The 52,935-nt window shown below is 42.6% G+C and overlaps 2 protein-coding genes across 9 annotated transcripts; one reads left to right on the forward strand and one right to left on the reverse strand.

Annotated features, from left to right (window-relative positions):
- The first annotated feature begins 1,728 nt into the window (after positions 1 to 1,728).
- On the forward strand, positions 1,729 to 28,716 carry LOC115141312 (sodium/potassium-transporting ATPase subunit alpha-3-like). Of its 2 annotated transcripts, none has more exons than XM_065000131.1 (22): positions 1,729 to 1,989; positions 2,122 to 2,215; positions 14,099 to 14,218; positions 14,674 to 14,733; positions 15,211 to 15,414; positions 15,775 to 15,888; positions 16,114 to 16,248; positions 16,361 to 16,478; positions 16,857 to 17,125; positions 17,808 to 18,006; positions 20,360 to 20,604; positions 20,769 to 20,961; positions 21,236 to 21,548; positions 21,843 to 21,993; positions 22,395 to 22,563; positions 22,931 to 23,085; positions 23,308 to 23,431; positions 23,805 to 23,950; positions 24,205 to 24,335; positions 24,524 to 24,625; positions 27,002 to 27,093; positions 27,248 to 28,716. In XM_065000131.1, the coding sequence occupies exons 2-22, from the start codon at positions 2,210 to 2,212 to the stop codon at positions 27,274 to 27,276; spliced, it is 3,075 nt and encodes a 1,024-aa protein (XP_064856203.1). In that variant the 5' UTR covers positions 1,729 to 1,989; positions 2,122 to 2,209; the 3' UTR covers positions 27,277 to 28,716. The 2 variants fall into 2 exon arrangements, with proteins under 2 accessions (XP_064856203.1, XP_064856204.1); XM_065000132.1 differs by having other exon boundaries at positions 1,730 to 1,989; positions 14,138 to 14,218.
- A 3,006-nt stretch (positions 28,717 to 31,722) lies between these two features.
- LOC115141318 (prenylated Rab acceptor protein 1-like) lies at positions 31,723 to 40,835 on the reverse strand. 7 transcript variants are annotated; one of them, XR_003865349.2, is made up of 8 exons: positions 40,726 to 40,835; positions 40,075 to 40,214; positions 39,573 to 39,596; positions 39,206 to 39,451; positions 38,875 to 38,972; positions 34,171 to 34,272; positions 33,115 to 33,239; positions 32,637 to 32,726 (listed from the first exon to the last, which is right to left on the reverse strand). XR_003865349.2 is itself a non-coding variant. In XM_029680059.2 (7 exons), exons 2-7 carry the CDS (start codon positions 40,146 to 40,148, stop codon positions 32,635 to 32,637), a joined length of 636 nt encoding a protein of 211 aa, XP_029535919.1. In that variant the 5' UTR covers positions 40,149 to 40,169; positions 40,726 to 40,835; the 3' UTR covers positions 31,723 to 32,634. The 7 variants fall into 7 exon arrangements, 6 of the variants coding, with proteins under 6 accessions (XP_029535919.1, XP_029535918.1, XP_029535916.1 ...); XM_029680059.2 differs by lacking the exon at positions 33,115 to 33,239 and having other exon boundaries at positions 31,723 to 32,726; positions 40,075 to 40,169; XM_029680058.2 differs by lacking the exon at positions 33,115 to 33,239 and having other exon boundaries at positions 31,723 to 32,726; positions 39,206 to 39,418.
- Between the last annotated feature and the right edge of the window lie 12,100 nt (positions 40,836 to 52,935).

Consider the following 52,935-nt stretch of genomic DNA (forward strand, 5'->3'; position numbering starts at 1 on the left):
AGTCAAGGCACTGAAGGCAATATCACCGCAAGGACATACAGGACATTGCATTCTGAAACGGCATAACTACAAAGGTTATTTCACTGGTAGTTCATCTGACATAGGGCCTGTGTCATGTCAAGTGTGTCCCTTATCTAAAGATCAGTGAGAATGAATTGGAAAAACACCTTGTTAAGACGTATAACCTTAATTTAACCCTTGTCCAAACGTTATTTCTTATGTATGGTTATTTTTTTCTCTCGAGTCATCCTTTCGGCCATCTTGTGAGGTGCAGTGGAGGCAGCAGTGCTATGCATCTCCCTTGGAAGGTGAACCATGACTCTGTGCTCTCCCCTTGCAAATCAGCCGTGAGGCTGCGTGCAGCCAGTGTACTGCAGCATTCATTCTCCACTTAATACATTCAGGGGTAAAACAACACACGGGGAAATGAGTGACCTGCAAATGGCAACTCACTTACTTCTACATGTAGGCCAGCTGTCTCTTTCTGTGTGTCAGTTCCTCTCTGTCTCTCTCTCTCTCTTTCACTCTCTCTCCAGTTCTATCAACTTCATACTGCATACTACATAGTGCCACACCTCTGCTGTCTGTTTGTCTCACTTTCTGAGAGAGAGCGAGGGAGAATGCTTTTTTTACACCAACAAAAAAAAGAGGTAGATACAAGGGTGTAATCTGCCTGATAAGCAGACATACAACATCTGCAACAGACATGCAGATAGTGGCTTGCTTAACCCAGTTGCAGTTGGACACCCCTGATAATCTCTCACTCTAATTTTGACGGTTGTTAACTCTGTTGTTTGTTTTTCGAACTCTTCTCGTCCACCTCTGTCGTCTCGCACACACGCGCCATACGGTGAAAAGGCTATGTCCGTGTTCCTTAAAGCGTAGAGACATACACTCTCATATGGAGAGAATCTGCTTGTCTGAGCAATGGGTGTGAGACCAGTCATAGCCTGTCCATGCTTACTGTCTGATATCGGAATATTATTCTGTAATCTATTCTATTCTTATGCTACCCGGCACAGCGAGAAGAGGACTGGCCTGGTTCCTCTATAGGTTTCTTCCTGGTTTCCTGCCTTTCTAGGGTGTTTTTCCTAGCCACCGTGCATCTACATCGGCATTGCTTGCTCTTTGGGGTTTTAGGCTGGGTTTCTGTATAAGCCCTTTGTGAGATCTGCTGATGTAAAAAGGGCTTTATAAATACATTTGATTGATTGATTGATATTCTAGTCTACCTCAAATAAGAACCATAATTGTTAGACCTAGATTTATTATATTCTACCAGTGTAGCCTATTCTCTCAATCGTCTGCTATGTAATTGCAGACCTAGGGGAGGCATTGAAGTGCACAGTGACCAACACGGCCAGAAAGACAGGGGTGATTATCACATGCAATACAGCACACAATACCATCAATCTATAAAACATAAATAAGTTACATGAATACAAGACAACCACGACAATAGTATCTCACCTTGTATGTCCATTTACACAAAATGTGGGCCTAGGGGCTCGGGATGCTGATGGCTAACGGCCTTGGAATTCTGCAGTAAAGAAGGAGGGGCTGATTAGGTCTTCTATTGGCCAGTGTTACGTGCTTGTGATGATTGGCTAGATTTCCTGTCATCAAATAGTTGCTCGTAATTCCTATTGGTCAATTCAGTGGTCCTTGGGCGGGTTTACCAGGTCCATGGTTTATCAGCTTTGCTACAATGGGGCGCTGCGATCGCTCACACCCACTGGCGCTTCTTCCATAGGCGGAGTGGTAGTGTGTAGAGAAGAGAGTACTGCGGCAGCCAACAGAGCCGCGGAGGGAGATCAAATCCTAAAAAACCGGAGCAGTGTGGCTTCTGAGTTTCACCGGTCTTTTACCGCAACTATCAGAGAGCAAGAGAAGGACCCGCATCCTCGCGTGATGCTCTGCTTGAGACCGCAACATTTCATTTGAAAGACGTTTAGGTGGAGGGGGAAAAGACAGTAACCTTTTTTGGAGGTTAGAGACAATCCGTTTATTTAATCATTTAACCCATTTGTTTTATAGAAATTTGCTTGACTGACGTCTTTGTCGCTTCCTTTCGTTTTTACCTGAATAACTGAATACAAATCTTTCTTACGTTTTTAAAAGGCAATACCATTTTGATATAATTCCACCTGAGGGGCTGACACCTCTCAAGCTTTGCATCACCTGAGGAGAGAAGCCTGACTGCGCCAACATGGGGGTAAGCCCGGCGTCTACCAACTTTATAACTGCCTTATGATGCATGAAAGTTATAAAATGCCTTGAAAACAGTTTAAAACCCCAGATGCTGACGGGGAAGGGCACCATACTGCAGTGTCATGTTTTTTCTTCTCTGGAAATATTTGAGTGACATTGACTCCAATGCGGATTTTTTTTAGGCTATATAGTCTACGGTCTCATAGACTGCGACAAATTGATGTGACGAGTAGGCTAGAGCAGGCACAAAACAGCTCTCTGTCATTTCTACTGCAGTTGTAAGGTTTCAATTTGACAATGAATTGGTTAGAATCTGCTGATGGAATGATTTAATGTAATTTACTGTCATTTGCTGTTGTTTCTTTTGCTTCTCATACGATATGGAACGAACAAGTTAGTGATAACAATAGGATTGAATTGTCTAATTCAGGGGTTTGTCATATGCATTAATATAGACGATAGGCTATATTAGGCATATCGTGACACGTTGTCTATAACCTTGCCATGGTAATCGGTTTATTCTGACAGCCGGCTATCGTGAGAGAGGGAGCGATAGAGAGAGGGGGAGAGAGAGAGATTGAGTTAGCGAGAGAGACCACTGCGTATAGGCTTCACTTGGCATGTCACTGAGGGATTTCAATGGGACACAATGTTCTGTTATTCACATCCGTTATTATTCGCCTGTATTTGATGACTTTAGAATACGTGGCTGTGTATTCGAATGGGTGCATGATTACAGCACCTTATTGCCCATGTAAATTATCATCGCGACCCAATTGTCTACTGCTTTAAATCTTCAATGGCGCATGTAACTTCTTCTTCGCAGCATTTGACGAAGAAGTAGTTACCTGGAAAACCTACCCTAGTCTACCCGGCTACTGAGGAGATTGCGTATGTCGGTATGGTATGCAATGCCTGAGCGCACTGCAGCTTCCGTTACCCATGCGTCATAATGCGGTTACCAGGAATAAGCGCTTCACCAGATTATTTCCCCTTTAATTTGTGACAATAGGGACTCGATAATCGTTGACAGTGAAAACACATGATAGATTGAAAAATATGTCCTGTGAATGCTGGGTGATGATACATGTGGGTCTGGATTTGTAAGTGAACACGAAGTTCTGAATCCCTCACTGCGTCAAATGGTGGATGCGGCCCGGCCCTGGCTGATATTTTTGAAAAACATCACGTCTCAATAAAAATATTGATTGTTCATAATAACACCAATATTTTCACTGTTTTGTAAAGCCAATAATAATTTGACTATGAATAGTTCTGTAGGAACACTTCGAGGTGATGCTGCGACTATCGCTATGGACTGTTGCGCAATTTCTGTCTCATCATTTATCTTGATTGTATGACAGTTTAAAATGTAATCCCCGACTCGGTTCTAGGGGTTGAAATAATTTGATGACACGATGCCACAAAATCCCAGTGGCTGATGAAGCTGGATCGCCCACGGTTACCGAACGTTATTGAAGAGACACCGACAGCGCAGGCACGAATGACATCAGCTATCTCCATCTATGACCTGGGTGGGCCTTGGGGGCATTTCTCTCGGTCGAAGTCTGCTGTGGAGCGGCGAGAAATGAAGCAGTCGTTGGTGATAGGCTATTCATGAGGATGCGAGAATCATCTGTAGCACCAAGCACTGCGTCAAATGGGATGGAGTGGAAAAAGTGCTTACGCACGAACCACTTCCGTGGCAAAGTTAGGCTACACTGTCTGATCTATGTGTGAATGAGACAGGGGGTGGGGGTCCTCATCCGGCGCGCAAATAAAATATGTGTGTGACCTCTGATAATAATTGCATTTTCATATAATTGGAAGGAATATGTCCTTTACCTTAACCCATCTCACACCTATGATTCTTTGACAACATACAAGACATTCTGCCAAGTCGATCTGGCGCTTGACGCGCTATGCCATGCCATGACACTGCCAACTGTCCATCCCCAAGGCCGCCGGGCTGCGGCGTCAAAATGGGGGCGGTGCCTGTTGAGTGGAAATTCCCTTTAAAAAGCTGTGATTGGCAGACTCGGGCGAGTTACGCAGAAAGGGATGCTTTAGCAAGCAAACACTGAGTGTCAGGGGCACTGAAGACAGACAGACAGCCTATTTAATTTGACACACCAGTTGTGAGCAATTGAGGTTGCTGATGTGTGTATAGTTGCTCTGGTGCAGTCAGAGATGGGGTAACCTAATGATGCTGAGAGAGAGGGGAGGGGGGGGGAGATAGAGAGAGAGAGGGAGTGAGTTAGAGAAATGGGAGAGGAGAGCAAGTGAAGATGGTTGCAGACATTTCACCTTCAGACATGTGAGCAAGAGAGAAAAGGAGATGGAGGGTGGGTGGGTGCAGGGTGAAGAAGGGAGGGGGATAAGATGAGTTGTGACTGATCTGTAGGTGCAGAGAGAGAGGGGGAGGGCTGTACCCTGTTGCGGGAGAATGACCTGAGCTCACATGACCATGGCTCCTGTTTCCCTTGCTTGCCTCTGCTCTTGGGGATTGGTTACCACAGAGACAGGAGGCAGATGGGATGACAGGACACGGGGGAGGTATAGGTATTCATCCGTATGGGATGCAGAGAGAGGTGATGGGGGATATCAGGGAGAGTTCACTGGACAGGGACTGAGGAGCATAGGGTTGCTCCCCCTGATATCCCCCATCACCTCTCTCATTGAAGGGAAGAAATGGAAGGGATATATAGCATAAAGGACGGGCATATTGGTGTGGGTGGTGTGGGGATAAATCATTGCAGTGGCACAGAGGTAGAGAGCTGTACGATTGGCGATCTCCTTAGACTGGCCAGGTGTGTACAGGACGGGTATAGGAAAGGGTAAGGGTGTAGGTATTTAGGTAAGGCTTGCTTGGTCATGATGGGACAAGGTACACTCTTAGAAAAAAAAGGTTCCAAAAGGGTTCTTCGACAGTCCCTATAGGAGATCCCTTTTTGTTTCCATGTAGAACCATTTTTGGTTTCAGGTAGAACCATTTTGAGTTCCATGTCGGACCCTCTGCGGAAAGGGTACTACATGGAACCTAAAAGGGTTCTACCTGGAACCAAAAAGGGTTCTTTAAAAAATTATCCTATGGGAACAAACAAGGAACCCCTTTAGGGTCTAGATAGCCCCTTTTTTCTAATAGTGTAGATATAGCTGTGGCCCAGCCCAGAGTTTGGTGCAGAGTGCTAGTTCACTCCCCTCCTCACTGCATCTGCAGTCATTTGTGTCCTGCTGCTGAGTCTGGAGGGTTTGTGCAGTGCACTGTATGTCCACGAGCCGTCCTGGGCATCCTACTGATAGTCCATAATCAATATACTAGTGGGATATTCATGAGGGTTCTGTCCTTAAAGAGTCATTTGGAAGGACATGGTTTTGAATGTCAGTCTTCTAGCTTAGCTAGAAGGACCTACTTTAAGGGTAGGGTGATACGGTAGGGTATTATGTAAGTATTTGGGGGGACATGTTGCATTATGGTTTTATTTGAGTTTTGATGACTCCCTTACCCTTCAAAGCAGATTGGATTCTGTACTAAGGTCATGAGTTAGTCAAATTACATTAAACATTTAATCGATTGTAATGTAAGATAGGGCAGCCTGGTTGGTTAACGTTGCTGCAATGCTCGGGAAATGTTAAGTGGGGGTTTGCAGAGAGTAAGAAACAGAGGAGAGTTGGGTCCCCTGCCAACACAGACATTACTAATTCAGAATGTACTCCCAGGATGTTAGTGTGTGTGTTGCGTGTGTGTGTGTATGTTTTCTTCCCCCTTTCATTATCAACTACGTACATTGAATAGGTCTCAGTTGAAAATATACAGAAAAGCTTAAATGTATTTATTTATCTCCATTCTGCCCGAATGACGTTTCCTTTCCCAGACCCGTGTCACAGGTAGCACGGTACGTCAGAGGCCAGAAGACTTTATAAGACCAGACAGTACACAGAGCAGGAGTTGCTATGTATCCTCTGTCACCGAGATCTGCATTCACACAGAATGTCCTCAGGAAACCCCTCATAGGAGAAAGACAGAGAGAATTTACCATACCAATCTAGACAACACCATTCTCACTGAGGAGCACACACACACACACACACACACACACACACACACACACACACACACACACACACACACACACACACATACTCACATCCACACACATATATACCAGGGTTTCCGTTAGCCGGTAATAGCCGACTTTTGGCCGATAATGCTTTTTAGCCTATTCATCAATACCCGTCATGCTTATTGGTCTATAGGTTCATTTGCATAATTTAGTGGAATTAAATTGGTGTATTTTCGTTAGTCGTTTATCTGTCAGACAGTGCGAGAGCTGCTGCTACAGATTCTCAAACAGCTCATTCGTTGCTGCTGGAGTGAAACGTGCTTTTATGAGCCCAATCATTGCATAACAATTCTAAATGCAATTGCTTGTTAAAAACAGTTTTGATGGCCACGATTAAAAATAACTACTATTTTTACTTCTAAACTGGTAATTGAAGCGCTCTTCCCATTCGTCATTCAAGTGCATATAGGCAACAGTCTATGTCCTGCGTCACATTTTCCTAAAGAAAACTCTGACATACACTCACAATGGGCGAGACAAGAGACAAAGACACATGCAGACTCTAAACTGGAGCACAGCTGCCTGTCAGGATGAACAGATCAGGGGCTGGACAGATGGCCATGGGGGAAGGATGAAGGGATGAGGGTAGGACAGGAGGGGTAATGCCATAAGATGGGATTTTGTTTTGGTTTTGTTTGTTTTTTTGGAAGGGAACACAAATGATTTGTCCACGAGAGCTAAATTAGGATACAGAATGTTTGGTGTGTGTGTGTGTGTGTTCACATGCAAATAGATACACAGTGTATCATTTCTGCTATAAGAGGTCATGACCTCAGGGTCTGGCTGGAATTCCATACCTCTGAACATCAAAACAATTTAATAGAATTTAATATAACTTTATTTATTTACAGTGGTGTAAAGTACTTAAGAAAAAATACTTTAAAGTACTACTTAAGTCGTTTTTTGGGGGTATCTGTACTTTACTATACCGAACAAAAATATAAACGCAACATGCAACAACAATTTCAACGATTTTAATGAGTTACAGTTCATATAAGGAAATCAGTCAAGTTAAATAAATAAATTATTGGGTGGGCCAGGCCCAGCCAATCAGAAGGAGTTTTTACTTACAAAAGGGCTTTATTATAGACAGATACTCTTCAGTTTCATCAGCTGTCCGGGTGGCAGGTCTCAGATGATCCCGCAGGTGAAGAAGCCGGATGTAAAGGTCCTGGGCTGGCGTGGTTACACATTGTCTGCGGTTATGAGGCCAGTTGGAGGTACTGCCAAATTTTCTAAAACAACATTTGAGACGGTTTATGCTAGAGAAATAAACATGACATTCTCTGGCAACAGGTGGACATTCCTGCAGTCAGCGTGCCAATTGCACACTCCCTCAAAACTTGAGACATCTGTGGCATTGTGTTGTGTGACAAAACTGCACATTTTAGAGTGGTCACAAGGTGCACCTGTGTAATGATCATGCCATTTAATCAGCTTCTTGATATGTCACAGCTGTCAGGTGGATGGAATATCTTGGCAAAGGAGAAATGCTCACTAACAGGGATGTAAACAAATTTGTGCACAAAAGTTGACAGAAATAAGCTTTTTGTGCGAACGGAACATTTCTGGGATCTTTTATTTCAGCTCATGAAACATGGGACCAACACTTTACATGTTGCGTTTATATTTCTTTTCAGTATATTTATATTTTTGACAACTTTACATTTACTTCACTACATTCCAATTGGGTTGTATTCCACCACTGTTTATATATTTATTAAATTAAGAAAATCACCATTTGAGAAGAAGTTGAGAATCCAGAAATTAAAGTAACTGTCATTGTGACAAAAAGCAACACCAAATATTTTTCAACCAAGACGTGTCTTGATATGAAACTATTTTTAGATATGCACCTTAGAGGCTGCTGCCCTATATGCATAGACTTGGAATCACTGGCCACTTTAATAATGGAACATTCGGCACTTAGGCACTAATCATGTTTAAATAATGTTTACATACTGCTTTACTCATCTCATATGTATATACTGTATTCTATTCTACTGTATTCTAGTCAATTTCACTCCAACATTGCTCCATCTAATATTTATATATTTCTTAATTCCATTATTTCACTTTTAGATGTGTGTGTATTGTTGTAAATTGTTAGATACTGCTGCACTGTTGGAGCTAGGAACTAAACCATTTCTCTACACCCGCAATAACATATGCTGAATACGTGTATGTGACTAATAACATTTGATTTGATTTTCCTGAAGGTCTTTTGCAGTGATTCCCCATTTCATTATCACTCTTTAACATGGAGAAGAAACTCTCTACTGGAAGTTAGCTAGGTAGAGTTACTGTATTTGGTGTACAATATAGTAGGCTAATCAAGACAAGAGCAATCAGTCTAGCTAATCCTATTAGCATGAGCCTCCAGGCCCAGCCACCTACCCAGACCAGCCCCCCTACCCCTAGGCCATGCCCACTGTGGCTACCTAGCCCTATACCCAAGGGCTGTTGGAACCAAATGTCCCTATCCAATCAAATCAAATCCAATTGTATTTGTCACGTGCGCCGAATACAACAGGTGTAGAACTTACAGTGAAATGCTTACTTACAAGCCCTTAACCAACAATGCAGTTTATCCCCACCAATGTTGTGCACACATAATAGTATACAGTTCACACTAAGGCCTAGAGCAGTCATATTCATATTCATATTCAGCAGGGATCACATTTTTTTCCACCAATAATTTGTTATGACCCCACCCCATCCCAACTCTAATAACACAACCTTAAAATCTGTCAATTTCGATTTTTACATCAACAAATCCCATTTAATACAGTGCATTTTCATCTCTTATCAAAAACCAATAAATAGATACACTCAATTCAATCTTATTTTTCAAACGATCTTTCTCAAGAACATTTGTATATAGTCCCATATAATAAACTGTACTCTTAATTGTTTGTTCCAATTGTTTAAAAAAAATTAAAAAATAAAATACTTTTTTTTTTGGCGATCCCACTACAGCACTAAGGGTCGCGACCCCAACATTGAAGAAAACTGGCATAGACAAAGATGCAAATAAGCACAGGTATGCACACAAACAGGCAAGCACACACGTAAGCACATGCGAACAACACACGCACAGACACACTGGTGGTAGGAGCTATAGGAGGACAGACTTATTGTAATGGATTGAATGGAACGGTGTCAAACAAATCAAACGTATGAAAAACACGTTTGACTCCGTTCCATTAATTCCAATCCAGCCATTACGTCCTCCTGAAGCTCCCCCCACCAGCCTCCTCTGACGCACCCCCACCCCCACATGCAAGCTTGCCACAGGGCACAGCAGGACGGAATCGACATTTAACTGTCATCATCACTATCCTCCGCCCCCAAAACCTTCCCCAATGGCTAGGATCCCTTCACAGCAGCCTATCAACAAGTAGTGTCACAGGCTGGCCTGATAGGCTTACAAGAGATAATCAAACTATATAGGGAATAGAGTGTCATTTGGGAACCAGTCAAGGTAATGATGTTTATGTCACTTCTTTCAGGATGTGTGTAGTATGGAGCCATCTATCTAACATCTTAGTCAATGCAAACTTTTCACACAGTCAAACTGTTTTCCTGCAATAGTTACTATATCCTCTTTGTTGATTCCCTAAAATGGAAACCCAAACGCTGCAACTTCTTCCTGCCTCTTGTGAAACCCCTCACCTCTCGTGCGTACCAGTAGGAGAGGCTGGGATGCCACACCTTATGCCCACACAGGTCCATCACCATTAGGAGGCATGCCCAAGCCTGTGTGCCCTAGACAGACACACTGACATGCTCCTGAGGGATGGTATTGGCTACTGGAGTTCACTGAAAGGGTGGAAGTGTTCAACGTATGAAACATGCCCCGTGTTCACTTCAGAACGAATGAGTCTGATTAATAACGGAGAAACCATTACATATAGGCCATTGTCTGTTCTAATATCTCTCCTAGTCTCCTATTTCTCCCTTCTCACCCTCTTCTCATACCCTTTCCCTTTTCTGTTCCTATTATTTTCTGCTCCCCCCCCCGCCGCCCCCTCTCACTCGCCCTCTCTGTCTGCCGCAGTGCGTGTTCTCGCTGCGCAGACAGTCTGTAGCCACCTCGACAATGACTCACCTCTGCCTAGCTGTTGGGGGGCTTATAGCTTGCGCATATAAGGAAGTATCTCTTTCTTTCTTATAAAGATACACACACACATACAGTACGTGTTGGCTATTTCCGACAATGTCCAGTTACCCAGACATCAATTATTACTGAGCGATCAGATCAGGGGATCCTACAGAACTAGGCCACCGCCCACCACTAAGCCTCGGTCACCATGCCAACCTCCCTGGTAATGTGACCAGAACAGAACATTAGAACCAGACAAACCACAGCAGCATGACATCAGTAGAACCCGATGAACTCTGGCTCGTTTTTTTCTTCTTTCCAAACACGGTGTACACACACCCAAGGATGTTCGACTTTCCTCTGCTAGATTAGCACGCTAGTAGCCTTAGCTTTCGGCTCCAAAGTGAATGTGTCTGTCTTCCTTGTTCCAGACAGTCTGTCTTCTACTTGAAAAGATGACAATGTGCGGAGGAGATGCGGTACTCTATACTGTGGTGTCTATCTGTTTGTAAGTCACCGACACCAGTTCCTCCAGTCTGTGTCTGTCAGTAGGTCTTTCCTTTGTCTGACTGTGTGAGAGCTAGTGGTTGTAATTTCAGCCTGCGGTCTCTGCTTTACATTTAACCTCCACAACAAATGCTTAGAAACAGACAGGCAAGCAGACAGACCCATAGATAGAGGGACAGATAGATGACATATACCATGTTGCATTGAACAATGAGGAACAAAACCACGCTCTCTAAATGTTTTGCCTTGTAACCTCGGCGATAGACGTGACCTCGTCACCACAATGAAGAAATCTTGTGGGTAAAAGGAGCTGCTTGGGTGGTCCCATGCGTGTCAGGAAAGATTGAGTGGCATTAGCCCACACACACGTGCCTGCATGCACGTTAACACCCCTACCACACATACCCACGCACGGTAAGGGGCCAACACCCACTCTCTGGGTCCGCAGGTTGTAAGGTCGCGACCCTGCCGGTGGGGTTGTTTGTTTTACAGTGTTATAGAACAATCTGTTAGAGTGGGATCCCAGTCACGCTGTCACTCACTGATATACACAGCCTGAGTCAACAGACAAAGAATAGTGGTCAATATCTAATTAGTGGTGTGAGAGAAGAGCTCTTCTCTCTCTCACCTCCCACTGCTGTCTCTCTTTCCATCTGCCCCCATCACGGCCTTTCTCTTTTTTTCATGAATCTCTCTCTGTCCATCCCTCTCCTGTAATGCCTGTTTCACCCGTCTGCGCTCTTCCAGTGTTTGTATTAGCACTAAATTGTGTAAGAGTGTGTGTGATAAGCAGGTGTGCTGTCGGACCTAACAATGTACTGTAAATGCGTTTCTATGGCCCACTCAGTGTTACCCATCGAAAAAGCCTGCCTAGCTAGAAACTCCACACCTGTGTGTGCCTAACGCAGACCTGTTAGCTTATCTATAACATCTACCCCTACACTGTTTCTCAGAAGATTCTTATATCGATGCCAACCAGAGTATTTAATTTGCATGTTGTATTAAAGTACACACACGCACGCACACACACTCACACACACACACACACACACGGGTAGGCCAATCTCAAAGGGTTTGAGTAGCAGTAGTTTTCTATCGGTCTCTCCTTTGTTCTGCATTCGGCTCGCTAGGCCTGTCTGGTCTTGTTGCAGCAAGAGTTCACTCACATTCTCGGATAATGACATCCACATGCGCACATGGGAAGGCTGATTTTGTACATTTTGTAGTCATATTGTGTGTTTTTGTGTTTGGTCGAATGTTTGAACCAATCTTTTCAGGGTTAGTTCGTGTTCAAGGGAGACTCTAGTGTGTTCCAGTATTACTTCTGTAAATCAGGGGCAGAGTGGAGAGCTGCAGTGCTCACTATAAATCCTCCTCAAACCTTTCGGACCACAATGAACCGCTTAAGACTGGTCTCTTTTACAAGTGGAAGATTCAAGACCGAAATTTCTCAACTCAACTCGCATTAAGCACTGGGACTTTCAGTGGCAAGTTTCCTCACCCATTCATGGCGTTGTACTTAGTCAGTCAAGTGTGTTTATCAGGGTGTGGGAGCCGAGGTAATGTGTGTTTAGCTTGGAAAATAGGTCATTTATTTGGTTTGTGATGGACCGGGGCAAAAAAACTAGACTTGAATGTGTATTTACCCTTTATTATTCAGAATAAATTAACAGGGTGGGGGCCATCATATCCAAAGGGGGCCAGTGTAGGTGCAGGCTTTTGTTCCAACCAAGCAGTAACACAGTTGAAACCCAGTCAAACCAAAGCAGTGTGTGGCAAGTGTCGCAGTGGTCTAAGGCACTTGACCTCAGTGCAAGAGGCGACACTGCGGTCCCTGGTTCGAATCCAGGCTGTGTCACATCCGGCCGGGATTGGGAGTCCCATAGGGTAGTGCACAATTGGCCCAGTGTCGTCCATAGGCTGTCATTGTAAATAAGAATTTGTTCTGAGTTTCCTAGTTTCCTGGAAACTGAGTTTCCTAGTTAAAGAAAAAATGAGCTGTAGACCGAGCATGTTATCTTGACATTAGCCACCAGGGGGCTTCCCTGTGTCTCTTTGTACAGTCACTTGATGATGCTACAACCAACAAAAGTCACCATATCATCAGAATTGATGATGAAGTGTGAGTTACATGTTCTTGGTGTGGTAAGATACAGACCGGTAACCGTTTGGACTCTCTGGTCCTTTATTACATCACTGATTGTATTGATCCTGCAGCAAGGTCAGTTTCCTTGATGAGTTGGCTGTGTCAATGAGCGGCTTTTCCACTAGGACCCATAGAACCCTCCTGGAAGCCATTATGTCTCTCTCTCTCATTCTGTCAACCGAGGGACTCTGGTCAGGGGCTTCTGTATTGATTTGATTTGAGCATCAGTTAGTGTAAATCGGAAATTGAGCTAATGCAACACTTTGAGCTCCCTAGAAGAGAGACGTGTGTGTGTGTGTGTCTGCAAAACTGTTTTATATTCAACACATCACAGTCACATTGATGTATCCAATCTAACTGAATTGATATGAATCTAATCTAGGGGCTCCCGAGTGACGCAGCGGTCTAAGGCACTGCATTTCAGTGCTAGAGGCGTCACCACAGACACTCTGGTTCGATTCCAGGCTGTATCACAACCGGCTGTGATTGGGAGTCCCATAGAGCGGCGTACAATTGGCCCAGCGTCACCCGGGTTTGGCCGGTGTAGACCGTCATTGTAAATAATAATTTGCCTAGTTAAATCAAATAAATAATTAGAGGGGTTTTGAGGAATGAGATAATGCATTGTGTCTGCACTCTGTTTCTCTTTCAGGGCCTCTGTGCCCCACCAGCTAGTGTGTGCTTGCGTGTGTGTGTGTGTGGAGAACATACAGTAGTCTGGTGACAGTTCACATAAATGACAAATGAAGCAGGTGGCCAGTGGATACAAACTGTGAGAGCGGGTTCCCGAGAGGAGACAGACACTGCAGTAAAGCCAGACGGTTGTTTGATCCTTCTGTCTGTGATCTCTGTGAAGATCAAATGGGTATCAGAGAAAAAATAATGAAGTCCCTCTCCCCGTCTGTTGTGTCTGGTGCTTTAACCATGTTTCTATTTAAATAATAATGAAAGTATCCCCCCCCCCTAATCCCTTCCCCCCTCTCTTACTGTCCCCCCCCCGCCCAGTATGGGCGGTCGGACAGTTACCGCGTTGCTACCTCGCAGGATAAAGATGGCAAATCTTCTCCCAGCAAGAAGAACAAGAAGGGGAAGGACATGGATGAACTCAAGAAAGAAGTACCGATTGTAAGTGACTGGCACACAGTGGCGCACACTCTGCCCTGCTCAAGGGGTGTGCTGGGCACCCCCATAACTATTATTGAAATACTAACATATGCCTCTCCATAAGTTAGAGTATGAATATCTAACCATTTCAGGGTACCCCCCAAGAGTCAATGTGTAACTGGAACGCACAAACTCTAAATAATTTGGAGAAAAACTTTAAACCAAATTCTCCTAGTTTGTTTTAAATTCATTGTTGTGATATTTGTGGCATATTCTCAATTTTTCTCTGTGTCTCTCTCCCACACAAATACACCTACACACACACTCTCTCTCTCGCTCTCTCTCTCTTCTCACTCTCTCTCTCTCTCTCTTCCTCCCTATGCTCTCTCTCTCTCTCTTCCTCCCTATGCTCTCTCTCTCTCCCTCTTTATCTGTCTCTCTCTCTCTCTTTCCCCCCCTCCCTCTCTACCTTTCAGACGGAACACAAGATGTCCATAGAGGAGTGTTGCAGAAAGTTCAACACCGACATTGTCCAGGTGAGTCCTCCTCCTGCACTGTACCATAGAGGTCTATCGATGTGTACCACAGAGATACTAGAGTCATCACCGAGTCCTGCTGCGTCACTAACAGAGCTGCTACTAGGCCACTAGATGGTGGTATTTTACATTCACTCATGCCACACGGTCTGTGTATTTGAGGGGATCAGTTTGAGCAACGTTTTAATGCACTGAGACATTTCAAGCCCCCTTATAAAGTCTCAATTCTAATCTTATAATGATCCATACTAAGTTACAGCCTTTTTTTGAGTCAGTTGAAAACGTTCTACGTAAAATACACAACACGTTTTAAGCCTCATTATAATATTGTAAAGACATGCTTTATACGTAGTCACAAAGCATTCAACCTGCAGGCTTATAATTACATATTAGATTTAATAGGATTTTTATGGCGTCACCCCTAATTTCAACACATTCAGTTCTAGGTTTAACCCACCCCACTCTCTCCCCACCCAGGGTCTGACCAACGCCAAGGCGGCAGAGTTTCTGATCAGGGACGGTCCCAATTGCCTCACCCCTCCCCCGACCACCCCCGAGTGGATCAAGTTCTGTCGCCAGCTATTCGGTGGCTTCTCCATCCTGCTGTGGACCGGCGCCATCCTTTGTTTCCTGGCCTACGCCATCCAGGCCGCCACCGAGGACGAGCCGGCAGGAGACAACGTGAGTCACACGCAAGCACACCCACTCACACACACGTATGCACCCAAACACTAAACGTAAACACAGCCACAGAATAAGGGACCGTTTGAGCTACACACAGCTGAATCACACATACCTAAGTCGACCAAACCTCACACACACTGCCAGCAGCGCCAGTCCCTAGCCTTAATTCTAACATACACCCAAATGGCTTATGTACTTGGTCATTGCACTTTTTTCTCTTTTTGCATGATCATCTAGTCTAGTGACTATTACCGCGGTGGTCTGTGTTCAGTTTGAAGCTAAATACTCCTGTTATGCGTTGACCTGCAGTGTACACAGTCTGACAATGGGATTTCCTGTCTCTCTCTCTCTCCTCAGTTGTACCTGGGTATCGTGCTCTCTGTTGTCGTCGTGGTCACCGGATGCTTCTCCTACTTCCAGGAGGCCAAGAGCTCCAAAATCATGGAGTCCTTCAAGAACATGGTGCCCCAGGTAAACACGTGTGTGTGTGTGTGTGTGTGTGTGTGTGTGTGTGTGTGTGTGTGTGTGTGTGTGTGTGTGTGTGTGTGTGTGTGTGTGTGTGTGTGTGTGTGTGAAATGTAGACCCTATGCTACGAAGTCACACAATGGCAGTCTAATTCCCCCAGTGATGTGTGTGTGTGAATAAATGAATGCGTGTACGGACTATCTAACCCTCCTTCTGTGTTCTCCCTGTAGCAAGCGCTGGTGATCCGTGAGGGCGAGAAGATGACGATCAACGCTGAGGAGGTGGTGGCAGGAGACCTGGTGGAGGTGAAGGGAGGAGACAGGATCCCTGCCGACCTCAGAGTCGTCTCTGCTCACGGCTGCAAGGTACCATACACTCACACACACACACATACATAGTTCATATATTACACACTCACACAGCTACATATTTTACATAACATTTTTTGTCCTTCTGGGTTTTGTCCTTCTCCTATAGGTGGATAACTCCTCCCTGACTGGCGAATCAGAACCCCAGAGCAGGTCACCTGACTGTACCCATGACAACCCCCTGGAGACCCGCAATGTCGCTTTCTTCTCTACCAACTGCGTTGAAGGTAACCGTAGAAACGGCTAACTCACAGACAAACAGACAGACACATCAGCTGTTCTGTCCCTGACAATTCTCCTATCCTCTTTTCTCTATTCCTGTGTGTCAGACTCGGCCTACCAAATTCAGTCAACAGGGTCCTACTGCAGTATTGGATGCTGCACCCCAGCAGCACTAAGGCTTGCTAAGCTTTTGACTGGTTCAGCTAAGCTGATTCAAACGTAATATTATACCATAGAGCTGCTGTTGACACAGAAGTTACCCACATAAGCATATAAGAGTTCCCGCCTTAGTTCTCTTCTCTCATTTCAACCTCTATTTTCCTGAATTAATATTCTCTCTCTCTCTCTCTCCCTCTCCCTCTCCCTCTCCCTCTCCCTCTCAGGTACGGCGCGTGGCATCGTGGTGTGTACCGGCGACCGTACCGTCATGGGCCGTATTGCCACTCTCACCTCCGGTCTGGAGTCGGGCAAGACCCCCATCGCCAAGGAGATCGAGCACTTCATCCACCTGATCACAGGCGTGGCTGTGTTCCTGGGCATCACCTTCTTCATCCTGGCCGTCTGCCTGGGATACACCTGGCTGGAGGCCGTCATCTTCCTCATCGGCATCATTGTGGCCAATGTCCCTGAGGGCTTACTGGCTACTGTCACTGTGAGTGACCATGGTCCCCTCTCCATCTGACCCTTCCCCTCTATGGCTGTTTCTCTCTGAAACTCGACTGAACCTCATACCTGACCTCTAGACTTCAGATTCTAGTGGTCCTCCTCAGTTTAGTTGGTAGAGCACGGCGCTTGCAACGCAAAGATAGTGGGTTTGACTCCCGGGTACAGCCGTACGTAACATCTATGCGCTCATGGCTGTAAGTCGCTTTGGATAAAAGCATCTGCTAAATATCATGTATTATACACGGTGCATTCAGAAAGTATTCAGACCCCTTTACCTTTTCCCCCTCATCAATCTACACACAATACCCCACAATGAAAAAGCAAAAACAGGTTTTTAGAATTTTTTGCAAATATATAAAAAATAAAGGACTGAAATGTCACATTTGCATACTGTAAATGAGATTCATTCTAGATCAACTAGACTGTAGATTTAGACCAACTAGACAGCTAACTACACAATTAATATAATAAGACATTGATTGAGACTAGATCCAGACCAATGATAGCTCTACAGAAATACATTATAGATCTCTAGACCAACTAGACAGCTGAAGCAAGCACACTCATTTTCTCCAGAATAGGTACCCTTTCTAGTTTGTTCGTACCAGTACGCTCCTTCATTCTGGCTCCTGGATAACCCCTGTCTTTCCCCTGTCTCTGTGCTCTAGGTGTGTCTGACTCTGACTGCCAAGCGTATGGCTAAGAAGAACTGCCTGGTCAAGAATCTGGAAGCTGTGGAGACCCTAGGCTCCACCTCCACCATCTGCTCCGACAAGACTGGCACACTGACCCAGAACAGGATGACTGTGGCCCACATGTGGTTCGACAACCAGATCCACGAGGCTGACACCACAGAGGACCAGTCTGGTAAGAGGAGATCAGGAGGGTTAGGGTTGGAGTTAGTGTTAGATATAATGTTAGGGCTCAGACACACCAATAGTGTTTTCTGGCCAAGAGTACTTAGCACCTCTGAAAGTAATTTGCGAAATGATTTTACAAGTAGAACCGAGGGTGAAAAATGTTGGCGCACTGAAAGATTGGCTGGCGAATGCTAGATCCACATTCAGTGTGATGTGCGCTAGCATTTAGAGTTTGGGTTGGAGTTAATGTTAGAGTTAATGTAAGAGTTAATGTAAGAGTTAGTGTTAGAGTTAGTGTTAGTTAGTGTTAGAGTTAATGCTAGAGTTAGTGTTAGAGTTAATTTTAGAGTTAATGTTAGAGTTAGTGTTAGTGTTAGAGTTAACGTTAGAGTTAATGCTAGTGTTAATGTTTGAGTTAATGTTAGAGTTAGAGTTAGTGTTAGAGTTAATGTTAATGTTAGAGTTAATGTTAGAGTTAGCATTAGAGTTTGCGTCTTGGTTAGAGTTAGTTTTAGAGTCAATGTTAGAGTTAGTGTTAGAGTTAGCATTAGAGTTTGCATTTTGGTTGGAGTTAGTTTTAAAGTTAATGTTAGAGTTAGTGTTAGAGTTAGTGTTAGAGTTAATGTTAGAGTTCATGTTAGAGTTAATGTTAGAGTTAGTGTTAGAGTTAATGTTAGAGTTAGTGTTGGAGTTAATGTTAGAGTTAATGTTAGAGTTAGTGTTAGAGTTAATGTTAGAGTTATTGTTAGAGTTAATGTTAGAGTTAGAGTTAGTGTCAGAGTTAATGTCAGAGTTAGTGTTAGAGTTCATGTTAGAGTTAATGCTAGAGTTCGTGTTAGAGTTAATGTTAGAGTTAGAGTGAATGTTAATATAGAGTTAATATATATAGTTAATATTAGAGTTAGTGTTAGTGTTAGAGTTAGCATTAGAGTTTGCTTTTTGGTTGGAGTTAGTTTTAAAGTTAATGTTAGAGTTAGTGTTAGAGTTAGTGTTTGAGTTAGTGTTTGAGTTAATGTTAGAGTTAGTGTTAGAGTTCATGTTAGAGTTAATGCTAGTGTTAATGTTAGTTAATGTTAGTTAATGTTAGAGTTAGTGTTCGAGTTAATGTTAGAGTTAGTGTTAGAGTTAATGTTAGAGTTAGCATTAGAGTTTGCGTTTTGGTTGGAGTTAGTTTTAGAGTTAATGTTAGAGTTAGTGTTAGAGTTAATATTAGAGTTAGTGTTAGAGTTAGCATTAGAGTTTGCATTTTGGTTGGAGTTAGTTTTAAAGTTAATGTTAGAGTTAGTGTTAGAGTTAGTGTTAGAGTTAATGTTAGAGTTCATGTTAGAGTTAATGTTAGAGTTAGTGTTAGAGTTAATGTTAGAGTTAGTGTTGGAGTTAATGTTAGAGAGAGTTAGTGTTGGAGTTAATGTTAGAGTTAATGTTAGAGTTAGTGTTAGAGTTAATGTTAGAGTTATTGTTAGAGTTAATGTTAGAGTTAGAGTTAGTGTCAGAGTTAATGTCAGAGTTAGTGTTAGAGTTCATGTTAGAGTTAATGCTAGAGTTCGTGTTAGAGTTAATGTTAGAGTTAGAGTGAATGTTAATATAGAGTTAATATTTGAGTTAATGTTAGTGTTAGTGTTAGAGTTAGCATTAGAGTTTGCTTTTTGGTTGGAGTTAGTTTTAAAGTTAATGTTAGAGTTAGTGTTAGAGTTAGTGTTTGAGTTAGTGTTTGAGTTAATGTTAGAGTTAGTGTTAGAGTTCATGTTAGAGTTAATGCTAGTGTTAATGTTCGAGTTAATGTTCGAGTTAATGTTAGAGTTAGTGTTCGAGTTAATGTTAGAGTTAGTGTTAGAGTTAATGTTAGAGTTAGCATTAGAGTTTGCGTTTTGGTTGGAGTTAGTTTTAGAGTTAATGTTAGAGTTAGTGTTGGAGTTAATGTTAGAGTTAATGTTAGAATTAGTGTTAGAGTTAGAGTTCATTTTCGAGTTAATGTTAGAGTTAGTGTCAGAGTTAGTGTCAGAGTTAGTGTCAGAGTTCATGTTAGAGTTCATGTTAGAGTTAATGTTAGAGTGAATGTTAATATAGAGTTAATATTAGAGGTAGTGTTAGTGTTAGAGTTAGCATTAGAGTTTGCTTTTTGGTTGGAGTTAGTTTTAAAGATAATGTTATAGCTGAAGTTTGGGCTGGATGTTGGTATTAGGGTTAAAGTTTGGGTCACAGTCACGTTTAGAGACAATTTTAAGTATAGGAATCCCTCTTGATTTTAAGTAGTTCATTAATATGTATTCACATGGTAGTTACACAGACAAGTACAGTTTAATTACAGGTTAGGAATTGATATTGTTTTATCATCTCTAATCGGCCACCTCTCTCTCCAGGTGCCTCCTTCGACAAGACCTCAGCCTCATGGGCTGCCTTGGCTCGCGTCGCAGCTCTCTGCAACCGCGCCGTGTTCAAAGCCGGCCAGGACCAACTGCCCATCCTGAAGAGGGACACCGCTGGTGATGCCTCCGAGTCTGCCCTGCTCAAGTGTATCGAGCTGTCCTGTGGCTCTGTCAAACAAATAAGGGAGAAGAACAAGAAGGTGGCCGAGATCCCATTCAACTCCACCAACAAGTACCAGGTACGTAACACACATGTGTACATATGCATATGCACACGCACAAACACAACACAACACTCAAATGGATTGGTTTCTAACACCGTGACCGTGTCCGATCTCACCTCTCCCCCTTCTTCCCACCTATTTCTCTCTCTCTCCCCTACCATGTTCAACCAACCCCACAGCTCTCAGTTCACGAGACAGAGGATCCCAATGACAACCGCTACCTGCTGGTGATGAAGGGAGCCCCAGAGAGGATCCTGGACCGCTGCACCACCATCATCATCCAGGGCAAGGAGCAGCCCATGGACGAGGAGATGAAGGAATCCTTCCAGAACGCCTACATGGAGCTTGGAGGACTGGGAGAGAGAGTACTCGGTGAGACAGGGAGAGTGAGAAAGAGGTGGTGTGAAGAAGGAAGAGAAAGAAATGGGCCTTCCAAAATGCATAAGAGGAGTGGGGAGGGTTGTTAGAGGGAGGGGGAGAGCGAGAGGAAGAGGGAAGGGGGGAAGGTCAGGATGTTGGTTCATGGAGAATGGGTCAAATGTACCGTATCCAATGATGAATAGAAGTGAGAGCTGAAAGATTGACTGATTTAGTAGAGAATGAGTAGAACAGGTAAATAAAGCTAGCACCTCCTGTCATTCCCCAGGTTTCTGCCACCTGCTAATGCCAGAGGACCAGTACCCCAAGGGCTTTGCCTTCGACTGTGATGATGTTAACTTCACCACAGAGGGCCTGTGCTTCGTGGGCCTCATGTCCATGATTGACCCTCCCCGTGCCGCTGTGCCCGACGCTGTGGGCAAATGCCGTTCGGCTGGCATCAAAGTCATCATGGTGACAGGTGATCATCCAATCACTGCCAAGGCCATCGCTAAGGGCGTGGGCATCATCTCCGAGGGAAACGAGACAGTGGAGGACATCGCCTCTCGCCTCAATATCCCTGTCAGCCAGGTCAACCCAAGGTGAGAAACATGAGACACACCCACACACACACGCACACGCACACACACACGCACGCACACACACACACACACACACACACACACACACACACACACACACACACACACACACACACACACACACACACACACACACACACACACACACACACACACACACACAGTACATCATTTCACAATGACGGTGAGGCCACACAGGATCCTGTTCTGCTCTCGTTCATTTTCAACCTCATGTCACTTTCGCCCTGCCTCTGTGGATCCAAGCTAGCTATTCTAATGTGTGTGTGTCTCCAGGGATGCCAAGGCTTGTGTGATCCATGGTACAGACCTGAAGGAATTGTCTCAGGATCAGATGGACGACATCCTTAGAAACCACACTGAGATTGTGTTTGCCAGGACCTCCCCCCAGCAGAAACTCATCATCGTAGAGGGCTGCCAGCGACTGGTGAGACACACACACACACACACACACACACACACACACACACACACACACACACACACACACACACACACACAAACAGAAAGACACACACCACCTGAATCCATCACCTGATCAATAAAAGTGAACGTGCTTTCCACAACTACACTAATACTACACAAATATAAGTCTGGAAACAGGGTTGGGGTTCATTCCATTTTCAGTTCAGGGAGATTGTTGACATTCTATTCATGCATTTGAAAATGAATTGATTGAATTGAACAGGGAATTGACCCCATCACTTCCCCCTAGTTTTGGTACAATAGTGACTTTCTATGGGCCATGGTCAAAAGCACTACTAAAGTGCACTATAAAGGGAATAGGGTGCTATTTGGGACACAAGCTAACTCTTCTGTCCCTCCCAGGGTGCCATTGTGGCTGTGACAGGTGACGGTGTAAATGACTCTCCTGCCCTGAAGAAGGCTGACATCGGCGTTGCCATGGGAATCTCCGGCTCTGACGTATCCAAGCAGGCCGCTGACATGATCCTGCTGGACGACAACTTTGCCTCCATCGTCACCGGAGTGGAAGAGGGTGAGAAATAGGGAGAGAGAGGAGAAATTATGGAAAGAGTAGAAGAGCATGGGAGAGGGAGAAGTGGACAAAGGTAAAAGAGGCCAGAAAAGGAGAAGAGAGGAGGGACGGGTAATATGAGCCTGTATTTTTAAAGCATCTCAGAGTAGGGGCTGATTGCAAATCAGTTTGGACTTTTTAGATTAGAGTGAATAAGATCACATGGACAAGAGGGGCCTGATCCTCAATCAGCCCTCCTACTCTGAGACACTTTATGAATAAGGGCAGACCCTGATCCAACCTTGAGTGACCTTCGCTCAATTCTACATAGGTTAGAGGTCAGAGTTCAGTGTGTGACCTCTGTGTGTGTCCTCCTATCTCCCTGCAGGTCGTCTGATCTTTGATAACCTGAAGAAGTCCATTGCCTACACCCTGACCAGTAACATCCCTGAGATCACACCCTTCCTCCTATTCATCATCGTCAACATCCCCCTACCACTGGGAACCATCACCATCCTCTGTATCGACCTGGGAACTGACATGGTACGGCACACACACACACACACACATGCGGCACCCACACACACACACACACATGGCACACAGACACACGGCAGAAAGCTCAGAAAATAAAAAAATGTGCATCGTTGACAAAAATGTCACACGTAAACTTGATATGCCCTATCTCACAGTGGAGCAATCAATCCAAATATTTGTTTCTCATACAAACTCACATGTGTGACCTGTGACCCCCCCCTCCCCCAGGTGCCCGCCATCTCCCTGGCCTATGAGGCAGCCGAGAGTGACATCATGAAGCGTCAGCCCAGGAACCCCACCAGAGACAAGCTGGTGAACGAGAGGCTCATCAGCATCGCCTACGGACAAATCGGTGGGTCCCCATTAGCTCCTCTACCTGGTTGGGGCCATAAAGACAGTGCATATGTAGCTGGACATGTTATCATAACCCACAGCCAGATCGATGGTCAATACTTCCCCATGAAGTCCTTGAGTAATACTCTATGGACAGTATGATTGATTAGTCTTCGACAACCCTGTGGTAGAATCTGACAGACTGATGAGTGCTTCGATGCTTATAGATCCTAAATCTATGGCTAGTGGATTATAGTTCACAAATCTATATGACAAGTCAATGGCTTCTCCTTGTGGGATCCGGTAACATCATTTCATTTTACATTACATTTACATTTACATTTCCAGAGTGAACATGTGTTAACGCTTTGTGTCTATGTCTGTGTGTGAAGGTATGATCCAGGCTCTGGGAGGCTTCTTCTCCTACTTTGTGATCTTGGCTGAGAATGGCTTCCTACCTTCAATTCTTGTGGGTATCAGGCTCAACTGGGACGACCGCGCTTGCAACGACCTGGAAGACAGCTATGGCCAGCAATGGGTAGGTACACGCTACAATTCCGGGGCAAAATAAGTATTCAAAACATAGCAATACAGTATATTACAAGTATATCTGCAAATTCATTGTTTACACTATTTCACCATATTTCATCAGATTCTATAAATAAATATTCCCTGACCAAGATGGCTGTCCTTTTAGTCATATCGCCGGGATGCCAATGTGCATTCTATTGTTCTATTTCATTCTGTGATTCAAATACTGTGTCTCACTCCCTTTCTCCTCTCTGTGTGTAGACATATGAACAGAGGAAGATCGTGGAGTTCACGTGTCACACAGCCTTCTTCGTCAGTATCGTGGTGGTACAGTGGGCTGATGTCATTGTCTGCAAGACCAGGCGTAACTCTGTCTTCCAGCAGGGCATGAAGTAAGTCTGTCTGCCTGTCTGCCTGTCTGTTTCTGTCTCTCTTTCCCTGTCTGTCTGTCTTGTTTCTGTGTCTGTCTGTCTGTCTGTTTGTTAATATACAGTATGCTTGGTCTCTATGTCTCTTAGTCTCTCTCACCCTCTTATATGTATTCTCATTCTCATGTCTCTCTGCTCTACTCTCCTCTTAGGAACAAGATCCTGATCTTTGGCCTGTTTGAGGAGACAGCTCTGGCTGCCTTCCTATCCTACACCCCAGGCATGGATGTGGCACTCAGGATGTTCCCCCTAAAGTGAGTAGAGTAAACCCTAGAAATATACAGAAATACATCTACACATACAAATAGACATACATCTACACAAACAGATAGACATACATCTACACAAACAGATAGACATACATCTACACAAACCGATAGACATACATCTACACAAACCGATAGACATACATCTACACAAACCGATAGACATACATCTACACAAACAGATAGACATACATCTACACAAACAGATAGACATACATCTACACAAACCGATAGACATACATCTACACAAACCGATAGACATACATCTACACAAACCGATAGACATACATCTACACAAACAGATAGACATACATCTACACAAACAGATAGACATACATCTACACAAACAGATAGACATACATCTACACAAACAGATAGACATACATCTACACAAACCGATAGACATACATCTACACAAACCGATAGACATACATCTACACAAACAGATAGACATACATCTACACAAACAGATAGACATACATCTACACAAACCGATAGACATACATCTACACAAACCGATAGACATACATCTACACAAACAGATAGACATACATCTACACAAACCGATAGACATACATCTACACAAACAGATAGACATACATCTACACAAACAGATAGACATACATCTACACAAACAGATAGACATACATCTACACAAACCGATAGACATACATCTACACAAACCGATAGACATACATCTACACAAACAGATAGACATACATCTACACAAACAGATAGACATACATCTACACAAACAGATAGACATACATCTACACAAACCGATAGACATACATCTACACAAACCGATAGACATACATCTACACAAACAGATAGACATACATCTACACAAACCGATAGACATACATCTACACAAACAGATAGACATACATCTACACAAACCGATAGACATACATCTACACAAACCGATAGACATACATCTACACAAACAGATAGACATACATCTACACAAACCGATAGACATACATCTACACAAACAGATAGACATACATCTACACAAACCGATAGACATACATCTACACATACCGATAGACATACATCTACACAAACAGATAGACATACATCTACACAAACAGATAGACATACATCTACACAAACAGATAGACATACATCTACACAAACCGATAGACATACATCTACACAAATAGATAGACATACATCTACACAAACCGATAGACATACATCTACACAAACCGATAGACATACATCTACACAAACCGATAGACATACATCTACACAAACAGATAGACATACATCTACACAAACAGATAGACATACATCTACACAAACAGATAGACATACATCTACACAAACAGATAGACATACATCTACACAAACCGATAGACATACATCTACACAAACCGATAGACATACATCTACACAAACAGATAGACATACATCTACACAAACAGATAGACATACATCTACACAAACCGATAGACATACATCTACACAAACCGATAGACATACATCTACACAAACCGATAGACATACATCTACACAAACAGATAGACATACATCTACACAAACCGATAGACATACATCTACACAAACAGATAGACATACATCTACACAAACAGATAGACATACATCTACACAAACAGATAGACATACATCTACACAAACCGATAGACATACATCTACACAAACCGATAGACATACATCTACACAAACAGATAGACATACATCTACACAAACAGATAGACATACATCTACACAAACAGATAGACATACATCTACACAAACCGATAGACATACATCTACACAAACCGATAGACATACATCTACACAAACAGATAGACATACATCTACACAAACCGATAGACATACATCTACACAAACAGATAGACATACATCTACACAAACCGATAGACATACATCTACACATACAAATAGACATACATCTACACAAACAGATAGACATACATCTACACAAACAGATAGACATACATCTACACAAACAGATAGACATACATCTACACAAACCGATAGACATACATCTACACAAATAGATAGACATACATCTACACAAACCGATAGACATACATCTACACAAACCGATAGACATACATCTACACAAACCGATAGACATACATCTACACAAACAGATAGACATACATCTACACAAACAGATAGACATACATCTACACAAACCGATAGACATACATCTACACAAACCGATAGACATAGACGTATACCTACCTCAAAACAAACAGATACACATACACACATACTGTACACACACCTCCACTGACAACTTGTGGGGTCCTTTTATTGATCTCCTATTTGCCATGTTGTGTGTTTCTTAACCTCTGCTCTCTCTCTCTCCTTCCTTCCTTCCTCCAGGCCCAGCTGGTGGTTCTGTGCGGTCCCCTACAGTGTCCTCATTTTTGTGTATGATGAGATCCGAAAACTGCTCATCCGTAGGAACCCAGGAGGTAAATGGCTGTCTCTTTCTCTACGTATAACATTTAGGCCCAAATCCTAACATGAGATTTGCATTTGTAACTTCACGCCAATCTTTAATTGACACAAAAACAGGAAAACTCTCTGACGCCTGTCTTTCTTTTCCCCTCCCCTCTCCTCCTACAGGTTGGGTGGAAAGGGAGACATACTATTGAGCGATGGAAACCGTCTTTACTCATACCCCTACATTTTCCATTTGTTTCTCCCCCCCCCTTCATTCCATCCCTGGCAAGACACGTCTTCAGATGCCCCACCCCGTAAAAGACAACGACCGCTTCAAAGCAATTTTCATCACAACTGCCCCAAAGATTAAAAACAGCAAAGCACCTTTACGACTTTCTACATCACCCCCCCCCCTCCTCCTCCTCTCCATCTCCTATGATACTCTTTGCATGTGTTCTCTCACTGCTGTGTACATAAACCAATATATCTACCAAACGGCAGCTGCATATTGTGTATGTAGATTTGAATGAGCTATGATCTTAAAGGGAGTGTCGACGCTCGGCAAAAAAAGGGCCATACCACTCCTTCCCCCCTCTAAACCTCTGTTCCTCCCTCTCTTCCTCCTCCTGCGACCCTTTGCTTGTCCTCCGGTCACACACAGACATACAGATCACGAGTGAGATCCCACAGCCGACACCCATCGAGCCGTCCCCTCTCGCCCTCTCCTTTCTCCAAGAGGAAGAGCGGATGTCTTTCTCACTCCGACCATTTTCCTTTTTCTTCAATAGTGTTGTTGTTGTTTTTTTTATAATATGGGGTTGGGGGTTCAATGGTTTTACTTGTTGTTTTTTTATTTATATAAAGGGAGGGGAGTGTGTGAGAGCTGCTTTCCCTCATTTAGGCATAACAAAGCACACCCCGCCATGGCGTCCCCGGTCCCCCTTTCTGTCTCTCACACCCTCCTCTCCCCTCTACTCCCTGTTTGTCTACGTTTGTGTGCACTGTGTGAACCATTGTCCTTGTTAAATACTACAGTACACAACCCAGTTGGAAAATACAACTCAATCTTTCTGTGTGTTCTAGGAAAACTATATAATTCTATACCGATTTAAAGAAATAAAAATGATATGTTGAACATAAAACACCTCAAGATATACATTCAATGAAAAAGAACATCGGCGACATTGTAGAGCGTGTTATGGGAAAAAGAGGAAAGATCACTCTGTTTCCTTTCTTTCTATGGTTTCCAATCTTTTTTTCGCCGGGTTTTCAGAAAGCCGATGCAAAAATGTAACAGCGACAAAGGTTGTGTTTTATTATTAAAACATGCGAGACAGAAACTATATGGCGTCCATATTCCTGCTACCACTTCTGACGTGCCGGTGCAATGTGGCGTGATTATTTGGTGTGAGATGATGAGTCCATGTTCCTGGAGTCCGGTCCAGTCTAGGTGACACAGTCCAGGTATTGAGTTCCGTGTGAAGGTCTGCATTGGAGACCAGCAGAGGAACAGCCATTTCAGGCTGGGTCTTACTCAGAGGGCTGTAGGGGGTTGAGACCACAGAGGAAGTAAAAAAACAGTCGTAGAACATGTGTGTGAAAGAAAATGAAACCAACACCAATAAAACATCTAGAACATTTAATACAACCTAGCACTGTCTGTGTGTCTTTGTCTCTCCCGTGCCTTCGACTCGCTACACTGACTTTCAGCTTCCTTTCCCCCTCTTTTCTCATTGTCAGTCTGATACTACATGGCTTAAATGCTAAATGTAGGCCTGAATCGATGAAATGTTGTAGGACGATCAGTAATTGATCTTTTTGTCTTCACCTGGACAACATCTGGGGTTGTGTATACACAATGAAATATCTGTAAGAGAATAAGTGATTGCTGCTGTATCTAGTGTTTTACTGTGTTCCCGTGTTGTATCTATAATGTTGAGGTACATATTGGCAGAGCGCTAGGATGCCATCTAATGATGAGAATCACATCAGGTTACACTGCAACATGTATAGCTGATAGAAGACTGTGAGTTGGCAAGAGCCCAGGGTAATGCACCAAATGACCAAATCAAAACTACAAACAGAAGAAAGGCAGTTGTCCTTCGCAGACAACTGATATTCCGCATTAGTAAAACAGATTTATACAATTGTCTGCGAGTAAAGAATATCAAGTCATCTTCATTTTACATTTCTGAAGCTTTGTTAGTCTTTTTTTTTTTTTTATTTTTTTTTTTATTTCACCTTTTATTTCACCTTTATTTAACCAGGTAGTCTATATACATTGTGTGCAAAAGGCATGAGGAGGTAGGCGAATAATTACAATTTTGCAGATTACCACTGGAGTGATAAATGATCAGATGGTCATGTACAGGTAGAGATATTGGTGTGCAAAAGAGCAGAAAATGAAATAAATAAAAACAGTATGGGGATGAGGTAGGTAAAAATGGGTGGGCCATTTACCGATAGACTATGTACAGCGGCAGCGATCGGTTAGCTGCTCAGATAGCAGATGTTTGAAGTTGGTGAGGGAGATCTTGCCTTGTGTTCGGTGTGTTCGGTACCTACTGGTAACAGGAGTACAGATACAGTACAGATACAGATACAATATGGGCCAGTTTCCCAGACTGAGATTAAGCCTAATCCTGGACTAAAAAAGCACTTTCGTTCTCCCCAAAACATGTTTAATCCTGGAGTAAGATTAATCTGGGCTAAATAGATGTGTTCAGTGGCTAAAATCTGCTATAGTTATTACTGTAGGTCAAATAAACCTGTCATGGGGGTATGACAGAGCCTGTACCTGCACCTATAGTTTTAAACACACTCCCTCTGTTCCTCACACATATAGGGTTTGTCCGTAATGGCACCCTATTCCCTATATAGTGCACTACAGGGAATACAGTAGTTGCCATTTGTGATGCAGATTTCCACAACAGGGATTGTAGTAGGGTGGGAGAAATGTGAGTAAACGCTTGGCATTGATCGAGATGACGAGGTAAGCGTAATGGGTGGGTAAATGCTATTCACAAAAGGTGTATAAACTGCGTTGACACTCTACATCACTGACACTCGCTCTCTCTCACACAGCCCTCCTCCTAAATTCCCACATGTCCATGCAGTGAGCTCACTGCAGTGTGGCTCCACCATCTCCCCCTCCACATAATAGAATATCGATCGCCCGGCTTTGCCGCAGTGTGCCAGTGAGGGAAGTGTGTGTGTGGATGGGTGAACCTCCAAGGTCATCTCCATGGCAACCTGTGCATGGTGTTGTCTTGATGAGCAGTGGACAGGGGTCATGTATAAAGGGGGGAAAAGGGGAGGTGGTGAGCACTGCGGTATCTGAAGTGTCACACAAAGGGAGGGAAGGACAGGGAGGAGAGAAAGGGAAAAGTAGAGAAAACTACATCGTATTGTGTGGCGGCACATCCAGGACACAAAAGGGCCTACAAAGTCTTGCAATTTTGGCACATACAGTGGGGCAAAAAAGTATTTACTCAGCCACCAATTGTGCAAGTTCTCCCACTTAAAAAGATGAGAGGCCTGTAATTTTCATCATAGGTACACTTCAACTATGACAGACAAAATGAGAAAAAAAATACAGAAAATCACATTGTAGGATTTTTTATGAATTTATTTGCAAATTATGGTGGAAAATAAGTATTTGGTCAATAACAAAAGTTTATCTCAATACTTTGTTATATACCCTTTGTTGGCAATGACAGTTTTCTGTAAGTCTTCATAAGGTTTTCACACACTGTTGCTGGTATTTTGGCCCATTCCTCCATGCAGATCTCCTCTAGAGCAGTGGTGTTTTGGGGCTGTTGCTGGGCAACAATGGACTTTCAACTCCCTCCAAAGATTTTCTATGGGGTTGAGATCTGGAGACTGGCTAGGCCACTCCAGGACCTTGAAATGCTTCTTACGAAGCCCCTCCTTCGTTGCCTGGGCGGTGTGTTTGGGATCATTGTCATACTGAAATACCCAGCCACGTTTCATCTTCAATACCCTTGCTGATGGTAGGCTTTGTTACTTTGGTCCCAGCTCTCTGCAGGTCATTCACTAGGTCCCTCCGTGTGGTTCTGGGAATTTTGCTCACCGTTCTTGTGATAATTTTGACCCCACGGGGTGAGATCTTGCGTGGGGCCCCAGATCGAGGGAGATTATCAGTGGTCTTGTATGTCTTCCATTTCCTAATAATTGCTCCCACAGTTGATTTCTTCAAATCAAGCTGCTTACCTATTGCATATTCAGTCTTCCCAGCCTAGTGCAGGTCTACAATTTTGTTTCTGGTGTCCTTTGACAGTTCTTTGGTCTTGGCCATAGTGGAGTTTGGAGTGTGACTGAGGTTGTGGACAGGTGTCTTTTATACGATAACAACTTCAAACAGGTGCCATTAATACAGGTAACGAGTGGAGGACAGAGGAGCCTCTTAAAGAATTAGTTACAGGTCTGTGAGAGCCAGAAATCTTGCTTGTTTGTAGGTGACCAAATACTTATTTTCCACCATAATTTGCAAATAAATTCATTAAAAATCCTACAATGTGATTTTCTGGATTTTTTTTCTCTCATTTTGTCTGTCATAGTTGAAGTGTACCTATGATGAAAATTACAGGCCTCTCTCATCACACAAACACACTCACAATCGGACGCAACACAATATCTTACAGGTAGGATAGTTTATTGCACTTCCCAATTGTCATTAAAAAAAATGCATACAACTAACAGTAGGATTTAAACATGATGCTTTATCACCATTAGGTATCTGGGATATCCACTAAGCATTGCTTTAAAGTAAATGCAATTTGTCTAAAAGAACCATTTCTTCTAGTTGGATAAATACATTGTAAAGCTGCAAATGGCACTTCTTCCCCAGTCAGAGAAGCGTTGGCGATTTGATGCCACTTGCCTCATCCAGTTGCTCATGTGCTCACTGTGGACTAATTCAACATCAGCTATATAGGATTTTTTTTTTTTAATGCGATGTTAAAGCTCTTTTTAACATTTCAGGTCTTGAGTTGACATGATTTATTATTAGATATCCACAAGGTAACATTAAACAGAAGGTACAGAGGCATTAAACACAGGGCTGACTGATACTTCACGGGAAGAAATGTGTATTAAACACAAATCAAGAGGTATCAGTCACATTTGGAAAAGACATACAGTATGAAGTAAGTGCTGAGGTATATGAACATCTCAGTCACTCTGTGTGTATGACAGTCAATCCATATATATGTCTAAATTGAGTATTATTGTGGTTTTAAAAGAGTTGTAGAGGGTCAGTAACAGCAAATCACTTCAGAGGCAAGAGAACGTGCATTCTGTGTTATATTATGAAAGGTCAAAGGTGAGTGTTGAGGGTTGAGTGTTCACACAGAGAAAGATAGAGGCCTCTAGTGGCCAAAAGGCTGCTTTAGCATGGGCAGCACCATTGAGGGCTTCCACCATGCTTCTGCCATTTTAAAGTAATCACCCGTGTGGGGATTCCCTATGGTTTGTAGCCTCAATGGCACTGCCAATGCTCACAGATGCTATAATGGCACAGATATACAGATTCCTCTATCGCTATGCCTTCACACAGGCTCCATGAAGAGCTCCTCCATTTCCGATCCTCCCTCCAGCTCTCGGAAGGCAGCGTGAGAGCCAATCACAAACATCGTCGCTCCTGAGTGAGATGAGAGACAGTCAATCAAATGGAAGAGATAGGAGAGGTTGAGGGAAAAGGAGAGTAAAAGCCTAGGTCATACATTTAGGGCTCCATTTTGAGAAACCAAACACAACAGTTAATCTTAGCACTATGTCGCTATCATTTTACAATTTTCCATGGCGGGAATTTAAGGACGCAAATTCTAGTGGTGTCGTAAAAAGTAATATCCATGCGTCAATTGTCGCAAGGCTCAAAAGTCCTTCTTTAACCTATCTACAATGATTGAAGTGGATTTAACAGATGTCATCAATAAGGGATCATAGCCTTCACCTGGATTCCCCTGATCAGTCTAATTCATGGAAAGAGCAGCTGTTCTTAATGTTTTGTATACTCAGTGTATACGCACAACTTTGGATATCACCCCCATCTCAAAGTCGAATGGTTTTGACCGTTTGGAAGGCATTCATTCTTCTTTTCTCCACAGTGTGCCTTGCAAAAGTGATTCCTCGTTATGAAATGATCAACTTCACCCTATACATGTAAAAAAAAAAAGAAAAAAAAAAGACCATATACACTGACTGTTTAAAGCAAAACTACCAAAACTATTGCTGATGGTGAACGTGAACAATCAAAGTCAAATCTATGGTAAAGCTCCGTTCAGCAGGTAAAGACAGACGAGAGTTGCGTCTCCGGTAGCTTACTTTTATTCCGGTAAAAAAAAAAAAAAATCAAAAGCGCAAAGATAACAATCTAGCAAATTACAGAGGCTGTCACTCAACTGATATAAAGCCTAATATCACGCAAGCCATTGTAGTATTTGAATACTGAAGATGCCCGCAGATGAGCAAGATCAGGTACAGGCCGCCTACCTCCCGTTGGTCAGCAAACAAAGCTGGGCACAGTGCGCAGTTTGACTAGGCTACTGAGAATTCTTGGTGTTGTTTGCATACAAGATTACTTGTAAATCAATGACTGTCAACCACAGGAGGTTGGTGGCACCTTAATTGGGGAGGACGGGTTCGTGGTAACGGCTGGAGCGGAATGGTATCAAATACACCAAACACATGGTTTCAATGAGTTTGATGCCATTCCACTTGCTCCGTTCCAGACATTATATGAGCCGTCCTCCCCTCAGCAGCCTCCACTGCTGTCAAAACAGTTACATGCTTAGTCCGACAATGAAGGAGAGGATGTGTCATGTCACAAAATATGACGTACCTTCGGAAGGTAGAAAGTATGTAATATGAGCAAAACATGTTAGTGACTCTTTTTGACTGATGTAAGCTACATTAGGATCGGTTTGGCTGCCATGCAAATCCGTGAATGTTACATCCCTAATAATTTGTCTCCTTCAAAGAAAGATTCATTTGAAATACATTCCATAATGCATATCTAGAACTATGCCTACATTTATCCCAGGTCTGATGTGCAAAGTAAAGAGTGAGATGGGGTTGTAACTTACCCAGGACCCAAAACACTGCAGCTCCTGCACCAGCCAACCAGAACACAGGGAAAGAGACCGCCCCAGCCAGACCCAATTGGTGAGGTCCGGTCACCTCTTTTCCTGTGGGCAAAATAAAATGACTCAGATTTCAAATACAAGTCACCCTACACCCAAATGATGGATTCATTTCAGTGCCAACAGAAATTACATTTAAATTCCATAAATGTTGAATTTGTATTAGGATACTGAATTTGAATTTAGATTTTTCAATTTATAATTTGTTTAAAATAAACTGAATTGAATAAACATTGCATTCGGTTTTAAAATTACGTTTCAATTTAATTGAATATTGAAATTCAATATTTAAATATTAAGTTTCAATATGGTAGATATTGCATTATATCTCTGTGGTAAACAGAAGCCATTGTGACATGTTGAATTTATTTCCTTCCTATGAATTTGGCACTAGCACTTGAACCATTTTGGTTATAAGCTATTATAAAAGGTTTAACAGCAGGTTGAAACGGAGTGTAAAAGATGGTCATTGTGGATGATGTTTCAAAGACTAACACAACAAAATGGACAGCGCTTCTAAAGCGATGATTAATTCAAAACACCCATATGCATATTAGAGCTTATGCGTAGGAAGTTTACATACACTTAGGTTGGAGTCATTAAAACTTGTTTTACAGCCACTACACAAATTTATTTGTAACAAACTATAGTTTTGGGAAGTCAGTGAGCACATCTACTTTGTGCATGACACAAGTAATTTTTCCAACAATTGTTTACAAACAGATTATTTCACTTGTAACTCACTGTATCACAATTCCAGTGGGTCAGAAGATTACATACACTACGTTGACTGACTTTAAACAGCTTGGAAAATTCCAGAAAATGATGTCATGGCTTTAGAAACTTCTGATAGGCTAATAAGACATCATTTGAGTCAATTGGAGGTGTACATGTGGATGTATTTCAAGGCTTGCCTTCAAACTCAGTGCCTCTTTGCTTGACATCATGGGAAAATCAAAAGAAATCAGCCAAGACCTCAGAAAAAAAACTCCACAAGTCTGGTTCATCCTTGGGAGCAATTTCCAAATGTCTAAAGGTACCACGCTCATCTGTACAAACAACAGTATGCAAGTATAAACACCATGGGACCACGCAGCCGTCATACCACTCAGGAAGGAGACGCGTTCTGTCTCCTATAGATGAATGTACTTTGGTGCGAAAAGTGCAAATCAATCCCAGAACAACAGCGAAGGACCTTGTGAAGATGCTGGAGGAAACGGGTTAAAAAAAAAGTTTTTTAAATGTAAGTATCTATATCCACAGTAAAACGAGACCTATATCGACATAACCTGAAAGACCGCTCAGCAAGGAAGAAGCCACTGCTCCAAAACCACCATAAAAAAGCCAGACTACGGTTTACAACTGCACATGGGGACAAAGATCGTACATTTTGGAGAAATGTACTCTGGTCTGATGAAACAAAAATAGAACTGTTTGGCCATAATGACCATTGTTATGTTTGGAGGAAAAAGGGGGAGAAATACATGTTCCATTGCGAAAACATGTTATTATCGATGTTCCCAAACAGATTCCACTTGGTTTCCCAAATTAAGCACTGGGTAGCTGCAGTAACAAGGTTGGAGAGCCCATGACATACAGAGTTCGGGAGGAATAGCATATGTCGCGCAACGACAGCATGCTTCTCAAACAGTGGTTGATGCGTAAAAGGTGTTCCTATATTTATTTCTCAGCCATTCATATTAAGCACAGCTCCGCTATAAAACCGAGCCTACCAGGCATCACTGAAAAACGGACCGGCGGGAAAGCGCGCAGCATCCATTCGCTATTCGAGTGCATACAGATGACATGTTTTTCTCCCCCTGCCCATTTGATAATGTGCCATTCTAAATATAAATGTTAAATATTAGTAAACACAAGATAAAATTGAGAATAGTCTGATGGGTGAAAATATGATTAATTGATGAGAGAACAGCTGTGGCAGCCTGAGGCAAGGAACAGAGCACAAGCTTTCTTTGCGACTTTCTCGAAACATCAATAGCCTATAGTCGCATCATGGAGCCCATATGTGTTTTGTTTTCTAAGACATTCCAAGGTTTGTATCGGTCACAACTAAAGTTGCCAAATAACTCTAAACATAGACCTAAACCCTTTTTCAAAGGTTCACTTTTATGCTCAACATAGCCACTTCTCACGCGCACTCGCTCTGGAATGGGAAAAATACCCTGTCTATTTTATTCAGCTGAGTTCAACTGTATTCTCATTATATTCCTCTTACTATGGCATGGAGCATGGCCAGATGACATAGAGTAGGCCAACTCACATTATGTTCTTCTTCAGAAGAAAAGTGTTGTAATGTTTCTTAAGACCTGACTGAAATAAATAATGGATTTATTGTGATAGTGTATATTAAAATGTATTTATTTGACTTTAAAAATGTAGATGTTCCAAAGGCGCACCTCAGCGGCTTGTATGCATGGAGGCCTGGAGATGCTCAGCGTGTTTCTGTTCATTAAGGGTCAGTTACATTGAGACCGGAAGTCATTTGCATGACAACAGGCTGACAATACATGTCATTTATTTTTTACTGAAAGGGAATTATCATATATTTGACCTAATAGTGGCACTCTAACATGTGCAAATGTAATGTTATGATGGATATGGCTTTGTATAACCAAAACATACACAGCTCAACAAACTAATGTGCGGGTCCTGTGTGACTCAAATGAACAAGTCGAGAGTTGTCTGAGAGTTGCATAGTCTGGCACCCAGGAGACCTGGGTTAGAACCCCATCAGTCAAACAAGCACGTCTTCGGGTCTCAGACAAGGTTGCGCATCACATGCATGGATCCCCAAACCAACTCTGTTGCACTCTCATTAAATAGGCTGCACAGATCTGTCTGCTTCTGTTTGCCACTGAAAGTGTGGTTGTTGTGCAGTAGGCCTGATTTCAAACCCAGTTACAATGCATTCAGAAAATATTCAGACCCCTTGACTTTATCCACATTTTGTTATGTTATAGCCTTATTCTGAAATAATTGTTTATGTTCCTGATCAATCTACACACAATACCCCGAAATGACAAAGCAAAAACAATTTCCATGAAAAATAAAAACTGAAATAAGTATTCAGACCCTTTACTCAGTACTTTGTTGAAGCACCTTTGGCAGTGATTACAGTCTCGAGTCTTCTTGCTACAAGCTTGGAGTTTCTCCCATTCTTATCTACAGATGTCTGATCGGGTTCAAGTCCAGGCTCTGGCTGGGTCACTCAAGGACATTCAGGGACTTGTCCCGAAGCCATTCCTGCGTTGTCTTGGCTGTGCTTAGGGTCATTGAACTCTGGAGCTCTGTCAGAGTGACAATCGGGTTCTTGGTCACCTCCCTGGTCAATGCCCATCTCTCCCGATAGCTCAGTTTGGCTGGGCAGCCAGCTCTAGGAAGAGTATTGGTGGTTCCAAACTTCTTCCATTTAAGAATGATAGAGGCCACTGTGTTTTTGGGAACCTTCAATGCTGCAGAAGTTATATGGTACCCTTCCCCAGATCTGTGCCTTCGACCTCATGGCTTGTTTTTCTCCTCTGACATGCACTGTCAACTGTGGGACCTTATATAGACAGGTGTGTGCCTTTCCAAATCATGTCCAATTGATCAATTGAATTCACCACAGGTGGACTCCAATCAATTTTAAAAACATGAAGGATTATAAATGGAAACAGGATGCACCTGTAAAGCTGTAATGTAACAAAATGTGGAAAAGGTCAAGGGGTCTGAATACTTTCCGAATGCACTGTTTATTGGTGCTGTGATCTCAGTATGAGGTCAAAGTGGTGTTAAATGTAACCTGGGTGGTTCGATGAACCAGGCTCTTTTGAGTAACCTTGCTGGAGACTTGAAAACATGATAGCTTCCTAAAACTCACCCCTATGGGCTTTAGCTAAGTGGGCTAACAGTCTTGTTACATGCAGGAGGCCTGGCTCGAACCCAGTCAGTCACAACAGCAAGATTAAATAGGGAGTGGAAAAGCTTTCCTTGGAAGGGCTTTAACCAGGCTATTCAACAGGGCTATTCAACTATATTCTTATGGGGGTCAAATTTTTGTGACATTCCCTTCTAACGTGTCCTGCGCGCGGCATCATAGATGGGAACAGAAGGCAACGTCCATGTTTCAGAGAGCCTAACCTATCAGGAATGGGGTCATAATAGGTTACAGCTAAAACGGTTCAGATGCTAGAGCCAAATTCAGAGGAAGAAAATAAATTCAACATGCCACATTGGCTTCAGAAACCGGCAGAAGTTTCTGTTTACCACAGAGAGCATTTGATTCTTTCCTCTACTTTTCCTGGCTGGCAAAGTACCAGGATGTTGGTCTCTGTTTTAGAATCTGAATCTGAATTTACTGAACTGAATCTGAATGCATCTGAGAAGTTGAATATATGAAACTTTGATCAACTTGATAGTTTGAACTAGATGCATAGACAATGAATGCAATATCTGCCATATTGAAACTGAATATATAAATATTGAATTTGAAGGTTCAATTAAATAAAACGCAATATTAATTCAATTCAGTGTCAAATCATGAAATACAAGAATACAATTATTACATTTGTGCATTACATATTCCAAAATATTACATTCAAACTCAATATCCTAATACAAATTCACAGATCAAGACTGCTTACTCACCAAAGACGACCAGTTTAGACTCCAGGGACTTGAGGTGGATGATGTAGAAGGCACCAACAAACACTGCCAAAGCAATCAACAGCATGGGAGAGCTGATACTGAGGAAAAGAGGGTGAGATTGAATGAGGGAAAGAGTTATTCTTTGATAATCCCAGATTCTAAATAAAGTCAATCCAGCACAGATCTCAGCCTATTCGAACCACTGAGATTTTGAATTTGAAAATAAAATAGGCTGCTGACAGCAGTCTGTCTAGATGCAATATGTAAGTACTGTGTTTTAATATTCACTGAATACCACAGTGTCTTTAAACTCCTGTCCCGCAGCTCTTACATGCAGTAGAGGATGAGGCCGAGGAAGATGAAGGTGTAGTTGCTGTTGTAGGTGTCAAAATTGCGCACCACCCTCTGGCACAGTTCACCAAAGTTGCAGGGCTTGGTGAACTTCCTGTGATCCACGAAACCAGCCCAGGGACGGATTGACGCACGGCGACGATCAAACCACTCCTTGGCCACACTGGCCGAGAGGCCTTTGGGCAGCCACAGCCTGTGAGGCAAGGCAGAAAGCCAGGGTGGTAAACTAAACAGGAGGTATGGGGAGATGGAATAATTTTATAGCATCAATTCAAGAGACTGATGGTGGACAGAATGAACAACAACACATCATAGCCAGGCATAATACAAGGAAAGGACAAACTGACCCATCTAGTTCCTTTAGTGGTAGGCTAGATTAAGAAAGAATATGAGACAAATTCAGATCACAATTGTCCTACAGACACAATAATAGCCACAGAAGAATGACAGTAAATAAAATGAATTTGGACCGGAACCCGTCACCAACCATGATCCCAGAGGGATACATAGTGCTACAACTCATCAAGTTGATTCAGGATGTGGTAGTGCTGGGCTGGAACAAAAGCCTGCACACCCGGTAGCTCTCCAGGACCAGGTTTACAGACCGCTGGCACCAGAGCAGGGCTCTCCAAACCTGTTCCTGGAGAGCCGTCCTGTAGGTTCCCTCCAACCCTAATCTAGCTCACCGGATTCTAATACTTAGCTGGTTGACAAGCTGAATCGGGTTAGCTACAACTGGGGTTTGAGCAAAAACATACAGGGGGGGGTAGCTCTCCAGGAACAGGATTGGCAAGGCATGTACTAGACAGATGAACTAACAGATAGAGCTAGAAAAACAGCAGCACACACTTTCCCACGACACCTCCGGATCCAGCAGCATCAGCTGGCTCAGCACTGAAGAGATCCCCTGCCTTGGAGTCCATGTCTACAAGGCAGTTCTCACCCTTTGGGACACCAGATGTCATTAGAGTAACTGATGCCGATGTAGGCTAAAATACAACACGGCAGTGACAGAAAATAGACAGAAAGGGTTAATGGCACTGTTTCACAAGTGATAACAAATCCTCTCACACAATGCAAAACTACACTTTCAATTGTTGTAACCAATGAATAATGCACAGTGAAAAACCTAGAGACTGTAGGGAGAGTCTGGGGTTACGGAATGGAAAATGTTTGTCATCGTTGATGGGCTTGCCCACAGACAGTTCAGTTGCCACATCGTTTAGTTAGCTAACGTTAGAATATAAATAACTGAAACACAGAAACTAGCTAACACACTCGTTGTTCACTGTCATTACTCGAAACCTTGAATATCTCCCTTTTCTACATTTTTTAAATAGTAAATAACGATTCCTGCCGAAGAAGCCTTAACAACAGCCACATCACCATTCCTTCATGTCAACTATTGCTACGTTTAGCCACTATTCTATCATTGCATATGAAAACGAATAGCTACAAACAAAATAGTTACATAAATAATATTTTTGCAGGCATACTCACAGTTGATTAAAATGTTTACTGCTGTGCTCAGAAATACAAAAAAGACAAAAATGTACTTCTGCTGTGCTGTTGCTCAGCGGATGTGCCGTGGAACGAAATTGGACGCTGGGTCTAACTTCCGGTAAAGAAATAAATAATGGATTTCAAATTAAAAGTCCAAAAATAGGATGGAATACTTTTTCGTGTGAACTTGATCAAGACCACGTCTCTTTATTCATTTATTACTGGAAAAATATGATCCGTTTAACTGGAGTAGCTATTTATGAAGAGTTATCAATGAACATTATGTAAACAGGAATGTCCAGGTGAACAAAAAGGAGAGCAGTCGTTGATGAAGTCCAATCAAAATCAATCCGGTTTAATACAGTACTACAGGAAACACCTACAGAACAGAAGCATATGCCATGTCTAACGGTGCTTATATATTAATGACACGGCACTGAATGTTCTGTAAACACCAGCCAGTGGCTTGTAGGAAGTCACATCAGCTGCTACATAATCACACAGTGTCACAGATACATTATCAATGTGTCCTCAAATCCAAATCCAGTCTTGCGTCAAACTTTAACCATAACAATCAACACTGGCAGACAATTGATACTGGCAGTTAAACAGGTTAAAAAAGATAGAATCAATAGTTAGTTACAATAGATCAATTTATACTAACAGACACAAAGCGACTTAATTAAATATAGATAGGTTACCCAAGGAAATGCATCCGTCTGTGTCTCCCCACACAATTATGTTTATTACATATCAACAGTAAATCAAATACAGGGAAAGAATTACCCAAATAATTTCCCATTACTGCATAGCTGTTATTTATTCTGTGCCACTTTCTGGATGTCTGGAAAATGTATGAAGTAAAAATGATCATACATTTTCATATTTTATCATATTTAAGCTTCTGGTTGAAATAAGAAGCACACATTTCAGATGGTAGCCCATGCACATTTAATAGTTCACCTGGAACATAGTATGCTAATTATTTATACCTGTCAATACATATACATTGAAATAGACAAGTATTTATTTTCTTTGCGAGCAAATTGACATCAAACTCAGAGGTATGACAATAGTTTTGGTATGAAAGGCATGAAGTAACAAATACTTTGAAAAGTAAGACAACATCACAACAGTGTTAAAAACAGACATTATGTATTACTGGAGAAGGCATTTTACTTTCAAGACAAAAAAATGCAAAGTTTTGTTTTCTAGATACAGGGCAGCAGCTCAAATGTGTGTCCCGTGTCATACTAATGAGCAGGGACTCCTACTGCTCAGCAATCTGATGAGCAATATTCATGTGAGTGAGAATATGCCTCTCATTCCACTGTCTGATGCCCTTTCCCCGAAGGCCCTGCCATGTTTTCTCCCTGTTGTGAATGTGCCTTCCTAGTGAGTCTATTTGAAGCACTTGCAGCAGGGATTGCATGTAGGCCTAAAATTTTTCCTCAATGTGACTTGTTGGAAGCCTAGTTAATGCACTTGTGATAAAGCATTTTCTTTTGGACACTTGTATAGTCTCTCACAACTGTGTGTGAAAACTCATAAGCATTTTCAGATGAGCCATATCACAATTCTCTCCAGTGTAAACAAACTGTTGAAATGTTGTTGTGCATGCTGAATTCTGATATTTTGTGCATTCTCATTATGCCTTGCCAAATTTCCACTGTGCAAAGGCTTTGCCACAGTCACGAAAGAGATGTATTTCTCTCCTGTTTGGATTCTCAAGTTGGGTAGGGGTCAGTGCTGAGATATTTCTCACAAACACAGCAATTAGCCTATATGATTTATTTCCTGTGTGTCTTCATGTGCATTTTAAGATTTCCATTCTGAGCAAATCCTTTGCCACAATAATCGCAACAATATGGTTTCTCCCATGTATGAATCCTCCTGTGCGCTCTCAGATTAGCAGTATTGCTGAAACATTTGCTACAATCATGGCAGCTGTGCGATTTCTCCCCTGTGTGAATTCTCATGTGTCCTGTATAATTTGATCTGGTGCTGAAACTTTTGCCACAAACAGAACAGAAATATGGCTTCTCCCCAGTATGTCTCCTCCTGTGCAAAACCAGATGTTCACTTTGAGTGAATCCTTGGCCACATTCCTGGCAGCAATAGGGTTTCTCGCCGGTGTGAGTCCTTTTGTGTCCGATCAAATTGGCGGCATCACTGAAACACCTGCCACAATCATCGCAGCGACATGGTTTCTCTCCTGTGTGAACCCTCGTGTGCTTTTTCAGCCTAAACTTCGTGGTGAACATTTTACCACAAACATGACAAAACTCAGGCTCAGCTATGACGTGAGTTTGGAGGTGATCTTTCATACTCTCTTTAGAATCTAGGTGCTTTCCACACACACCACAGAGATGTTCTTTATCCTCTATATGTGCATGACTTCGCACATGATTAAAAAAGGGACGCTTGTACCGAAAAGATCTCCCACAAACCTTACAAGAACATTGAGTACACTTCATGCCATTTGCACTGCTATACACTCTCAACATCTGTATTTTAGACATTTTTACAGAATGCTAGTGCTAGCTAGCTAACAATCAGTGACAACGCTCTTCGTTGACAACAACTCCGTTCATCAATGATAGATATGTATCTGCTGTGCCAAAAGCCTGCGTAGTGGTGTGCACCACCGCTTAACGCATTGTGCAATGTCGCTACCTACAGGAGTGGACGCCCTGGCTAGTCTGGCTACTCTTCTTCTATGTATTAACCCAATGTAAACATCTAGTGTACAGAAAGTGAATAGCTTAATCAATTCATAGTGACATAATTAGATCATTTCCCAATTAGTCTCCTAGTCTATAGGTTTTATCTGAGCCTCAATGTCAAAGAAACTAAACAATGATATCGCACGTGCATCGGAGTCATGTCTTTCCAGGGTATTTTACAGCTTGTTTCTAGCGTCACTTTAAATAATCGGATCTGTTTTATTTTCTTCAAAATCTTAAACTAACAATGGGTAGGCCTGCACTTTTTGGCATTTTCTTTAATAAAAGGTACATTGTAAAACTTTTCCCTGTAAATTTACAGCATTATACTGGCACCACAGCGGCCAGTTTAATACTGTAATTTTGCTTAAAAGCAGTGGTGCTGTAATATAGTTTACAGTATGATTTTCCTTAATACAGCATCCTTGCTGTACATTTACAGCAGGTTTCCTACAACAATCAGTCTTCCAGATAGATGATACAGACACAGGAACATTGGTATAAAACTATTTAGTAATAAAATGCAATTGCAGACAGAGATTCACATACAGAATACCTCAGTAGTCTATAGTAAAGATCTGTGTGGCGAAACATGAGACAACACTCTTTATACTTAGTTGGTGTGAACAACCTACCGTCAATCATACCTTAACATTGTTGCATTTGATTAGATACAAAGTATCTAAGATGAGAAAAACATGTCGAGACTGTGGTTTCTCACTCTAATATCTCAGCCTTGAGGCTGTGTGACTATCAGCAGATGCAGGCAGTTCTCAGCCTGGGAACTAAAGCAGTACTTTTCTATCATTGCACATTGCAAGCATACAAAGGGTACCACACATTTACAGTAATCATGGCATTGGCATTTATTTCTTTCACATTCCCAGTGGGTCAGAAGTTTACATACACTCAATTAGTATTTGGTAACATTGCCTATAAATTGTTTAACTTGGGACAAACGTTTTGGGTAGCCTTCCACACGCTTCCCACAATAAGTTGGGTGAATTTCGTCCCATTCCTCCTGACAGAGCTGGTGTAACTGAGGTTTGTAGGCCTCCTTGCTCGCACACGCTTTTTCAGTTCTGCCCACAAACTTTCTATAGGATAGAGGTCAGGGCTTTGTGATGGCCACTCCAATACCTTGACTTTGTTGTCCTTAAGCCATTTTGCCATAACTTTGGAGGTATGCTTGGGGTCATTGTCCATTTGGAAGAACCATTTGCAACCAAGTTTTAACTTCCTGACTGATGTCTTGAGATGCTGCTTCAATATATCCACAATTTTACTACCTCATGATGACATGTATTTTGTGAAGTGCACCAGTCCCTCCTGCAGCAAAGCACCCCCACAACATTGATGCTGTCACCCTGTGCTTCACAGTTGGTATAGTGTTCTTCAGCTTGCAAGCCTCCCCCAAACCTAACAATGGTCATTATGGCCAAACAGTTCTATTTTTGTTTCATCAGACCAGAGGACATTTCTCCAAAAATTATGATCTTTGTCCCCATGTGCAGTTGCAAACCTTAGTCTGGCTTTTTTATGACAGTTTTGGAGCAGTGGCTTCTTCCTTGCTGAGCGGCTTTTCAGGTTAGGTTGATATATAGGACTTGTTTTAGTGTGGATATAGATACTTTTGTACCTGTTTCCTCCAGCATCTTCACAAGGTTCTTTGCTGTTGTTCTGGAATTGATTTGACTTTTCGCACCAAAGTATGTTCATCTCTAGGAGACAGAACGCGTCTCCTTCCTCAGCGGTATGATGGCTGCATGGTCCCATGGTGTTTATACTTGCGTACTATTGTTTGTACAGATTAACTTGGTACCTTCAGGCATTTGGAAATTGCTCCCAAGGATGAACCAGATTTGTCTACAATTTTTTTCCTGAGGCCTTGGTTGATTTCTTTTGATTTTCCCATGATGTCAAGCAAAGAGGCACTGAGTTTGAAGGTAGGCCTTGAAATACATCCACAGGTACACCTCCAATTGACTCAGATTATGTCAATTAACCTATCAGAAGCTTCTAAAGCCATGACATCATTTTCTGGAATTTTCCAAGCTGTTTAAAGGCACAGTCAACTTAGTGTATGTAAACTTCTGATCCACTGGAATTGTGATACAGTGAATTATAAGTGAAATAATCTGTCTGTAAACAATTGTTGGAACAATTACTTGTGTCATGTACGAAGTAGATGTCCTAACCGACTTGCAAAAATATATAGTTTGTTAACAAGAAACTTGTGGAGGGGTTGAAAAACGAGTTTTAATGACTCCAACCTATGTGTACAGTGAGGAGAACAAGTATTTGATACACTGCCGATTTTGCAGGTTTTCCTACTTACAAATCATGTAAAGGTCTGTAATTTTTTTATCATAGGTACACTTCAACTGTGAGAGATGGAATCTAAAACAAAGCTCCAGAAAATCACATTGTATGATTTTTAAGTAATTAATTTGCATTGTATTGCATGACATAAGTATTTGATGCATCAGAAAAGCAGAACTTAATATTTGGTACAGAAACCTTTGTTTGCAATTACAGAGATCATACGTTTCCTGTAGTTCTTGACCAGGTTTGCACACACTGCAGCAGGGATTTTGTCCCACTCCTCCATACAAACCTTCTCCAGATCCTTCAGGTTTCGGGGCTGTTGCTGGGCAATGCGGACTTGCAGCCCCCTCCAAAGATTTGGAGGGAGCCACTCCTTAGTTGCCCTGGCTGTGTGTTTTGGGTCGTTGTCATGCTGGAAGACCCAGCCAAGACCCATCTTCAATGCTCTTACTGAGGGAAGGAGGTTGTTGGCCAAGATCTCGCGATACATGGCCCCATCCATCCTCCCCTCAGTACGGTGCAGTCGTCCTGTCCCCTTTGCAGAAAAGCATCCACAAAGAATGATGTTTCCACCTCCATGCTTCACGGTTGGGATGGTCTTCTTGGGGCTGTACTCATCCTTCTTCTTCCTCCAAACACGGCGAGTGGAGTTTAGACCAAAAAGCTCTATTTTTGTCTCATCAGACCACATGACCTTCTCCAATTCCTCCTCTGGATCATCCAGATGGTCATTGGCAAACTTCAGACGGGCCTGGACATGCGCTGGCTTGAGCAGGGGGACCTTGCCCAAATTGCAGGATGAGGTCGGGATAGTGTAACAAGTAGTGATGCTTTGGTGCAAGGGCACTCTACCCCACAAGTAAAACTGTAGTTGGCCACATTTCTACGTTTTTTTTGCATGAGTAATGAATGCTTTAATATTTAGGAAACAGAAATTGCAGGATTTACACCTGTACATTTCCAATAAAGCTACTCCCAGCTACCAGCCAGCCTGCAATATGAAAATTACACTACCCCCAGCCACGAAATTGCATGAACACACCAAAAGAGCTATGCGGTTCATGCCAACCACACAATCTCAAGAAAATAATACACTACAAGGCTAAATAAAATATCAGTCCGTGCCTGATGTTTCAGATATCACTAATTTAACATTGCCTAATTAATGGTTGGATAAGGAAAACTTCTGAAAGACTAGCAAAGCACGAGGAAAATCTAACTCACACGGAAAATGCCACGACCATCGCCCTGAATAATGCTAGCAAACTAACCACACAATCTGAAGAAAATGAAAATAAAACATAACATTATTAATATCCTGCAGGGAAAAAGATCAGTCTGTGCCTGCTGTTGATGAATTAATTTAATGGACTAATAAGGATAACAAAAGCTGGGGGGATATTCCACTACACTTTTGATAAATCACACGCACCCCCAGACTGAATAAAGCTAACGTTAACCAGATATATTTAGAGAAAGGTGTCCAATGTAGTTCGGCAAAAATCGTAATTAATTCGCCAGAATATGTTCCAACTTCACCCCATACGTATTTGTAGATCCATGTTGATTGACAGTTTTCTGGTCCAACCAGAGGGTCGAGTATGCGTATCACTAGCCAATCAGTTTTTTGGAAGTGCGATACTCTCTGGGTGCGTGGAGAGTAGCCTAATCCATGGAGACAGTGCCACAAAATGAGTAGGCAGTGACAAAACGTTACAAAACCTGGCCAGATCATTTCAAATCATCAGTCTCAAATCTAAGTCATGTGACATCTCCTTAGTTCTCGGACTGAATTATTTACATGCTTTAATTATTGAACATGTTTTTTCAATGGCATCAAATAGCTAAGTAGGGATAAGACTATGGCAACAGATTTGGTGTGTTGATTATTTATTTTTTGCCATCAGGTGTGCACATTAGAAAGATCACTGAGGTATAAAAAAAAGGACAGTAATGTAGGCATATGGAAAATGTTTTGGATCTTGTGATCACTGGAGGAAATGGTCAAAACAGATGTGACATGACATTACACCATATGAACATGACAAAAACAATCTTTATGCACAGACAGGTGCAAGATACGCCTCTAAATCTTGACCTTATTTGATTTATTTGACAAAGACAACGCACATTGATCAAGACATATTTCCATCTGCAGTCCCTGGGAAAGTGGTTACAAACATGTAAAAGACAACACACACAAAATAGCCATAGATATCCTATTTATTGTACCTTTATTTAACTAGGCAAGTCAGTTAAGAACAAATTCTTATTTTCAATGACGGCCTAGGAACAGTGGGTTAACTGCCTGTTCAGGGGCAGAATGACAGATTTGTACCTTGTCAGCGCGGGGATTTGAACTTGCAAAATTCCGGTTACTAGTCCAATGCTCTAACCACTAGGCTACTCTGACGCCCCTATAATTAACCATAACATAGTGTTCTATTTTGTTATAGTGTAATTATATGGCAATAGCATATGGCATATTAAAATATTATATGGAAATAGAATAAAAAGCATCAGGATGTATCTTTTTCATAACAACTGTTGCCCTTTCCCCACACAAGGTGCTGTCATATATTCTCCCTCTCATGGGTAATCCTTATGTGCCTTCCAAGGGAGTTCATCCATTTGAAGGATTTGCCACAATAATTACACCTAAATGGTTTTCCATCAGTGTGAATTGTCTGATGCCTATTCAATGCGCTTGTTGTCATAAAGCATTTTCTACATATAGGACACTTATACGGTCTCTCCCCTGTGTGACTCCTCACGTGCGCTTTCAGATGATGAATATTGCTGAAACATTTGTCACAAACACGGCATTGCCATGGTTTCTCTCGGTTTTCCTGACTTTGTATTTGGTAAAGATATGAGGACTGAGCTGCCGGGTTCTCTCCGTCTTCCTCGCTTTCTATTTGGTGAAGGTATGAGGACTGACTTGGGTTCTCACTGTTTGTCTCACTTTGTATTTGGTCAAGATGTGATGAATGACTTGGGTTCTCTCTGCTTTCCTCACTTTGTACTTGGTGAAGATGTGATGAATGAGTTGGGTTCTGAATCGGATCATAGTTACTTTTCAAACAGGAAGGACTGAATGTGAAGTCTTTGGTACCAGACTCTAGCCATTGAAGTTTCTCTTCCCTCCGACTGGTCCGGAGTTCCTCCTGCTCCTTTTTAATCTGTGTGGCCTCCGGACCATCCGGTTCCAGACTAGGGCTCCACTGCTGCTCACAGTGCTGCTGCTCAGGGGGAAGATCCTCGTCAGAGACAGTCAACGGCTGGGGGTCTGAGGGAGAATGGATAAAAAAATATCAAATCACATGATGAAAGCAATACATATAAGCAGTAATAAGTAGAAAACAAAGACACGCCAAATCTGGATTCAAACCACAGCCGGGATTCGAACACCTGCCACTCATGGCTTATGCGTCCTCCCACCCCATGCACAAGATTGTCTTTTGATTCTTACTTTTGTAAAACCTACAGCATAGTGAGCATGCAGTTGAAGCAGGCCAGGCAAACCTGCATCTTTTGGGGGTCTGACAAAACATGTAGAATGCAGGTAGCTATCTGAATTAGTTCTTGAGAATCCAAGGGGCAATGCTGGCAATGCCATTTGAGTCAGAAGGGCAGATATTAATGAGCTTCACATCAATCTGTAGTAGCTAGATGCAGTAATATCAAAGCTGTATAAACTAAGTAGATAGTGCCCATAAGCGTTGTAAAAGGGTCACAAACCTGTTTTTTGTAACCTTAGCATCCCCCGTAGACGGCTGTTCTCCTCTTTCGTGCGGGAAACTTCTTCCTGGTACTCTATAATTGTCTTTTCAATTGTTCCAAATATCTCATCAGCAGCAGCTGTCAATCTTTCGTTGAGAAACAATCTCAGCAACTCTATTTTTGACATTTTGAGGAATGCTAGTCGAGTAGCTACCCCAAGTAACATAAACAAAAGTGAGGTTCTTACTTCCGGTCACGTGTTTGTCTCTCACGATTTTCTAAATAAAAGTCCCGTCGAGCACTCTGAAATGGGATAAACTGAAATAAGATATGAAAATTGTATTATTAAATTGAAATTGGATTGAGTAATAATTCATGCTCCCAGAAAAAAAATTAAGAGAAAGACAAATCTATTTAATAACTATATAACTAAACATGTTTATAACTATATAGGCTATGCTATTTAACATATTTTGAGAAAATCTATAATCTATTGATAGATTGGCGCAGTGGTCTAAGGCACAGCATCCCAGTGCTAGAGGCGTCACGACAGACCCTGGTTTGATTACAGGCTGTATCACAACTGGCCGTGATTGGGAGTCCCATAGGGTGGTGCACAATTGGCCCAGCGTCGTCCGGGTTAGAGTTTGGCCGGGGTTTTTTGTTTTGTTTTTGTTGAATTTGTTCTTAACTGACCTGCCGAGTTAAATAAAAAAGAATACATTACAGAAGATTAATGTAAGAGTAAAGATTGATTAAATTTGTTTGGTGGGCTACTAATGATCATCAGCAGCATCAGAGCTTTGAGAATCCTAATTACCATGACTAAATGGTCACATGGAATTTGACTGCCTTCATGACTCGTGACCGCCAGTGTGGCGGTAATATGGTCACCGCAACAGCCCTAACCATACAGCATATTTTAGTGGTTCACAATAACGGCCATATGGATGTGGAATGCGAGTTGAGGAAGACAGCCGTGCCCAACCAGGTGCAGTCAGTGGAAGATCTGTAACCCGGTTGAAGACAACAACCCTCTGTCGCGAGAGCTCACAGGAGGATCTTCAGTGGCCAAGGAACCGTCTCCGGGGCAGGTTCAGTGGGACGACATGTCTCCTGGAACCTGAGCCAGAACAACAGCTTCCCTCCCTGTCACCCTGTCTGTACCGGACATTGTTAAAAAACAAGGGCACCTGGGGCATGCAGGCACCCTTGCTGGCATGGCGCTGTCAGCGTGTCACGTTCTGACCTTAGTTCTTTTGTTATGTCTTTGTTTTAGTATGGTCAGGGCGTGAGTTGGGTGGGTTGTCTATGTTAGTTTTTTCTATAATTAGCTATTTCTGTGTTTGGCCTGGTATGGTTCTCAATCAGAGGCAGCTGTCAATCGTTGTCCCTGATTGAGAACCATATTTAGGTAGCCTGTTTTTGTATTGTGTTTCGTGGGTGATTATTTTCTGTTTTCTGTTGTGTGTCTGCACCAGCCAGAACTGTTTTCGGTTGTCGGTTTATTGTTTTTTGTTCTGTGTTCAAGTTCTTGATTAAAAGATATGGACAAATACCACGCTGCACCTTGGTCCTCTTCTTCTTCCACCGATGACAGCCGTTACACAGCGGAGCAGTAGCGCACCAACCCCAACTGGCACACTATGAGGAGAGGGAGGTTGACGGCCAGCAATTATGGAGCAGTGGTTAGAGCCAATCACTTAACTCTGTTGCTGCTAAAAAAAAAAAGGTCCTCAGATCAGTCGTTGGATGGGCTGTTGTCTGTAAGGTGGGCCACAGATAATGAAGAGGAGGGCATCAAGGCATTCAAATGACTACAGGGATGGATATGCAGGAGTCAGGGCTTTAGGTCACAGGGTCTGGGATCCTGGGTGCCACACCGGGGGGTCACAGTAGTGGTGGAGGTCAAGTGTCCCTATGGTGCAAGGGACCTTACCATTGAAGAGGCCGTGAAGTCAAATGATTTCTATATCAGGGAGGGAGGGTCTTGCTGGCACCAGGTACAAGGTCAGCTCCACATCACTGGAAGGGACACCTGCTTCTTCATTGTGTGGACCACCAAAGCTTCCATCACCATCCCCATCCAGTGTGACCACCTCTAACAGAATCATATTGCTCCTCCTGTCAGTACCTGTTTTCAGGGAAGCCAATGGCACAATATACATTCAAATTTAAAAGGTGAACAGTTTATGTTTTACATTGAAGTAGGCCTCTATGTATGCTACTGTAAGTACAGTAAGTACATTTTTGTTGTAGTTTGCCCTGGACAATGTTTAAGAATTCACAGGCATTCCATCATATTTAGATTGGGGGGAAAGCCCCCAATTTTGCATTGAAACGTTCACTAACAGGTGCACAACCATTTGCCATTATTTTCTCTTTCAGAAACGGACACAGTCCGTTGCCGGTAACATAATTACTGCAAAAGATTACAGAACACAGTAAATAGACTGGTAGCTTATGTCAAATATTTGACAGTATGGGTAGCCTATTACTGTACGATATAGCAGGGATTCCCAAACTTTTTCACTCAGGTCACCCATCCAGCATTGGGGAACATCCTGCGCAAGCACTGTTCATGACCCAAACTATTCACACCCTCTTGTTGGTGGAGAGACCATTTAGCAGTTTTAAAGTTTATTTCCTGCAATTCTACACAACCGGCTGGTCCTTGTTCCTCCGCTGCAACACCGCCGCTCCGGCTACGTCCACCGTCTACACCGGGCTCCTGCTGCCGATACGCGACCCAGTGTTGGCGGCTATCCAGTCCCTCCTTGGCACCTTGGGCTCTGTTGATGCACGGCTCGTTATGAGGGGTGATCCATATTATCTAACTGCCTGAAGACCAAGATCCTTCAAGGGAAAGACGTCAGCATCTTGCTGCCCTCCCACGAGTGTGACTGGAGGGTCATGGCTTGTGAATATATATATAAAAAAACGTCTTTAAAACCTCTGTTCCCAGGAAACAGCATATCTTTTCCATCGCAAAGTTTGTGGTAACATTTATCGTTTTCCGGAATTTTCATGTTCCCCGCTCCATGTTTCCCCTCTGGAGAAGAGCGCTTCATAATTACATCTCTAAGATTTGCGCCATCCCACATTGATTATAATCAGTAACGATTTTAGCATGTACAGTTGAAGTCGGAAGTTTACATTCACTTAGGTTGGAGTAATTAAAACTCGTTTTTCAACCACTCCACAAATGTCTTGCTAACAAACTAACTTGTAGACCTCCACAAGTCTGGTTCATCCTTGGGAGCAATTTCCAAATGCCTGAATTTCCAAATACATTACATTTACATTTAAGTCATTTAGCAGACGCTCTTATCCAGTTATACCACGTTCATCTGTACAAACAATAGTACGCAAATATAAACACCATGGGACCACGCAGCCATCACACCACTCAGGAGGAGATGCGTTCTTT

The sequence above is a fragment of the Oncorhynchus nerka genome, linkage group LG14, assembly GCF_034236695.1.
Source record: "Oncorhynchus nerka isolate Pitt River linkage group LG14, Oner_Uvic_2.0, whole genome shotgun sequence".
NCBI lineage: Eukaryota > Metazoa > Chordata > Actinopteri > Salmoniformes > Salmonidae > Oncorhynchus > Oncorhynchus nerka.

What these genes read in the sequence shown, in the direction of transcription:
- LOC115141312 (XM_065000131.1), top strand. An exon ending in CTCTACCAACTGCGTTGAAG is followed by an intron (nt 16,479 to 16,856) that starts GTAACCGTAGAA and finishes TCTCCCTCTCAG; the next exon opens with GTACGGCGCGTGGCATCGTG. An exon ending in CTCAGGATGTTCCCCCTAAA is followed by an intron (nt 24,626 to 27,001) that starts GTGAGTAGAGTA and finishes TCCTTCCTCCAG; the next exon opens with GCCCAGCTGGTGGTTCTGTG.
- LOC115141318 (XM_029680056.2), bottom strand. Translation starts at nt 40,190, where the DNA reads ATGACATCTGGTGTCCCAAAGGGTGAGAACTGCCTTGTAGACATGGAC. An exon ending in CCACTAAAGGAACTAGATGG is followed by an intron (nt 39,452 to 39,572) that starts GTCAGTTTGTCC and finishes CCTCCTGTTTAG; the next exon opens with TTTACCACCCTGGCTTTCTG. An exon ending in GTCTAAACTGGTCGTCTTTG is followed by an intron (nt 34,273 to 38,874) that starts GTGAGTAAGCAG and finishes TTTTGCCCACAG; the next exon opens with GAAAAGAGGTGACCGGACCT.